The sequence below is a fragment of the Bos grunniens genome, chromosome 2, assembly GCF_055505025.1.
Source record: "Bos grunniens cultivar Pamir isolate PY7600 chromosome 2, Bosgru_T2T1.0, whole genome shotgun sequence".
NCBI lineage: Eukaryota > Metazoa > Chordata > Mammalia > Artiodactyla > Bovidae > Bos > Bos grunniens.
The window spans coordinates 51,396,609-51,464,886 of NC_141166.1; the positions used below are offsets into that span (position 1 = coordinate 51,396,609).

Below are 68,278 nucleotides of genomic sequence, written 5' to 3' on the forward strand. Positions count from 1 at the left end.
TATTCCTATTTGGAACCAGTCAGTTGTTCTATGTCCAGTAGTTACTGTTGCTTGCTGACCTGTTTACAGGTTTCTCAAGAGACAGGTCACGTGGTCTGGTATTTCTATAAAAACATGAAAATGAATTATGTTTTCCTCCCACACCCCAGTATGTTGCCTTGTACACCACTTAGAATGTCCATAACCCCTTTTTGGAGAAACTTAGTTTAGAATATATTTTGTAAGTTTTTGAAGTTGTCTTTGATAGGTTTTAATTTATGTTATCCTGAAAGCAAAAAAATTAGGTTTCTAGATCAGAAACTAACTATCATTTAAAGCAGTAACCACTGCGGTTCCCCCTGTCCCGTTCTTCCTCCTTGAGAGTAATGTGAGAAGAGCCAGGTGTATGTTCACCCTGAATGTTCAGATGGGGTTTACAGGAGAGGAACCCTGAAGTTATAAATCTGGAAGTTTATATAAACTACGTGCTGCACTCTTCCCCTCCTGAGAGAGGAAGTAAAGCCTTTGTTTGCAAATATTGTACAGTCTTTTACAATATAAGCCAATGGTTCCAGGTTTCAAATCCCTATAAAATATAAGCTTGTGTGACTCTACTAAACAGGAGATAAGGGGAAGAAGAGCATTGGAGAGTTAAATGTTTCTGGGAAAAGGAGACATCATTATAGCATGTCAATTTCCTTTGCTCAGGAAACCAAACCACACAGAAACATGGAAATATACATGAGGCATTGTTTCCCTGATAGACTTCTTGGAGTACAGAAATGAATAATGCCTTACTCTATGCTGACATTACTGTTAGAAACATTTTAATGACCAAATGAATAGAGTCAGGCACCTTAAACGTCATGACTTAAAATCCTTCAGCTGTGATCTGTTGGGTAGGGTAGGCAAGAATGAAACTGGTAGAACCAGCATTAGGGAGTTCTTTTCTAATATTGAAGTTTGTCAAATATGTGTGTGTAAAAAAAAAAAGATGGGATTATAATATGAAGGATAGAAGGGGAGTAGGTGAGACAAGGAGAAGGAGATTGTACATAAAGCTGCTGCAAAATTTGAAATACTAGTAATGATGATTTAAACTAGGTTGGAAGCCAGACAAGAGTGAACCAATTTAAAGGTGACCCTAAAGTGTGGACTCTAGGTTTTATCAACTAATGGGATGTGGTAGACAGTCCTCTTTCTATGTTAGATTTAACTGGGACCTTGCCTGATTCCTTGATGCGTAATATATCATGAACACAGTTAAAATGTCTTAGGTTGCTGCTAGCCAATAGCCCATCTAATTTTCATTATCCCTAAGATCCTAGTTACCTTAACTACAGGTGGAGGGAGTGGAGAATGGATTTTCTAAGTCTGCATTTTGTTCTTTCTTCATCTTATTGCAATACCTTATGTGAAAGTTACTCAGTTGTCTCCGACTCTTTGCAACTCCATGGACTATACAGTCCATGAAATTCTTCAGGCCAGAATACTAGAGTGGGTAGCCACTTACTTCTCCAGGAGATTTTCCCAACCCAGGGATCGAACCCAGGTCTCCAACTTTGCAGGCAGATTCTTTACCAGCTAAGCCACAAGGGTGATTCACCCTAGTTTTAAATTAACCTTTTTTTTCTTTACTGTTCCAGTGAGACTAAAATGCAATAAGATCTTTAGGTGCCACAATGTGACTGACAGGAATCTTCAATCAGAAATATATGCTGTAATTCAACTTTGAAGGAAAGGAAACAAAACATAGAAAACCTAAACAGTATAAGCAGTTTCTATTAATAAAAACATTCCAGACCATATTATGGGGTTTGTACAGACTGCCTTGTCATCTATAATTTCTTCTAGCAGACATTCACCTCTTGTACCAGAGTCTATGCCAGACACATTAATGTTCACTTCTCATTTCATTCTCCATAAAAACCTTTAGAGGGAAGTTTATTATCCCCACATTACAGGAAAGAGTCTCAGAGAAATTAAGCAATATTAATTCTATCAATATTCTATTTTCCTATAATAGAATTCAAACCAAACTGTCTAATAGAGTTCTTCCACAGAAAACCTTCAATGTATAATAATCAATACTGATTCTCTTCCTACTCTCTGAAAATCCTTTCTGACCATACTAGCTATTCTTTTTGCTTTGGAGAAAATGTTTCCAATGATACACCCACAGCCTTCCTTATTACTTTCTATACCTCCCTTAGAGACCTCATCTATGACTTCAATGTTATATTCTTGGTGGATGATTCATCGAGTCTGACAGTCTTTCTCCCTCAGTTCCATATCTAAGTGTCTCTGAATCAGTGGCAATATATTTAGCCTCCCTGAGACTGTATCCTCATCCATAAATAATGGCAATAATATTATCTTAAATATTACTATTAAGTGAGATAATGGACCAAATGCAGCTGACACCTTTATGTTCAAGAAATGATAGCTGCTTTCTTTCTAGTTCTCCAATCTCTAGTTTTCTCCAGATTAAGCAAATTCAGTTGCAACTCACTTGAAATTTACAATTTCTTTCCCTCCCTAATTAGCAGCTCTCTTTAGTTTCAAATTTCTATGAAATCCTCCAACTATAAAAGTTGAACCTCCGTTCATTTTGATCATGTCTCCTTTGCCTACCACCCAGATCCTCTTTTGCATACCGTGAGTCCTAAAGAGTCCAGTATTTTAGGGCCACCCTTACATTGGTTCACTCTTTCTGCCTCCCACTCTGGTTCAGTCCATCAGTAATAGTATTCCTCATTTTGCAGCAGTTTCACAAATGATCTCCCTCCCTGTCTCACCCACTTCCCATTTATCTTGCATATTCCCATTATCATTTTTAAAACAGCAATTTAGCAGTATTATTCTCTTTTTCAAAACCTTTTAATCTTCCCTCATGTTCTATGGGCTTCCCTGGTAGCTCAGCTGGTAAAGAATCCACCTGCAATGCAGGAGACCCTGGTTCAATTTTTGGGTCAGGAAGATACCCTGGAGAAGGGATAGGCTACCCACGCCAGTATTCTTGGGTTCCTTTGGTGGCTCAAATGGTAAAGAATCTGCCTGCAATGTGGGAGACCTGGATTTGATCCCTGGGTTTGGAAGATCCACAGGAGACATGGGTTCAATCCCTGGATTGAAGATCCCTTGGAGGAGGGCATGGCAACCCACTCCAGTATGGTTGCCTGGAGGCTCCTCATGGACAGAGGAGCCTGGTGGGCTGCAGTCTGTTGCGTCGCAAAGAGTCGGACACAACTGAGTGACTAAGTACAGGTTCTATAGGAAACAGTCCAAGCTCCTTGACAGTTTGATCCATTGCCAGTCTTCTTTCTTGGTATTTATCAAAGACACCCATCTCCCCACAGAGGCTGTTTCATTTAGGATTCGTTTGTGAGAAACAGAAAGCCTGAGAAATAGTTGCTTAAACAATCAAATTTTCAGGTTAGAAAGTCCAGGATAAGGCTCCGTTAAGTCATCAAGAACGAGAGTTCCCTCTATCTCATTTGTTGTCCATCCTTCATGTGTGGCTTTCATAACAAGACCATGGCTACATGGTACTTCCATTCCAGGAAGAAGGAGGGGAAAGGAGCAAAAGGAATTCTACCTTTTATTTGGAAAGATGCCCTCTTTCCTTTCCCTTTCCCACTCTCAGAGACTTCCATTTACAGTACACAGGCCAGAATAATATCACATCTGCAAGGAAGATGGCAGAGCAAGATTTTAAGCTGGGTATGTGGGCTTCCCTGGTGGCTCAGATGGCAAAGAATCTTCCTGCAATGCCAGAGACCTGGGTTCAATTCCTGAGTTGGGAAGACCACTTGGAGAAGAGAAAGGCAACCCACTCCAGTATTCTTGCATGGAGAATTCCCTGTACAGGGGAATTCCTGGCAGGCTACAGTCCATGGAGTCGCAAAGAGTTGGACACAACTGAATGACTAACACTTTCACTTTATGTGCAATCCCAAACAGTGTCTAAGAAGAACAGTGTATTTCTTGGGCTGCCATAATAGAATTCCACAGACTCCATGGCTTAAACAACAGTTCTGGAGGCTGGGAAGTCCAAGATCAGTGTGCCTGATTGGGAGTTAAGACTTCAACCTATGAAATGTGGGGAGAAGGGGAACACTATCAGCCCCTAACAAAAGGATGTAAGGAAGCAGTGAGTCAAGTCTTCCACAGAAGCAAGCCTGCATCCCCTTTGACTTGTGTTCTCCCTTTTGCTACTTCTCCGCCATTGCTCAAAAACAACTTTCTCCCGCATCTTGGCTATCAAAATTTTCTCCATAAAAATCTACCTATGGCCAGTCAGGACTGATCTTCTTATCCCTAATTCTAGCTCTTGAACTAAAACTATGAAACTGTGAAACTATGAAACTGTCATAGTTTCATACCCTATGGGAGCCATCATGTTAGGTTACATCATGTGCAGTTCTTAATAACGTTTATTTAGCATCTCCATGTTTGGGAGCCTTTATATGCATCATTTCTAAATCTCGCAACACTAAAAAGTAGGATTACTTCACAGATAAGGAAATTGAGGTGCAGAGAGATGAAATAATATTTGCTGAGGGGAATGGCAGAGTCCAATGTTGAACATAGTTAAATTTAGTTCTGAAACTCTACCACACCATGCTGTTTCTCCAAATAGTGTCTGTTCCTGTCCCTCTCCATATATCTCTTTGTAGTCCCACACTTAGCAATGCATATTTTACACAGTGGAAATCTGTTTTCAAGATTTTGAATCATCTTTAACTATCACTCTGAATTCTTTTTCAGGTAGACTACCTATGTCCTCTTGTTTGGTTTGGAGGGTTTTTATCATGTTCCTTCACCTGGATATTTCTCTGCCTTTTTTTTTTTTTTTCTTTTTAGTTTGCAGTGTTTGGGGTCTCCTTTCTGCAGGCTGGAGGGTCATAGTTCCTCTTAATTGTGGAGGCTGCTCCTGTGGGTGGGGTTGGACCAGTGGTTTGTGAAAGTTTCCTGGTTCTGGGAACTTGTCTGTGTCCTGGTGGATCGAGCTGGATCTCTTCACTCTGGAGTGCAGTGCAGTGTCCAGTAGTGAGTTTTGGGGTGTCTAGTGGTTTGGCATGACTTTGGGAAGCCTGTCTGTTAATGTTCTTGTGTTCATGTTTTGCTGGAGGATTAGCATGGGGTGACTTGCACGGAGCTCGTTGGCTCTTGGATGGAGCTTGGTCTCCCAGTAAGTATGGAGACTTTTGGGTGGGCTCTCATCTATTAATATTCCCTGGGGTCAGGAGTTCTGTGATGGTTCAAAGTTCTGGAGTTGAGCCTCCTGCCTCTGGGTTTTGGTCCCCCTTTTACAGTAGCTTCAAGACTTTTCTGTCCACACAGCACAGAAGACAAAAGCCCTAGGTTAATGGTAAAACAACTCTCTACAGCCAGGAACACCTAAAGAGATTCACAGAGTTTTACAAAGAGAAGAGAAGAGAGAGGAGGGAGGGAGAAGTGATCAGGAGGAGAAAAGGGAGAGTCAAAAGGGAAAACAGCAATCAAGCCATTTATCAAATCCTTAAGAGAAAATGGATACTAAAAATTAGACACTTAACAGTATAAAATTGATTACAAATATCAAAAAGCAAAAATTAAAAACCTAGCTTAGAGATTAGACTCTTAAAAGTACAATATAACAAAAACATCGAACACACAAAAAAAATTTTAATGGGGAATTTATTTTAAAAATTAAGTTTTCTTTTTAGAAAGGTAATCAGTTCAGTTCAGTTCAGTCGCTCAGTTGTGTCTGACTCTTTGCGACCTCATGAATCACAGCATCCCAGGCCTCCTTGTCCATCACCAACTGCCGGAGTTCACTCAAACTCATGTCCATCAAATCGGTGATGCCATCTCATCCTCTGTTGTCCCCTTCTCCTCCTGCCCCCAATCCCTCCCAGCATCAGGGTCTTTTAAAATGAGTCAACTCTTCGCATGAGGTGGCCAAAGCATTGGAGTTTCAGCTTCAACATCAGTCTCTCCAATGAACACCCAGGACTGATCTCCTTTAGGATGGACTGGTTGGATCTCCTTGCAGTCCAAGGGACTCTCAAGAGTCTTCTCCAACACCACAGTTCAAAAGCATCAATTCTTCTGCACTCAGCGTTCTTTATAGTCCAACTCTCACATCCATATATGACTACTAGAAAAACCATAGCCTTGACTAGATGGACCTTTGTTGGCAAAGTAATGTCTGCTTTTTAATATGCTATCTAGGTTGGCCATAACTTTCCTTCCAAGGAGTAAGTGTCTTTTAACTTAATGGTTGCAATCACCATGTGCAGTGATTTTTGAGCCCCCAAAATAAAGTCTGACACTGTTTCCACTGTTTCCCCATCTATTTACCATGAAGTGATGGGACCAGATGCCATGATCTTAGTTTTCTGAATGTTGAGCTTTAAGCCACGTTTTTCACTCTCGTCTTTCACTTTCATCAAGAGGCTTTTTAGTTCCTCTTCACTTTCTGCCATAAGGGTGGTGTCATCTGCATGTCTGAGGTTATTGATATTTCTCCCAGCAGTCTTGATTCCAGCTTGTGCTTCCTCCAGCCCAGCGTTTCTCATAATGTACTCTGCATATAAGTTAAATAAGCAGGGTGACAATATACAGCCTTGATGTACTCCTTTTCCTATTTCAAACCAGGCTGTTGTTCTATGCCCAGTTCTGACTGTTGCTCCCTGACCTGTATACAGGCTTCTCAAGAGGCAGGTCAGGTGGTCTGGTATTCCCATCTCTTTCAGAATTTTCCACAGTTGATTGTGATCCACACAGTCAAAGGCTTTGGCATAGCCAATAAAGCAGAAATAGATGTTTTTCTGGAACTCTCTTGCTTTTTCGATGATCCAGTGGATGTTGGCAATTTGATCTCTGGTTCCTCTGCCTTTTCTAAAACCAGCTTGAACATCTGGAAGTTCATGGTTCACGTATTGCTGAAGCCTGGCTTGGAGAATTTTGAGCATTACTTTACTAGCGTGTGAGGTGAGTGCAACTGTGTGGTAGTTTGAGCATTCTTTGGCGTTGCCTTTCTTTGGGATTGGAATGAAAACTGACCTTTTCCAGTCCTGTGGCCACTGCTGAGTTTTCCAAATGTACTGGCATATTGAGTGCAACACTTTAACAGCCTCATCTTTCAGGATTTGAAATAGCTCAACTGGAATTCCATCACCTCCACTAGCTTTGCTCGTAGTGATGCTTCCTATGGCCTACTTGACTTCACATTCCAGGATGTCTGGCTCTAGGTGAGTGATCACACCATCATGATTATCTTGGTCGTGAAGATCTTTTTTGTACAGTTCTTCTGTGTATTCTTGCCACCTCTTCTTAATATCTTCTGCTTCTGTTAGGTCCATACCATTTCTGTCCTTTATCAAGCCCATCTTTGCATGAAATGTTCCCTTGGGATCTCTAATTTTCTTGAAGAGATCTCTAGTCTTTCCCATTCTTAATAGTATGCTATAAAAAATAAAAGTTAAAGGAGTAATAAAGAACCATATTAGGACAGTATAAAGGAAAAAGGAAAAAGGATGGGGAAGAAAGGGAAAAAAAGAATAAGAATACAATATTAAATTAAAAAATAATAAGCCCTAAGATAAAGAGAGACAAAATATTCATTGACTGGAAGTTTCACTGTTTTTAGAATGTCATTTTTCTCCAAAACAATATGTATATTAAATGCAATCTCAGTAAAAATTCCAGCAGTATATTTTAATTCTACAAGCTGATTCTAAAATTATAGAAAAGCAAACAATTTCAAATAGTCACAATAATTTTGGAAAAGAGTCACAGCAACACTTGATTTCAAGATTTACTATAAAGCTACAGTAATCAAGGTGGTGTGATACTGGCAAAAGGATAGATAAGTCCATCAACAGAAGAGAACAAAAAGTTCCAAAAATAGAGCCACATGTTTATGGTCAATTGATTATTGACAGAGGTTCCAAAACATCCCAATGGAGAAGGAAAATCTCAACGTTTAGTTTTGGGATATCTGGATACTCATACTGGAAAAAAAAAACAAGCTTGGAACCCTTCCTCAGATTATATACAAAACTAACTTGAGGTGACTCATAAATCTAAATGTAAAAGCTCAACTATAAAGCTTCCAGTGGAGCTATTTCAAATCCTGAAAGATGATGCTGTGAAAGTGCTGCACTCAATATGCCAGCACATTTGGAAAACTCAGCAGTGGCCACAGGACTGGAAAAGGTCAGTTTTCATTCCAATCCCAAAGAAAGGCAATGCCAAAGAATGCTCAAACTACCACACAATTGCACTCACCTCACACGCTAGTAAAGTAATACTCAAAATTCTCCAAGCAATAAGTGAACTGTGTACTTCCAGATGTTCAAGCTGGTTTTAGAAAAGGCAGAGGAACCAGAGATCAAATTGTCAACATCCACTGGATCATCGAAAAAGCAAGAGAGTTCCAGAAAAACATCTATTTCTGCTTTATTGACTATGCCAAAGCCTTTGACTGTGTGGATCACAATAAACTGTGGAAAATTCTGAAAGAGATGGGAATACCAGACCACTTGATTTGCCTCTTGAGAAACCTGTATACAGGTCAGGGAGCAACAGTCAGAACTGGGCATAGAACAACAGACTGGTTCGAAATAGGAAAAGGAGTACGTCAAGGCTGTATATTGTCACCCTGCTTATTTAACTTATATGCAGAGTACATTATGAGAAACGCTGGGCTGGAGGAAGCACAAGCTGGAATCAAGACTGCTGAGAGAAATATCAATAACCTCAGACATGCAGATGACACCACCCTTATGGCAGAAAGTGAAGAGGAACTAAAAAGCCTCTTGATGAAAGATGAGAGTGAAGAACGTGGCTTAAAGCTCAACATTCAGAAAACTAAGATCATGGCATCTGGTCCCATCACTTCATGGCAAATAGATGGGGAAACAGTGGAAACAGTGTCAAACTTTATTTTGGGGGCTCCAAAATCACTGCAGATGATGATTGAAGCCATGAAATTAAAAGATGCTTACTCCTTGGAGGGAAAGTTATGACCAACCTAGATAGCATATTAAAAAGCAGAGACATTAGTTTGCCAACAAAGGTCCGTCTAGTCAAAGCTGTGGTTTTTCCAGTAGTCATGTATGGATGTGAGAGTTGGACTATAAAGAAAGCTGGGCCCAGAAGAATTGATGCTTTTGAACTGTGGTGTTGGAGAAGACTCTTGAGAGTCCCTTGGACTGCAAGGAGATCCAACCAGTCCATCCTAAAGGAGATCAGTCCTGGGTGTTCATTGGAGAGACTGATGTTGAAGCTGAAACTCCAATACTTGGGCCACCTGACATGGAGAACTAACTCATTTTAAAATACCCTGATGCTGGGAAAGATTGAGGGCAGGAGGAGAAGGAGACAACAGAGGATTAGATGGTTGTATGGCATCATTGACACAATAGACATGGGTGTGGGTGGACTCCGGGAGTTGGTGTTAGATAGGGAGGCCTGGCGTGCTGCGGTTCATTGGGTCGCAAATAGTCAGACATGACTGAGTGACTGAACTGAGCTGAACTGATAAAGCTTCTAGAAGAAAATACAGGAGAAAGCTTTGAGATATGATGATAGGCAAAGATGCATAGTTAAGACAAAGAAAGCAACGGCAATTTAAAGTTGTTGTTATAGTTCATCATTATTAAAAAGACTTCTGCTCATCAAGTCATCACTATGAAAATATGCAGGTAAACCACTGATAGAGAAACATATTTCTGATAAAAGATTTGATTTCAAGATATATAAAATACTTACACAACTCATAAAACCTCAATACAAATAACCCAATTTTTAGAAGTGGACGTTTTAAAGACAAAAGTCAGGAGCTAGTATTTTTAGCAGAAACCTAAAACATACTCACTGCCACTTGGAAGCACATTACTGTTGGAGAATTAAGATGAGATCATCTCTACTACTGAGATTTCTTGGAAACTTCCCCAGGGCTAGGCTACAGAATGTATTCTTGAAGAGTAAAGGTTATGTTATTTATTTTATTTTGTTTAAAATAATTGTATAATACTTTATGCACCTAAAGAACTAAAGAGCTCCCAGAATACTAAGAACTAACAGTCAATCTGTTGGGGGAGAGTTGTAGGGAGAGGAGTTGTTGGTTTTTTAAAAATAAAAACTCACTCTATTTCAGAACTGACACTTGATGAATAGCACTAAGAAAGGGAATCATTTGCCCATTATGCGCAAAAATATTCAAAGAAATGCCCATCTGAATTATCTACAAATTTTCCCCTTAACTGAAACTACTCCCTTTATCATACAAAAGATGTTCCTGGAAATTTAGTAGTATTTTAAGAATGGTGTTTTTTTCCATGTGTTTAAATAATTTTATCAATGGGTTAAAATATGAGGTCCATTACAAATTATATGACTCAGGGGTGAGGTCTTATTTAATAGTCTAAGGTGGAAACTTTCCTCATCCCTTTTGTATAAAAAGACATTTTATATTATAGTTTCACTAATGTAGAACCTCCGGTTCATAATAGACATTTGAACTCAGATCAAATCCATGTTATATTGTGAATTGGATAACAGTAGAAGCTTCACTTTTTTCAAAAGAGAATGAAGAATTTATATCCAGTTTCTAGGGCTTTCCATGGTGCAGTGTATTCAGTAGAGGCTAAAGCAGCTGTGAGTTATGGACCTTTCTCCTTTGTGAGTGGCGCGACATCCTGACACGCTCTTTACTAGTTTCCTATGGCTACTGTAACAAATTGACAAAAGGTGGGTGGTTTAAAACAACAGAAAGTTATCCTCTGACAGTTCTGGAGGCCAGAATCAGTATCACTAAGCCAAAATCAAGGTGTGGTCAGGACCACTTTCCCTCTGAAGACTCTAGGGAAGAATCTGCTTGTGACCTCAGCCCCAGAACGACTTAAATGGAAATGTATGTGTGGTCACAAAAGTGCCACACTCCAATTTCCACTGGTTTGTGTGCAATAACTAGACTGAATGTTTATTTACACTTTACTAGTCCTCTGACTAGTGCAACAACTGGATCAAATGTTAATTTACACTTTACTAGTCCCCTGAATAGTCAAGTCAAATAAAAAAAATATTTTTGGCCTACCTACAGTTATATCTCCCCTCCTTATTAAAATATGGCATCATGTAAATCTTTAGATGAACATAACAAGATAGACATGTAACAAGGCTCAAATTTCAAAAGAAAATTATAAGAATCTAAACTCAAGTATTACCTAAACAATGATTAATTCTATAAGCATTTGTGATATGCTGGCCTAGTCTATGCCAGGCATTAATGTAAGCTCTGAAGAATCAGTGATAAAAAAGACATGATGCTGACTTTAAGGAGCTCACCTTGGAACAATGAGACATGTGGAAGCAAATATCATTATCCAAATTCAAGGTAAAAGCTGTTGAAGTAATGAAGTTGTTCATTTTTCTCAGGAGACTTGATATTTGAAGTGAGCCTTGAAGGACAGGGAGGAGTTCTGAGAACACACAAGAGTTAGAGAAGGCATTGCAGGCAGAAGCAACAGTGTGTTCAAAGGCACGGAGGTGTATGTGTGGGTGTTGTTCATTAGAGAGGTCAGATGGCTGGGTTGGTAGGACAGGGTCATTTTGAGGGTCTTTACATCAGGGTTGAAAGCTTAGACTTTATCTTACGGGCATCCCAAAGCCACTAGAGCTGGATGTGATGCTACTAAGCTTTTTCTGGGCCATGTGACCTTGTTTTTGTGTTGTGTCTCCTTCGGGGTCAGTTGCAAAGCCAAGCTTGTTACCAGCTACCTCAGGCTCTCTGCTGAAAAAGCAGACTGACTTCTGGAAAGCTTTTCGTAAAGTCATAAGAGAACATTTAACTTTTATATTTTAGGAAAAATCCTTCACTCACTTGTTATGGCTTTGGAGGTACCAATGTGGCCTGAGGTGGCAGGGGTATAGAGACCTGCTTCTCCAACCCAGCTGAAAGAGTTTGATGTATATCCCAGTCACCTTGTGAATCTAGATGTCCATTTTATTGCTCCATTTCTCTGAGCTGGTTTCAGATCATGCATGATTGTCATAATTTTTACCTTTTGTTGCCTCTACTTCATCTTAGTTGCTGGGGAGATAGCTTGATCAATGGCAGCATCAAAAGATATGTGCTGGCTGTCCATCTTTGTCCAGTCTGTGGCATTTGGCATTTGTTTCAGGAAGGCTGGTGGCAGGGAGGAAGACCGACTGGGGAGGGACCCTGGGGGGAAGGGATTGCTGCTGAAGCCCCAGCAGGTGATAACACAGATCTGAGTAAAGCAGAGGCCATGAGACCAAGCTGGGCTTGAAAGCAAATGATCTCAGGGAAGGATGGCCACCTCACTTGGCCTTGGCTTCTAGAATTGGCACACACCCTGGCCCTAAACAGCTGTAACCTGCTTTTGGAGGAAGATCTCTTTTTCTCTTCAAAATACTCCTTTCACATTTTTCAAACAAAACAGAGTATAACAAAGAATAAAAGAGATTTTTCCATAGTGAATGGCTGGAGAATCTGAGAATCAACTCTGTACACTCAGAGATGCTTACACTGTACTGATACTGCCAAAAAGAAAAAAAAGCAATCAGCCATATTGTGGAGGTGTTCAAGAATGTCACAAGTTTTATAAAACCAACTTTTCTGAGTCTAAGCCTCTTTCTAACTGAAATTGGGGAGTAGACATAAAATTTCAGTGGTTTCTGGACCTTCCCTCCCTTCCCCAGGGTCTCACAGGATCTGGAAACTTTATGTAGCCCCAGGATATGAGGGATGAGCCTCTCCCATCCATTGACGTCATGGTGGGTTCTCTTTTCTTCTGTTCTGTGCTTGACAAGAGGCTTATGCCTCTTCTCCGCTCTTCTCTTGAGTCTATTTTCAAACTGAAATCTGCTCACTACCACAAAAAGCATTTACAATTGCTATGAGCAGAAAGCTGCCTGGTGTACTCTTTTAGTCATGTAAGCAAGCTTTCAATTACCTCTGAAGTTCTCATCATCACTGAGGAAGCAGTCTATAAACAATCATTTTTCCTTTCCCTTACTCAGACCAGGGGGTAAGAAAAGATATAATGCTTGTCCCGTTCATTATACAGCTGAATAACTATACTATCTCTGTTTTTTTTTTTTTTCCCCTAATAAAGACAGGAAGGGTTTGAATAGGTGATATAGAATAGCAATCCAATAGTTTTAAAATTTCTCCATTTCTCCCACAATGTCCTCTTTATTCCTCTCCTCATTTTTGTTGTTGTTGTTCAGTCTCTAAATTGTGTCTGACTCTTTGCGACCCCATGGACTGCAGCACGCCAGGCTTCCCTGTCCATCACCAACTCCCAGAGTTTGCTCAAACTCCTGTCCATTGAGTCAGTGATGCCATCCAACCATCTGGTCCTCTGTCGCCCCCTTCTCCTTCTGCCTTCAGTCTTTCCCAGCATCAGGGTCTTTTCCAGTGAGTCAACTCTTCGTATCAGGTGGCCAAAGTATTGAACCTTCAACTTCAGCATCAGTCTTTCCAATGAATATTCAGGGTTGATTCCCTTTAGGATTAACTGGTTTGATCTCCTTGCTGTCCAAAGGACTCTCAAGACTTCATTTTACCATTATGTTTGAATTTCTAATCTAATTAAGTTTGTGATTCAGTCAACATATATTTATTAGATTTCTTTTATGCAGTAGCCCTATGCTGAGTACTCTATTTTCCTCCTAATTTCTGGTTGAGAAATGCCAGCAAAGACCTTCATTTAGATGGATGTAGGTGTGGAAGGCTGAATATCCCAACCGCTACTTTTACAAATGCTCTATTTAATGAAGAGGCCAAATGGGGCAATTTAGATGAGAAATTAATGGTTTGAGAACCTGAACTATCTTGGGTTTTTTCTCTTCTCTCTCTTTTGATTGAATTTTTCAACTGAATAATTGAAAAATATCTATGTACTGCTGTGTTGATGCACTGAAAAAAAATCATCAGCTTTATCAATAATACCTTCTTCTTTTCAAGGCAGAGATTTGAAATCAAGAAAATATATATTTTTTTAAATACATAGTTTCTTTTAACAATCAGGAAAACTCCAGTCTTAGTGAACAAGATGATAATATTTATATGTTATTTTTAGTCCACTGCTCTTTTGAGAAACTATATTTCTTAAATGCAGAGCTCTTAAAAGGGAGAACAAATGAGCTGTGTTTTGATATAAATGGAACTAAAATTAGAAATTATTCAGAGATAAATGTATTTGCAAATCTACACTAATTTATTCAGTCTTTTCCATTTAAAAAGTTCATTGTCTATGGATTGGGCTCAGTGCTGGTACTGGGAGAAAGTAAGGGTGAGCACTGTTTAAGGAGTTTGCAGTATTAATAATCTCGTTAATATTCCAATTTTATTAGGCGCTTTACCTTTAAAGTCCTAGAGTTTAAGGAGAGTTAGTGTAATAAAATCCCAGGGTGTTCATTTACTCACTTGACCACTGACATTTAAACAGACTAAAGTCTTACAATAAGGTCAATGATAATAATACCTTCTCTTGATTCTATTTCCTCTTGTAGCTACTGCCTCTCTCTTTCCACTCTTTCTTCCCTTCTGTCCCCTCACCCCGACCCCCACTGCCACAGCACATACGGGTAAACTTCTCAAGACTTTGATATATTAATTTTATCTTTCCTTTCATCTCCATCCATCACTCACTTTTTTTTTTTGAACGCACCATGCAAGATGTAGGATCTTAATTCCCTGAACAGGGATCGAACCTGTGGCCCCTACAGAGGAAGCTCAGAGTCTTAACCAATGGACTGCCAGGGAAGTCCCTCCATCCACTTGCTTCTAATCTAACTTTCATCTCCATCTACCTAAACATATCTAATGCTCCATGTTCAGTCCTCATTTTACTCCATTTGTCCCTTCTTGTAACATGTTCTTCTCTTGCTCCCATCCTCTTCTGAGGCCCTTTCCCCAGTCTCCAGGGCCTCGTTTGTATGTGTGTTTATGCTTAGTCACTCAGCCGTGTCCAACTCTTTGCAACCCACCAGACTCCTTGGTATAGATTCCAATATAAGGCTGGTTCATGTTAAAATTTCTCAAAGCTGAAGTTGTAGGTCACCTTTTCTTCTCATTTATAATCTTCACTGAGGTAATCTCATCCTTTATATACCAACAACTCTCATATTTGCATCTCCTTCCTAGATCTCTCCTCTGAACTTCAGACTTGTGTATCCAACTGTATACGCTCCATCCCCTCTTGGATATTTCTGAGGCTCTTTAAACTCAACATGTCCCACCTGGAACTTATGATCCTCGTCTCTTTTTTCTGGTATTTGAAATGTCAGCCAATGGCATTGTGGTTCTCTCAGCTGCATTATCCTGAAACCTAGGGATTGGTCTCGAAACTCTCTTCCCCTTAGCTCTGCCTTCCATAGTATCCAGTACATTACCAGTACCTTCTAATCATCTGTCAGATCCACCATTATTCTGCATCTGTGCTACCACCCTAATCCAAGTTTACATCTTCTCCTGCCTGGCTTACTGGTCTGTCTCTTTTCTAGCTCAATCTGTCCTCCACACTGCAACCAGAATAGCCTCTTTAAGTTGCAAGTCTGATCAAGTCACTTGGATACTTAAAACTTTTCTGTCACTTAGCACTGCTTGCAGCAGAAAGATTATAATCTGACCACTTCTACAGGCCCATCTTGCATCAGCTCCCCACATTGCTCCCTCTACTCCTCAGATATTAACTTCATTTCAGTTGCTTTAATGCCATGTTTCTTCTGGTTACAAGGGCTAGCAGAGTTGCTCACCTTCTGAACAACTCTTCTCTCTCTGTTCTCCCTAGGTTGCCTATGTAACTCCCACTCATCTACCAGATATAAGGTCAGTTCTTCACAGAAACCTTACCTGATCTCGCATACTGCATCAAATCCACCAGTTCTACACTCATAGCACCATAATCTCAGTAGAAGTTGTCATCCTTGATATTTATACATTTTGTTGTATAAAGTTTTGATTAATGTCTGTCTTGCCCACTAATCTGTTAATTCACTGAGGGAAAGTGCCTTTATTGAATTAACAGATTAAATAAATAGATTTATAATTCTTATCATTTTATCCTCAAAAACCCTGTGCAGTCCCTGGCACATAGTATGCATTCAATATAAATTTGTTGAATAATTGAACAAAGGCATGAATAAATGAAGGTCATAATGACCCTCCTAAGGTCAAGATGGCAAGACTAAGATTGTAGCCAGGTACTCTAAATTCCAGTACAGTTACTGTGAAAGTGAAAGTTTAGTTGCTCAGTCATGTCTGACTCTTTGCAACCCTATGGTGGGCAACCCTTAGCCCTCCAGGCTCCTCTGTCCATGGAATTCTTCAGGCAAGAATACTGGCGTGGGTTGCCATTCCCTTCTCCAGGGGATACAGATTACTAACCTTCTCAATAAAGAACTTGTCCTGGATTGTTCTTCAATCCAGGCAACTTCAATTCGTCAAGTCCGATTACTCAACCCTACCATTTTCTGCAGATGCCATTTATTTAGCAAGAGGATGCTGTAGATAAGGTAATATTTTTTTTTCTCCACAAAATGTACGCTATCTTTTTGTTCTATTTTGAAGGGGTATTATGATAACCCATGCTACTATTTAAAACTTGTAAAGTTTCTTGAGATTCCCAGAAGAAATACAAGTTATGGGTTACAAAGAGCAATTTTATCTCTTGCAATAGAATTTTCTGTTTAATTTGAAAGGCTAATAACTTCAAAAGAGCATTCTCTTAGGTGGGACAGTCATCATCATATTCCCAGCTGCTGTGTATATACCTTCTCTTAGAAGTGAAAAAGGAGAAAGTCATTTTGCTGTGTGGAAGTGCTTTGTGTATTTTATAACATCCAAATAAAATGTTCAGTGGTTGGAGGAGATTCTACTGTATTTAGGACAAATAGATTCTCTGTTAGCCCCGAAGAAGCCTGAAGATGTGATTTTCAAGGGTCTTTGTGCTGTGGAAGAAAATGGAATCATTATTTTTGAACTCTCCCTGCTCACGTCAGTGACTCCCACCTGCAACTGATCTGCTGGTTATAAGTAGCCATGAATCGCCTTGCAGATTGCAGGCAGTGTAGCCAACCAGGGCCAGGCAAAACCAAACTCCTGGTAAGTTTTATTAGCTCTTTCTGTTGAGTTTCGTTTCCATTTTACACCTTGGGGTGGGAGACAATCTCTACTAACACTGGTGTGGTGTGTCTGTCTCAGATCTGTGTGGAAGGTGTACATTTTTTTTTTCTTCTCTTCAAGACTGCTGTCTTACCACTTAAAGTAAATTAAGATTGGTTGTTGTTTGGTTTGGGTTCTGTTGTTGTTATTATTAAGAATTACACTTTCTTTGGGACAAGTGCTTTTTTTTTTTTCAGTTGAAAAGGCATACTCACTTTCTAGGTTGTATTAATAATTGCTTTGTTTGTCACTGTATAACATTTTCATTCTCATAGACTCCTTTAAGCTAATCAGCTGGTTCTGGGGGGACCTCATTAGCAAATGAATGTGGAAAAAAAGAAGACTGCAAAATTCAGGTGAATCAATATACTACTACTTCTTCCTTGTTTCCCTTTAAAAATGTTTCTTCTTTCTCTTTTCTACTTCTGCCCTCCCTTCTCCTCCCTTCTCTTTTTCTTTTCTTCAGTCACTCCCTCTCCGGTCATCGACATTTCCTTGATCCTTCCTTTCACTCAGCTTCCTTCCACCATGCCCAAAGCATTCCTGCTGCTGGCTGGTGCCCTGGTGCTACCTGGGCTTGTGCAAGGAGTCATGCTGAGAAATGAAGAAAAATGGAAGCCCCTCAACATTCCTAGAAACCGAGATCTGGTAAGAACAGCCACTGGGACATTCTGGGCTGTGGGGTGAAATCAGCACCTCCCTGGAGTTATGCACACCGCACTCTGCTAAACAGTGGAGACGAGGCTGCCAAAGGTTGAGAAGATTCCCCAGCAGGACTAGAGGTGAATTTTGCTAGCCTAGTAGCCAGTGCTCTATTATAGTTTCTCTAGCCAATTTACATTTGTTTCTGTATGGAGAAACAAATTTATATTTAGAAATGATTTTATAGACACATGGCACATTACATTTGTAAATGATCTTATATACATATTGACTTTATAGCCTTGATTTCTAATAAGTATACAAAATTAAGAGTGTAACAGGGAATTGCATTTTGTACAGCTTAGGTTGAACTGATAACAAAACAGATTGTCATATAACCAATACTTGCAAAGCCCAGTTGCAAAATCTGAAAGTTTCCCTGTATTCTTGTCAATTTGCTAGGTGTTATTTTCAGCATAAAGTTATCTAGGAAATAGAATTCAAAATATCAGTTAAAATTCTCATTAAAAAAATATGCCAAATATAGCAAACATGCTGAGTTTATGATTTCAAAATACTATTTTCTAAAGAAAATTATGTAAAATATAACAATATAGTATCAAAATAATCGAATAGCACTTTGCATAGCTTCTGTGTATTTGCAGAACACACAGCTGAAAACCCCACATTCAGAACAACTGGCTCTGTTTCACCATCAGTCAGAGAGGAGGCATCTGAGCTCTGAGAACTGTGGGGTTCAGGGGGAAAAATGAAGGAAAAAATACTCACCTTTGAGTGCTTGGGGTATTTAAGTTATAAATAACATTGAACATTTCTTTCTCTCTTCAGTTTTTTAGAACTCTTCAGGCATATTTTAAACGAAGAGGTCTTGACCTTGGGAGGTTTTCAGATACTTTCTCCATGAATGAGAATCCCAGGCCTCTCTCTTTCCAGTCAGAACTTATTGCTTCTGCATTTGCAGATTATGAACAACAGAAAAACTCCCTCTCCAATTACGTCAAAGGCTGACTGTTTCCTCTGAGTGCAGGTAAAATTTATCCCTTTATCCCTAGATCTCTCTAAACATATAACTGAGTCATAAAGAGGTTTGAAAATATTTATTTGAATAAATGATTTTATTTCCTTACATAAATAAGTGCTCAGTTCTGATCATACTTGTCACTGTTAATACTCAGATTCGGTTCATATATTTTACAGTCTGGTTTTAAAAAGAAATGACAGTAATTTTCAAAGGATAGCTTTCTGGGAGAAGAGATATATTAAAATGGTAGAATTATCACTGAATAGAATTATGAAATACAATGAAAAACCACCTATTCTTATATCTTTTTTCAGACTAGGTCATATAGCTAAATTATGTGGAAAATCATATGTAAAGAAATATATTGAATTGTCCAGTTGGATTAAATGGAAATTAAAAAGTTAAAAGAATAGTTTCTTTGGGGAGAAATTATTAGGCATATATTTGAGCTTGAACTTCCTCACCTAGTTGGGAGAAAAAGGTAGAATATTAGTAAAGATGGCACTTTATCATAGGAAAAAATTTAGAAATTTATGTCTAAGATTTAATTTTTATTCATATTGTTTTAGCATCCCTATCAAATAAATACCTACCATTTAAAAAGTAACAGTATGGTGCAAAGAAAATACATTGTGATTCTAGTCTATTAACTTTTTATTTTGCTGAATAGTAAAGGGAACCGAATTGTAATTAAAATCTACTCCCATTCTTTCATGGGCATATGGATGGAATTATGAGGAAGCAAACCATTGTTGCACTTCATTATGATTGTGAAAGGATTTTGATGATTAGCTACTTTAAATGTAATGATTTTAGAAAAATAATGCTTGTTATTCTAACAAGAGGATGCAATTTACTGTGTGGCATATGCACTTGAAAACTGTCCTTCAATGAGAAAATAAGATAGAAGAAAAACAAGTATATTAATGAAGGCTTCCCTTGACTACTTTTCACACTAAGCCCCAAGAGTAACATACACTAAAAAGAGAATAATTATTAATACCAAGTATCTATTTCAGTATGGGACAGTATTGCATACAAACTATTTTTTAAGCCTTACTTTATTCATCTATAAATTGCATATATGGATCTCTAACTCAAAGAAAGTTTTAGAGAAAACATCAAGTACATATTCTCATGTAAGCACAAAATGAGATAATGTTTAAGGGCAGGGGAAAAAAAGAGCACTGTTAGTGGTACTGTAATATAATAAGAATTATTCAACTTTGTGAAAGAAGCAAAATTACAAGCTTTCCGGTCTTAACAACTCTGATTAAGAAATGAAGATAAAAAGAGTTTTCACTGAAATATGTTGATATTTGGGTCTTTGGGTTAATTGTATAATCTTCATTTCTATTTCATTATAATGTTTTCTTTTTCTTTCAGAAGTCTGGTGGTTTTAAAACTACAGATGAAGCTTCTCACTAGAAAAATTCAGTCTTGATCATGGCTAAGTTTTTGTGTGTGTTTCCCTCTCCACTTTTATCAGTCTGTTATGATTTTATTCTGTATTTCCAGATTTACATGTAAATAGTTTGAGCTTTGGGACATATGTGACTTATGTGCATGGTTTTTTCCCCACTCAATAATCATAGATATCAATATAGCACTGCATATATTTGCAAGGGTTACAAAAACACCATAAAGTCAAAGGAAATTCCTTTCAGCTGTGTTCTATGTTTCTTTTTTATCATCAGTGTTTTTATTTGAAAGGGACATTGATCATTTTTACTTTAGTTAATTATCTGTAACAGGAATTTGGGTTTAAAATGTATCTTTTTCCTACAAAGAATATACATTTCTATTAAAAGACCCCACAGTCTTAGTTTCATGTCAAGAGAGAGTAAGTAATGAATATCCACAATTAAGTTGAAATGGAAGACAAAGAAACATGGGATTTTAGGAGTTGCTCAGGCCTCTGGGAGATGTTCTCTGCCATGATGTTCAGAGGTGGCTATATTGTGCTATAGCAGATATCCTGGTTTAGTCTCTTAAGTCGTGTCTGACTTGCAACCCCATGGACTGTAGCCTGCCAGGCTTCTTTGTCCATGCGATTCTCCAAGCAAGAGTACTGGAGTCGGTTGCCATTTCCTTCTCCAGGGGATCTTCCCAACCCAGGGATCAAACCCAGATCTCCTAAATTGCAGGTAGATTCTTTACCAACTGAGCTACAAGGGAAACCCCACAGCAGATATCTTAGGAACCTACAACCATAGGAAGAGAGGGTAGATACAGGCAGATTTCCCTTCTTTCATAACCAGTGCTCTTCCTCCACCAGCCCTCCCCAACTCAGGCTGAATTGGTCTGATTCTCATATTCTTATTTGTAACAGCTACTTTTCTTTATGAAGGGCTGTATCATTTTCTCTGATTTCTGCAAAAACAAAAACCAAAACCATACATCGTGCCAGAAGCAAACATTGTAATCCTAATGACACTAGTCTGTACATTCCAAAGTAGTTTTATGTGGCTTTTTTGGTGGATGATTGAATATGAATAATAAAATATGCAAGAACAGGTTATATATCTGGTTCAGTATGTTCTATGTAAGTAGTCATATACGTGTCTGTTCTCCCTGGAGAGTTGTGAGATATTTGTGAGCCAAGATCATATCTAAGCCTTTTTTTTATTTCTCCAGCACCTACTACAATGCCTTGCATGTAGCAAGCACTCAAAAAATACTTGTTGAATTCAACTAAATGTGTGATATTTTGCTATTAGTCACACAGTAATGGAAGCTGCTTCTAGTTAATGCCAAGATTTTTTGTTTAACCATTTAAAGGATGTAAATAATTATTGATATTATTCCTCATAAAAATAGAGCCTATTCAGATAAATGATAGAGTGGTGGGGATCCTTCACCACTGTCTAGTTCCACTCAAATACCAAAGGGACTGGCTTTCCCTTTTCCTTTCACCACTCCTGCTCTGGTTGTCAAGACCTCCAAAAAAGGAATGCTTTATCAGTTTCAAGGTCTTTGAAAAGGAAGAGCATCCACAGGGGACTTTCAGCTGTGAGCTTGCAAAGTCTCAGAGAAGCAGCATGCATCCTTCTGCTGAAAAATTCCCCACAACTGGCAGGTAGCTGTCGATGGGAGGCCTACACTCCACTAGACCAGAGTTTCTCAACAGTGATGGGATTGTCATTTGGGGAAGGACAAGTCTTCATGGTGACCATTTAGCACACCTGGTCCCCAGACAATATATAGTGGCATACTAGTGATTCCCCTCCCCCATTATTTTGACAACAAAAACCTCCCTAGTTGTGTTTCTAGAAGGTCACTGGGGAAGTGATTTTGTTCACTGATTTTGTCATCAGCAGAAGACTAGTGTTTCCTGCAATGAAAATACTAAGTGTTCTGCAGGTGATCTAGGCTCCCAAGGGGTCTGTAGTCCTTCTTTCTTAGGTCCTTGACAGCCTCTCAACACTGACTCTGCTCCTTTTTGATGAGCATCCCATTCCCTGTCCCCAGGACATGGCCTGTTGGCCCCTGTCCCAGGTCTAGTGTGGTCAAGAACTATTAAGGGTGCAAGATTTTGTCCAATTTGCAAGCTACACAGTAGCTGCTACAATTTCACAAATCTTGGTGGACCCTGAGATCCCTGGATCTGAGGCAACAGATTTTGTTATTCATGGCTCAGGAGGCAGCTTGAGTTTTACATTCGCATTGGTTCCCCTTGTCCCTAAAGTATCATGGAGGCCATGGCGGGGTGGGTCCAGGTGTTTAGTGGGCATGAGTTGATTTGTGCCACAGCCAAGGAACCCCAAACTTAGGAAATCCTCACTCTTATAAGGGGGCTACATGCCCAAACATGCCCAACCTTTGTCCCAGAGGGAAACATCTTTATTATACTGGTCAGGAAACAAATCTGTCCTCTGCCCCAGAGGGAGACAGTATTTCTGTCTTTCAAGGCTATTTGTTCTCCAGACATCCTTGAAAAGATAGCCCAGAGTGAAAGCAGGGACAAGCTTTTGCAGAAGAGACAACCGTGGAAAAACTGCCTCCCTAAAAGCGTTATACCCCATCCTGACTCCTCTACTTGAGAAAGGGGAGTCGCGACCTCCCTGTGTACTCTTCATGCTCTGGTCATGGTATAAATCCAGTGTTATCCTTTCCTCAGATATTTCATTTTGATTCTCAGAAATGAGTCAGAAAGTCTGAAAAGTTTCTTCTTGCTATTTTCATTACTGCTGTAACAATTCCACTTCATCTCAAGGTAAAGTGGATGCCTCTGACTCACCAGTGGACACATTACTTACAAGGAAGTAGAGAAAGGAAAAGCAGAAAGATTACAATTTCAAGACATGTTGCTATAATACATTCTAACCTATAAAATAAGGGTCATCAAGGTGTTCCATAGCAGAAAAACTGTCACCCCCTTGCTCCCTGTCCAGTTCTCCACAACGTGAATCTATATCTTCACAATTGTTACTCCCATATTCCAGGCATCCAATAACAAAATAAAATTCCATGGACAGAGGAGCCTGGCAGGCTACAATCCATGGGGTCACAAAGTGCTAGACACAACTGAGTGACTGAGCACACAGGCCATCTGGGTCTCGGGAGAACATTCTCGTTACCAGATGACCAGTTCTTCTCCCGTTGATTTCCTTCTTTTCCCTAGGAGACTTAGGACTAGAGACTCTTGACTTCCTCTCAAGTGCAGTTTCCTGGATGCCTGGAGAAACTCAGGGGGGAATTTACCTGTTAGGAATTTCTGTGAGTTACCTTGCTAGCTTCCCATATTTTATACCCAGATAGGGCCCTGGGGATCCTTTATCATGAGAAAGGAATGACTTCTAGCTGTGAGATATTTTTCTCTCATCTGGGAGTTCCCCTCTTGCTGGTCCTGGTCCTCATTCTGCCATCAAACTGTGGCTTTTCTGCATCTGGATTGTCATAAAGAGGCACTAGTGGCCAAGTCAGGTGTTAGGCTCCCTGTAACTTGTCCCTACCCTCAGCTTCATATTGACTGCATTCCATACTTCTACTCCCTTGCCCATTCCAAAGGCACTTTCAGTTCCATCCAATTGAGTTCATCAATGTGATTTAAGCACAGATTACTAGCCTAGAGAGGAAAGTTCATTAAGATGTATCAGGTAGTGCTGTTCTCAAGATGTTGACAGCAAGTGTCTCTAGAATAGGACACTAGAGAAAGTTATAATTCAGTGTAAAATATAAAGCATAGGAGTGTGTAGGTTGACGTAGAGTTCCACTGAGGAGAGGCAGTTGTTTCGTCCCTAAGTCGTGTCCGACTCTTTGTGACCCCATGGATTGCAGTGCACCAGGATCCTCTGTCCATGGGATTTCCCAGCCAATAATACTGGAGTGGGCTGGCATTTCCTTCTCCAGCAGATCTTCCCGACCCAGGGCTTAAATTGGCAGGCATATTCTTTACGCTGAGCCACCAGGGAAGCCTCAGGGAGAGACAGTGTATTAATTCCAAGTATGGGATTTGGAGTCAGATAGACCAGGCTTCAAATCCTGGCTCTGCTACTAATTAAAAGACGCTTGCTTCTTGGTAGAAAAGCTATGACAAATCTAGACAGGGTATTAAAAAGCAAAGACATCACTTTGCTGACAAAGGTCCATATAGTCAAAGCTATGGTTTTTCCAGTAGTCATGTATGGATGTGAGAGTTGGACTAAAAAGAAAGCTGAGCACTGAAGAATTGATGCTTTTGAACTGTGGTGTTTGAGAAGACAATGAGAATCTCTTGAACTGCGAGGAGATCAAACCAGTGAATCATAAAAGGAAATCAGTCCTGAGTATTCATTGGAAGGACTGATGCTGAAGCTGATACTTTGACCACCTGATGCGAAGAACCGACTCATTAAAAAAGACCCTGATGCTGGGAAAGATTGAGGGGAGGAGGGAAAGGGGGCGACAGAGGATGAGATGGCTGGATGGTATCAGCGACTCTATGGACATGAGTTTGAGCAAACTCAGGAGATAGTGAAGGACAGGGAACTCTGGCGTGCTGCAGTCCATGGGGTCACAAAGAGTTGGACACGAATGAACCACTGAACAACCAAAGATCAAATTAAAAAACAAATATTTTTGAGGGAAATATTGTAGACGAAGGAACATTTTCTTCAAGCACATTCCCCAACTCCCTAACAAGCTTAAAGCAGAGGCTTGAGCCCAGTTGCAAGCTTCGAGTCCTGGAAGCTGGGAGGGTCCAGATCAGGTCCCGCCTACTCCCGCGCTCATACCCACGCCTCCCGGAAGAAGCCTGGATTAGAGGCTCCTGCGGAACCTGAGCGCGGCGGCTTCGGCGCAGGCCGAGCCAGTTTCCCAGAAGGACTTTGGGTCCTTGCTTTTAGCGGCTCGGCGCAGGGTTAGCGTCTGGGAGCCTCTGCTCTTCCGTTTCTCTGTCGTTCCTGAAACTGCGTAGCAGAACCCCGCAAGCATGTCGGGGTTCAGCCCGGAGCTCATCGACTATCTGGAAGGGAAGATTTCCTTTGAGGAGTTCGAAAGGAGAAGAGAGGAGAGAAAAACCCGCGAGAAGAAAGTGAGGAGATGATAGGCCTGGATGCTCTCACTGTCTTGTCGCCTTAATACACTTAAGAGATGTGAAGGACCCGACTAAATTCACCCTTATGGGGCGGGCCGCGTACCTCTAGCAGTTTCTCCCCCCCTCCTTTTTTTTTTAACCGAAACTCCGGTTCTCACATTACCCCTGTGCTAAGCTTCTCTTTAAAACATTTCACTCACCAGAAAGCTTTTGTCTCGGTGGGAACCACTTCTTTCTCTTTTTACTGTTGTCAAATAGTACTTTTTTTTTTTTTTTTTTTTTTTTGCTTGAGAGTAGCTTAACGCTGGTAGATTAAATGGGGTGGAGATGGAGGTGGGGTGTGGGCAGTAGAGTTCAAAACAGTAGAGTCAGTTTGTATCTGGTTCAAGTCCTAGCTTTGCCGCTGTTATTTTTGTGACTTTGAATGCGCAACTCACCTCTCTTCTTGAGGCCTCAGTGTCCATTTCCCGACGGAGTGGTTTCAGCTCCCATTTTTGAGGAGTCTCCCAATGGTGTGATGTAACCCTCCACAGGATTATCATTTTTTTTTTTTTTTGTCTGATAACAAAAACTTCTCTGGTAAATGAGGAAATACATGACTTTTTCATGTCTCTTCACTTGATGTTGGAGGGAAAATAAAAGTAATTGCACCTTTTGAGGTTAGCTGTTGGATTCTTTCCTAAATCGTGCAACCAATAGTGCCCCATCTCTTTTCATTTAAAAAGCAAGGCTGAAAAAAGAAAGACTGCAATGTGTAGATTAATGAAATTATCAAGGTTTTTAAAATTATTTTTTACAAATGACTGATTCAGACTGAAGAATGAGACCCAAGTACAATGAGATGCTTTGACAATATTCAAATTTAGATTTCACATACTATGTATGTGTTCAGAGCTCAAGCTTTATAGAAATAGAAAATGAGGCAGATGTTCTCTTCTCAGCTGGAAAGAGCTAAACGTGCATTTGATTTTGGAGTCATTAATTAATTTTCAATCCCAGAGTCTTCAGGAAAAAGGAAAGTCATCAGTTGAAGAAAATCCAAATGACTCTGAAGTCCCATCATCATCAGGAATAAACTCTACCAAATCTCAGGGCAAAGATGCCAATGAAGGTATGTTAAGATCACTGCCTGCATTAAATGTTAAGGGTATCTAATAATTTAGTGAAAGTGTTATTATTTTTTTTTTTAATTGCTGTGGTATTCTGTTGTTGATACCTGGCTTTTTAGGAACATAGTACTTGGTATATAATAGGTGCTCAATATGTATTTGTTGAATTGTTGATTATGGTGCTGGTTAGTGGGCTATGTTTGTGAAGAAGGGTTTCAAATCTGCATCAGTGTTGGAGAGCCTTTTGGGGTCACGGTTTTTTAAATTGACCCTCTCATGTGGTTGCTAATTATTCTAGGCTATACTCCCCCAAATTGTAATGAATTATAATTCTATACACAGGGCTTCCAAATCGCTTCTTTAATTATGAGAGGTAAGATAGAAATGTCAGAGTGGAAGCCAGTTGGCTGTCCACATGGGACCTTACACACAGCATAGATATCTTGGTGTGTTACCTCATTCCAGGATTCAGTCCTCAGCTCCGCATGACCAGATACTAAATTTGGTTACTGGACCCAGACCAATTAAAATTATGAGAGCCTAAGTGATGAATTAGTAAGCAAATTACTAATTTCTGGTGATTGATCAGAATACTAATGATAGTTTGTGGTATCCAGTCATTCATATCAAGTAATCTGGGATGTGGAACTATCAATTAGAATTTAACTTTGGGCATAGGGTCTAATTGAGAACTAAATTAAACTTTCTTGCCTTACTGGGTAGAAATGGAGGCTGTGCAGGAGACCTAGGTTCTATCCCTGGGTCGGGAAGATCCCCTGGAGAAGGGAATGGCTACCCACTCCTGTATTCTTGCCTGGAGAATTCCATGGACAGAGGAGCCTGGCGGGCCGTAGTCCATGGAGTCACAAAGAGTTGGACACGACTGAGCAACTATCATTTTCACGTATAAGGTCTAATTGAGACCTAAGCTAAACTTTCTGGCCCTAGGGGGTAGAAATGGAGGCTGATTGTTTTTCTTCCAAACGAGTAAGACTTTACACAGAGAAAACACTAGTCGGGTAAACAGAAAATGAACAAGTTTTGTCTGTCTCCTTGGACCAAGTAGGGAAGAAAGGGCAAAGAGGAGAGAAAATTAGGATTATAGATTCTTTGCTAGGCAAGTGGAGTGAAAAAGCAGGCTGAAGGTGTTCTAAAATCTGTGAGTCCTTCCTTATCTGCTCAGAGTAAGAGCTGCTGTTCCATCATAACGTTGTCTTTGAGGTGCAGCTGTTAGTAGCAGGCACCATGGGGTGCTTGCCAGTTTTCCGCCAGTGAAAGTGAGAGTCAGTCGCTAAGACATGTCCGACTCTTTGTGACCCCAGGGACTGTAGCCCACCAGGCTCTTCTGTCCATGGGATTCTCCAGGCCAAAATACTAAAAGGTGGCCGGAAAAGGTGGTTACTTGAATCACTGCTTTCTGCTTACCATGAGTAGTCAGGCATACTAGACTCAGCTCAAATAATACAGTCACTTTAAGATATTAAGCTCCCAGTTTCCTAGGAACGTATTTCGTATACTGACCTTGTGTTCAGGAACCTTGCTAAATTCATAAATTCTGACAGGTTTTGTGCATAGATTCTTTTGGATATTCTATGTATCATCATGTAATCTGTGAATGACAATTTTATTTCTCTGTTAATCTTTATGCCTTTATTTTTCTTCCCTTATTACGTTGACTCCAGTAAAATCTTGAAAGGAATGGTGATAGTAGGCATACTTGTCTTATTGCCAGTGTCTTTGGATAATTAGCCATTAACTGTGTTTGTGGTGCCGAGGTCCAGCCCCGGCTGATCCAGGGTATTCGAAGGAGAGATGGCCTAGGCGACTATTCAAATGTTAATTAGAGATATAAAGAGTAATAGAATGAGGATAGCTCAGTAGGAAAATTCAATGGAGAAAAGAGGCTGAGTAGCTTGGTTTACGCGGAAAATCAATATAACCCGTGACACCAGGTTAGCTCTGACCACGGAGGCCGCAGGCACCCTCTCGAATAGCGGAAAGTGCCCCACCTTAGACACCTTCTCGAGTGGGTCTTAGAAGCCCAGGCAAATAAATGGTCGCAGAGGATATCCACGCTCCAGATGGAGACTTCAGCCAGAATGTGAAAAGAATGACATGGGGAGACCAAGCGTTGGTGAGCAAGGCCCGTAGCTTTATTTTCAACAGGGGCTTTTATACCCTAAGTTACACATAGAGGATAATAGGGGATGCAAAGTCAGCAGTTTTTGATCCTTATCAAAAACCAGGGTTTCTTTCCTGCAAATTTATCGTATACAAATGGTTTAGGTGATTTACATCATCTTCTGGCCAGAAGGCCTATTAACATTTTATGGCTCCCGACAAAGACTTATCAACCGTAAGACTTATTTTCTCTAAGAGTAGTTATTTTAAGGTTTGGCGCCATCTTCCGAAGATAAAATTGCATTCCTATAGGGCGGATGTGTAATGGGTTTACAACAAAGGAAAGCATTTATTACCTTAAGGGTCTAAAATTACTAACACCAAGGCCACTACTTATTTTTTCTATATACCAACTATATTAATTAATACACATTTAAGGGTACAATTCAGGGGATGTGAAAACCTGGCAGCAAGCATTGGCTCATCAATGAAATCTTTTACTGGTTTTATTCTGACCGTTTCTAACTCTCTGAGAGACTCTAAGCTATTTGAATATCTTAAGCTTCCTGTGCCTCTCGAGGCTGGGAGACTGTAAACAATCGTATGCATAGCTGTAGGAGTCCGGGTAAACTTGTCAGGCGAGTTAGAGAGCCATCTGAGGGGTTTGGATTTAAACACTCCTAATTGCCCAGGAACTTTATTAATTGGAGCTGTAAGTTAACTCTTTGTCAGAGAGAGCGAGATGGTGGTAGGGGACAGCCCCCAGTAAAGTCAGAGGTGAGAGCACAAAGCAATAAAGTAGGCAGACTCTGGTTTTTTGGGGGTAGATGCTCGAGAATATCCGGGGGGACTCCCGAGGCTCGATCCCGCCTTTGCGTATGCCAAGCCTCCTTCCTCATGACCTTTGTCACGAGTGGAATGTCTCTCGCCGGCTCCCGTCATGTGGAACCTTTTTTGTAGGTATTTTTTTTATCAAGTTAAAGGTATTCTCTTACATTTCTGTTGACTAAAAATTTTTATTAGGAATAGGTGTCGGATTTTATCAAATGCTTCTCTGGGGGAGTTCGCTGGCAGTTAAGTGGTTAGAATTCAGTGCTTTCACTGCCAAGGCCTGAGTTTCATCCCTGGTTGGGGAACTAAGATCCTGCAAGCCATGCAGTATGGCCAAAAAAGCTTCTCTGTATCAAGATGATTGTATGACTTTTCACTTTTTTTGTGTTACTGTAATAAATTTTATTGATTTGTTTTACAACTTTATTTTGGGTGTTTAGAATTCTTGAAGATGATCATTATGATGTCATAGTAATTATTACTATAATATTTGTTCCTCAAAACATGTGGGTTTTTTTTTCATTCTCCCTTAAATATACTGACTATCTTATTTGTCTAGCATCTTTGGGATTTGAGGTTATTTTACATAAGTGAATAAGCTTTAGGATTTTTTAATAAATATATTTATGTACATTTATTTTAACTGTTTTGTTGTAGCTTTTCTAAAATATGCCACATCTCTGCTTTAACAACAAATTGGCTTCTAAACTTTTCTTTATTCAAGATAATCATTATAAACTTAGAGAAATCATTTTACTGTAGTGATCTCCTCAGATACAGAGGAAATATGTTATTTTGTTCCTGAAATAAAAATGCTGTTTTAATAATAATAGTGTTTATTAAGCTCTTACTGTATGCTGGGCATTTTTCTCAGTATATATATTTGAAGACTCCGAGTAACCCTGTAAGGCAGACGTTCAGATCAGATCAGATCAGATCAGTCACTCAGTCGTGTCCGACTCTTTGCGACCCCATGAATCGCCGCACGCCAGGCCTCCCTGTCCATCACCAACTCCTGGAGTTCACTCAGACTCACGTCCATCGAGTCAGTGATGCCATCCAGCCATTGACCCCTTTTACAAATGAGCAAACTCAGGTACAGAGAGCTTCGGTAATTTGCCCAAGGTAAAACAGCTGGCAATAGATAGTGGTAAAGTTTGAAACCAGACAGCTTGACTCTAGAGGCCTCACCTTAAACCCCTGTGCTATATGCCCTGGTTATGTACCACCAGACTTGTTCTTAGGTCTTAGGTTAGTTAGTTCGTAGGTTTGTGTCCTGAAATTCCTTAATTTTTTTTTCCCTCTCTGCTTTTAACTATTATTCTGTGTGTTTCTGATTTCCCACTTAATTTTACCTGTATGTCTGGATAAGGCCTAAAGGATGAGTCAGCAGTTTCTACAGAGTAAAATACATGGCCTTGTGACAGCTTTCTTTGGATTGTTTTTGGGAATGTCCATTTGTCTTTTACTTTCAAGTTTGGTAATGCTGGGGTAGAAATTTATATTCCAGAAAATACCGTTTGTTTTTTTTCAAGTGCTGAGTATGCTAAAGCTTTTGTTTCCTACCTCAATGTCTTTTTCTTTAGGTGAAACATCAGATGGAGTCAGTAAGTCAGTTCACAAGGTCTTTGCTTCCATGCTTGGAGAGAATGAAGATGAGGAGGAGGAAGAGGAAGAAGAGGAGGAAGAGGAGGAGGAAGAAACTCCTGAGCAACCCACTGCTGGCGATGTGTTTGTATTGGAGATGGTTCTCAATCGTGAAACCAAGAAAATGATGAAAGTAAAGTGTTTCTTGTTTTGGTATTTATAAACAGAATGTAAAAATGTGACACAGAAATGGAAAAAAAAAGTCTTTATACATTTATACTGAAAGAATTCAACTGTAAGAAAGGAAATACTGTGAGATTGCTGTTACTAATTTCTTATGTTTCATTTTTAGAGATTTTTAAATGTTAAACCTTAATTATTACAAATGTCAAATTTTACTATAATTTTGCTGTTAAAAGGTTTATATTGTATCTTGATTTTTCTTTAACCAAATTTATTCTGAGTAGATAAATTTGAAAGGAGAATCTTCAGTAGATTGCATCATAAATCTCCTGGCATATAAATCCATTTTGCAACATCCAGTTCTACATTTGGTCTAATTAGTAATTTAGTAATGCCTGACCAGTTTGATTTTTGCTTTGTTTAAATACTTTATTGTACTTTGGACTTGCTACTGTAGGAAAGTTTTGTTGGGTTGGGTTTGTTTTCTGTTTGAGTCTAAATGTCATTTTTGTTTTGTAGGAGAAAAGACCTCGGAGTAAACTTCCCAGAGCTCTGAGAGGTCTCATGGGTGAAGCCAACATTCGCTTTGCTCGAGGAGAACGTGAAGAGGCAATATTGATGTGCATGGAAATCATAAGACAAGGTTTTAATGTGGGGATTATTGACAATAGCATGTTAATAGTCTGACTTTTAAAACAAAGGGAGGAGTACTTCACTCTGCTATTTGGAAAATATATTCAGGAGCTTGGAGGTGATTGTAATAACAGTGATATAACTACCCATTAAATAGGAATCATTGCCAAGAAAATGATAATCACGGAGTATGATTCAATGAAATATCATTAATATATATTGAACTCTTAACAGGCTTTTAAAAAAATTTGTTTTTTAGCATTTCATTTTAGGAGTTTTATATGTTTATAATATTTTTTTTTTAAATATGGCAAACACATTACTTTAAAGCCACTTTTGAGGAGTATTCTTTTTCTACCATTTTCCAAATCAGACACTGTTAGATTATTTTAATCTACTTTTTGATAAAAGACAATATATACTTATCATCTTTTCATTAAACTGCAAAGCTCAGGCATATTGAAAGATATCTTTAGAAGTCACTTTTTGACTAATCACTTGCATTTATTATTTTGTTTTCCTGGTGTGTTGCCAAGTGATGCCCTGCATAGTGGCTTGAGCAGTCTATTACAGTGAACTTTCAATTTATCTTTTACATATTTTGGCATTTCCTTTCATTTAGTCTAGGGTCCTTTTCAGTATTATCTGTTCCTTTATTAGTTTATAATTGTTTATTTTGACAGTTACCTTTGATTTTAATCCCTCATGTTCTTAGAACCTTAATTCATAAACATTATTTCAGAAATGTGGATTAACTTTTCACTTTGATGATCTGGGTTTTGGTGCTAGTTAGATATCTTCTCTCCATTAATCCCATACTCCTCAGTGTGGAAGCTGGATCATGATGATTTAACCCCACTGATGTGGCTGATGCTCACTGGGATGAACTTGCTGAATTAATGAGCCATGTTTAGCCTTATCAAAGGGGACTTTTCATGAGGGGGACGTGGTAGAGAGTAGGGTTTTTCATGAAATTACACTTTGCTTAGAGAAAAGAATAGTTTTTAAATCCTAAAGAGTATATGAAAATACACTAAAGCAAATATACTGTTTGTATAATTCTGTTCAAATTATTTTAAAAAGCATAAATATTAAAGGAACCATAGTTTGAAACATGAAATTAATATTAGCATAAGTGTCTTCCCTCAGCCAATGAAATTTGTTTTTTTGTTCTATGCATTATAGCTCCTTTAGCTTATGAGCCATTTTCCACTCTTGCTATGATATATGAGGACCAAGGTGACATGGAGAAATCATTGCAGTTTGAATTGATCGCTGCACATTTAAATCCCAGTGACACTGAAGAATGGGTTAGATTGGCAGAAATGTCCCTGGAACAAGACAATATTAAGCAGGCTATTTTTTGCTACACAAAAGGTAATAAAAATGTTTTTCTTGCTTTGTTTGATAAAATGTTATATAATAGATTTTATGATCAGTGTACTTACTATTCTGGGGTGCTGTTCATTGAAATACATTTATTCCTTGTATTCTGTTATACCAGAGGTAAGTATTTGGGCTCCCTATATTTTCACATTTATCAGCAAATTTGTTTATATTTTGAGCTAATACAGTAAAACCGTTGTTTGAAGACAAGACCTTCATTTTCCCACCAAGATCAGTGTTGGTTCCAAGCTGTTTCTTGAGAGTTAATATTAGACTTCAGTGACCAAATGGAGGTTAATAGGGAGATTTTAGGCTTCTATTTGGTCAAACCTAGTCTAGCATTCCTGTGAAGGTAGATTTAGTCTGGAATAAACCAGTTGGTTCCATTGGCAAATTAGCTTAGAGTGTTTTAATAGATTTTCTGAAAAGATGGGTCACACCCTACCATGAGCCCCCTTTTATAGTAAATCTGTAATTTATATTCCTTATTTTCTTTTTAGCACTTAAATATGAACCTACTAATGTCCGTTACCTTTGGGAGCGATCAAGCCTTTATGAACAGATGGGAGATCACAAAATGGCAATGGATGGTTATAGGCGTATTTTAAACCTTTTGTCTCCATCTGATGGAGAACGATTTATGCAGTTGACTAGAGATATGGCAAAGTAAGTTTCAAGTTGAAATATACATAAATGTTCTTATTAATCATCTTGTTTTTGAAATCAAAAGATATATTTGAAATGAATATACTTTTTATTGAGGTTCAGGAAAGTGTTTTGCTTCCTGTATTTTAATATTGTGCTTAAATACAGAGGTTTTTTTCCCCCCAGTACTTTATTTCCAAGTCAATTGTGTGATTGTTTAGAAAAAATTGTATTATATGTTTGATTATCTTTCATGTGCCCAGAAATTTAAAAATGGAACATGTTCTGAAGGATGACTAGATTCCCAGGTTTTTATAAATTATGTACGTATACAGTAATACTAAGTTATTGCAAATGTGCTAGTGAAATATTTATGCTCTGAGATCTATGGTCATTTTATCTTGAGCCTGTACTAGAATGACTTTTTAAGATGAAAACTTTTCTTTAGGTTGGCACATGCTACCAACATTAGTCATTAGAGTTTAGTAGCATGGGCAGCTGGTGGGGCAGGCATATTTGGATTAATCAGAGTTGGAGTTTTATCAGATGACCTTGATAAAGGGAGAGAAGTGCAGGAGAATTGGGATGCACAAGGGAGTAATTGTAATATTGGATGACAGAGAAGGAGAAAAGTGAGGACCGGAATGGTGCACCCACAGTAACAAGTGGCAGGATCAATGTTTTATAGATCCCATTGAGGTAGAAAAGTTATTGGCATTGAGTTACAAAGGGAGTGAGCTAGAATGATACGAGGTAGCTTTGGGAGAGTGAGATGCTTGATGTTATGACACGGTTATACTGACAGTACACATTTTTCTCTGGATCATCTCTGATTATGATTTTAAAGAAGAGTTTTCTCCTCCCAAATTTTAAGAAAATGAGATTCATAGTTAATAGAGGGCCTGTGTAGGAAAATGAGTTTTATGATCTGAATTAATAAGCACTGATCGATTTTTGCCATTAATATTTTAGGAGTTACTATGAAGCCAATGATGTTACTTCAGCTATTAACATAATTGAAGAAGCTCTCTCAAAACACCAGGGCCTAGTCTCCATGGAAGATGTTAACATTGCAGCTGAACTGTACATTTCTAATAAACAATATGACAGAGCTTTGGAGGTAGGAACATTTATGTGTTTCTCTGTTAGGTTTTGAACATGCACTTTTTTTTTGTTTTAGAAATTCTTACAAATTGACAATTCCTCATTTAAGTTATATTATTTATTTTAAACTATACATTTAAAGTTTGTATGGACACACTTAAGTTCTGTAATAATCCTGTATGAAATATAAAATGTAGTTACCATATGATAAAAGCTGTTGCTGTTATCAGAGATGCTAGGTATGCCTGTACTTCAGCATAGGAAGACTCAGCAGCAGACTAATGGTTAGGATTCAGTTCTTAATCTTTTGGGAAAATTAGATTGGTTTGCTATAGAGAAATTATGTATTTTTAGTGAAGCATTAGTTAATATGATATAAAAATGTTAATGTATCACATTGGCTTCTTAAAGAGACATACTATTGCTTTTTATAGTTCATTATATCTTTTAAGGATTATTTGAAATAACTATACAAATCTTTGCATTGTGAAAAAGTTTTTCATATATACCTATGTATTATTTCCTCCTCCGCCCCCCCGCCCCCCCCAATACTTTTAGGTAATTACAGATTTTTCTGGAATTGTGCTGGAAAAAAGAACTACAGAAGAAGGCACTTCGGAAGAGAATAAAGGTTGTAGTTTCCTCTGCATAGGAGAAAGTGCATAATCCTTTTGTTCATAACGTGGTATTTTGAAATTAGTAGTGTTTTCATAGCAAGTTTTCCCAAGAAGCGTTTTTTCCTAACAGAGATTCCATATCTTTTTCTTGTGAGTATTCACTCACAGGTAATTTTTTTTTTAACTTGATTTTAGTCCTTTTTTCCCCCCCTCAGTACATCTGTTTGAACTTGGCATTTGTCATTGACACAGGGCCTTGATAGTGTTACATGAAAAAAGAATGAATTATGGAGCAGCTTATCAGAAACCTTTCAAACTAAAGCAATTTACTTTTTAAAAAGGGCTTAAAATGCTCTTTACTAATTTATTTCAAACTTATTACAGATTGAAAAAATTCTGTTTCAAACTTAAGCATTCACTTAAAATTCTGCTTTAAACGTAAGCACAGTATTAGATCATCCCTTTCTCAGTCTCTTTGTAGTGAAGACTAAAAAGAGGCTCTTGGATTCAAGAAGAAAAAGATGTTTCGATGTTTGGCAAAACTATTACAATGTTGTAAAGTTTAAAAATAAAATTTTAAAAAATAAATAAAAATAAAGTGAAAAAAAAAAGAAAGTTCGTATATCCTTATTTGTCACTTTTGTTGTCTAGTTTTTTGTGGTTTTGATAGAAGGTGTGGGAGTTTATGTAGATTTTTGGCAAGTGGATAAAGTATTAGAAAAATAGGAAGGATAATTGCTAATCAAAAGACAGACCGAAGGAAATTTTAAGAGCCTAGAACCAGAGTTTGCCAAACTTAGAACTGGCTGTAGAATCATTTGCTTTGAGTAAAGTAAATGAGGTCTTACATAGAAGGTACAGTTTGCTTCATTTGCTCCACTTTCCAAGATTATTAGGAACTTTTTGTTTGTTTAATGCACAGGCGGTGACAACGTTATCTGTGCTATACCTGATGGTGTGCCAATAGACATCACAGTGAAGCTGATGGTCTGCCTTGTACATCTCAACATTCTTGAACCACTTAATGTAAGTAGCATTAAGACTTGCACTTGAGATACTTTAGATCAAATCTATAATGTTTTTCTTTAGATACAGGAAATTATAAGTTGACCCTAGATTTCACATTTTTTAATAACCAGAAGTCACAGTAAGCATCATATTATTTTTGTGTGAATGTCTTTTAAAAGCTAAGTGTTTGGAACTGGGCTTATAATGATTTGTTTTTCTTGAGAATAATCCAGAGATCAGAATGTGAGATTGGGCCTTTTAGACAGTTGGCAGTTTCTGACAGTTGTTCTCTTTTGCTGACTTCAGACTATTTTATTAAATAAAAAAATACTCGATATCTACTTTAGGATAAAGTGTTGAATAAAATACTCAAATCCCTGTTCTCATGGATCTTTTGATTTAATGGGATTAGATAATAAATACATAAAACATAGTATGCTAGTTGGTGATAAGTGCTCTGGAGAAAAATCAGAGAAGAATAGGAAATATTGGGGGTGGGAGGAGTTGCACTTTTATTAAATTGGTGAAGAAAAGCCTCCCCTGAAAGTAACATTTGAGTAATGACATGAAGGAAGTGAAAAAGTAGGCCAAGCAGGTAACAGAGGGAATGGCTTTCTGGGGAAACAGCAAACACAGAGGCCCTGCGACACGGGCTTGCTTGACTTGCTTGAGGGAGAGCACAGCAGATCAGTGTTGTCTTAGCTCCTGCAATGCCTGCCTTATAATACATCTTCAGAAGTAATGTGTTGAGTGAGTGAATGATGGCAGTATGAATTCTTTATAATAGAGACACAGGAATGATTTAAGAGATCATGTAAAGCTGTTTTTATTAAGCCTTGCTCCTTTTAGATTCACCTCAGATAACTGGTGTATATGTTGAAAAGAGAAATACAAGTAGACGTGTTTATTTGTAATGAATGCTTGACTTCAGACTGTTACTTTGGGGTCTAGCCTCTGTTGACAACACTAGTGGAACAGAACCCTGAAGACATGGGAGACCTCTATCTTGATGTTGCTGAAGCTTTCTTGGATGTTGGTGAATACAATTCTGCACTTCCCCTCCTTAGTGCACTGGTCTGCTCTGAAAGGTACAACCTCGCAGTGGTTTGGCTTCGGCATGCAGGTAATTCTTTTTTGTAGGAAGGGAAAGTTTTAATCACATAAGCAGGCAAGAACTTTCCCAAGATGGTGATAGTTATTATAAAATGTCAATGTCTTAGTGAAAATACTTCTGGTTTCAGGGCAGTTTTTTGAAAGTCAGTATTTTAAATTGTCTTGATTCACCACTAACTGATTTTCCCTCACAAATGCACTGGGGAATGATTCACTTAATGTTACCTGAGTGAAATAAAAGGACTAACATGTCCCTATTAAAACATACTGTAAATACCTATCTTTTACCTGTTTTAACCTTAGGCTCTGGTTTTTAGTAATAGATTTTCAGACTTAGAGTGTAATCTAATTTTTGAAGAGCTTTTAAGGATTTATATTTAATGTTATTTTGAGGGAAAAGTTAATATATTTTCAGTGTTTTTTGAGCAAATCCAATGAAGATTGGATTTTATCTGTCAATTTATTTCACTGCATCTAAATCCAGAGTAATCTGAAATAAATTGTTTATAGAGTGGGAAAAACAGCTTGAGAAAAACTACTAAATCTCTTACAGGAATGTATGAAAAACAAAAATATTCTAATAGGATTTCCTATTGAATCAACATAAGAGATGCCTTAAAATTTGAATAGTCTCTGTTACAAATATTGTATAATGACCAGTTTTAATATTTAAAATATTTTGAAGTACTATATAGTAGCAGAAAGTTCTATATAAATAGAGGAACATTGATTGATATCTTGAGATGTATCACAGATCAGTATCAGTTCAGTTGCTCAGTAATGTCTGACTCTTTGCGACCCCATGGACTGTAGCATGCCAGGCCTCCCAGTCCATGACCAGCCCCCAGGGTTTACTCAAACTCATGTCCATTGAGTCAATGATGCCATCCTAACCATCTCATCCTCCGTTGTCCCCTTCTCCCCCTGCCTTCAATGTTTCTCGGCATCAGGGTCTTTTCAAATGAGTGAGTTCTTCACATCAGGTGGCCAAAGTATTGGAGTTTCAGCTTGAACATCAGTCCTTCCAATGAATATTCAGGACAAATTTCTTTTAGGATGGACTGGTTGTATCTCCTTGCAGTCCAAGGGACTCTCAAGAGTCTTCTCAAACACCATATTGCAAAAGCATCAACTCTTTGGCGCTCAGCTTTCTTTATAGTCCAACTCTCACATCCATATGTGACTACTGGAAAAACCAAAGCCTTGACTACATGGATCTTTGTTGGCAAAGTAATGTCTCTGGTTTATAATATGCTGTCTAAGGTTGGTCATAACTTTTCTTCCAAGAAGTTCAATTCAGTTGCTCAGTTGTGTCTGACTCTTTGCGAACCCATGAACTGCAGCACGCCAGGCCTCCTTGTCCATCACCAGTTCCCAGAGTTTACCCACACCCATCCATTGAGTCGCTGACGCCATCCAACCATCTCATCCTCTGTCATCCCCTTCTCCTCCTGTCCTCAATCTTTCCCAGCATCATGGTCTTTTCAAATGAGTCAGCTCTTCACATCAGGTGGCTGAAGTATTGGAGTTTCAGCTTCAACATCAGTCCTTCCAATGAACAGCCAGAACTCATCTCCTTTAGGATGGACTGGTAGTATCTCCTTGCAGTCCAAGGGACTCTCAAGAGTCTTCTCAAACACCATATTGCAAAAGCATCAACTCTTTGGCGCTCAGCTTTCTTTATAGTCCAACTCTCACATCCATACATGACTACTGGGAAAACCGTAAGCCTTGACTAGACAGACCTTCGTTGGCAAAGTAATGTTTCTGCTTTTTAATATGCTGTCTAGGTTGGTCATAACGTTCCTTCCAAGGAGTAAGCGTCTTTTAATTTCATGGCTGCAATCACCATCTGCAGTGATTTTGGAGCCAAAAAAAAAAAAAAGTCAGCCGCAGTTTCCACTGTTTCCCCATCTATTTGCCATGAAGTGATGGGACTGGATACCATGATCTTCGTTTTCTGAATGTTGAGCTTTAAGCCAGCTTTTTCACTCTCCTCTTTCACTTTCATCAAGAGGCTCTTTAGTTCTTCTTCATTTTCTGCCATAAGGGTGGTGTCATCTGCATATCTGAGGTTATTGATATTTCTCCTGGCAATCTTGATTCCAGCTTGTGCTTCTTCCAGTCCAGAGTTTCTCATGACGTACTCTGCATAGAAGTTAAATAAGCAGCCTTATTGTACAATATACAGCCTTGATGTATTCCTTTTCCTATTTGGAACCAGTCTGTTATTCTATGTCCAGTTCTAACTGTCACTTCCTGAGCTGCATACAGGTTTCTCAAGAGGCAGGTCATGTGGTCTGGTATTCCCAATCTCTTGAAAAATTCTCCACAGTTTGTTGTGGTCCACACAGTCAAAGGCTTCGGCATAGTCAGTGAAGCAGAAATAGATGTTTTTCTGGAACTCTTGCTTTTTCGATGATCCAGCAGATGTTGGCAGTTTGATCTCTGGTTCCTCTGTCTTTTCTAAAATCAGCTTGAACATCTGGAAGTTCACAGTTCACATACTGTTGAAGCCTGGCTTGGAGAGTCTTGAGCATTTCTTTACTAGCATGTGAGATGAGTGCAATTGTGTGGTAGTTTGAGCATTCTTTGGCATTGTGTTTCTTTGGGATTGGAATGAAAGCTGCCCTTTTCCAGTCCTGTGGCCACTGCTGAGTTTCCAAATTTGCTGGCATATTGAGTAACACTTTCACAGCAGCATCTTTTAGGATTTGAAATAGCTCAACTGGAATTCCATTGCCTCCACTAGTTTTGTTCGTAGTGATGCTTAAGGCCCACTTGACCTCACATTCCAGGATGTCTGGCTGTAGGTGAGTGATCACACCATCGTGATTATCTTGGTTGTGAAGATCTTTTTTGTATAGTTCTTCTGTGTATTCTTGCCACCTCTTCTTAATATCTTTTGCTTCTGTTGGTTCCATGCCATTACTGTCCTTTTTTGAGCCCATCTTTGCATGGAATGTTCCCTTAGTATCTCTTAATTTTCTTGAAGAGATCTCTAGTCTTTCCCATTCTGTTGTTTCCCTCCATTTCTTTGCACTGATCACCGAGGAAGGCTTTCTTATCTCTCCTTGCTATTCGTTGGAACTCTGTATTCAAATGGGTATATCTTTCCTTTCCTCCTTTGCTTTTTGCTTCTCTTCTTTTCACAGCCTTTGTAAGGCCTCCTCAGACAGCCATTTTGCTTTTTTGTATTTCTTTTCCATGGGGATGGTCTTGATCCCTGTCTCCTGTACAGTGTCTCAAACCCCTGTCCATAGTTCTTCAGGCACTCTGTCTATCAGATCTAGTCCCTTAAATCTATTTCTCACTTCCACTGTATAATCATAAAGGATTTGATTTAGGTCATACCTGAATGGTCTAGTCATTTTCCCTACTCTCTTCAATTTAAAAAATTGAATTAAGACTTTGGCAATAAGGAGTTCATGATCTGAGCCACAGTCAGCTCCCGGTCTTGTTTTTGCTGTCTGTATAGAGCTTTTCCATCTTTCGCTGCAAAGAATATAATCAGTCTGATTTCAATGTTAACCATCTGGTGATGTCCATGTGTAGAGTCTTCTCTTGTGTTTTTGGAAGAGGGTGTTTTTTATGACCAGTGCATTCTCTTGGCAAAACTCTATTAGCCTTTGCCCTGCTTCATCCTGTACTCCAAGGCCAAATTTGCCTGTTATTCCAGGTGTTTCTTGACTTCCTACTTTTGCATTCCAGTCCCCTATAATGAAAAGGATATCTTTTTGGGGTGTTAGTTCTAGAAGGTCTTGTAGGTCTTCATAGAACCTTTCAACTTCAGCTTCTTCAGCATTACTGGTTGGGGCGTAGACTTGGATTATCGTGATATTGAATGGTTTGCCTTGGAAACGAACAGAGATCATTCTGTCGTTTTTGAGATTGCATCCAAGTACTGCATTTCAGACTCTTTTGTTGACTGTGTTGGCTACTCCATTTCTTCTAAGAGATTCTTGCCCACAGTAATAGATACACTGGTCATCTGAGTTAAATTCACCCATTCCAATCCAGTTTAGTTCGCTGATTCCTAAAATGTCAACGTTCACTCTTGGCATCTCCTGTTTGACCACTTCCAATTTGCCTTGATTCATGGACCTAACATTCCAGGTTCCTGTGCAATATTGCTCTTTACAGCATCAGACCTTGCTTCTGTCACCAGTTACATCCACAACTGAGTGTTGTTTTTGCTTTGGCTCTGTCTCTTCATTCATTCTAGAGTTATTTCTCTACTGATCTCCAGTAGCATATTGGCCATCTATCGACCTGGGGAGTTCATCTTTCAGTGTCCTATCTTTTTGCCTTTTCATACTGTTCATGGGGTTCTCAAGGCTAGAATACTGAAGTGGTTTGCCATTCCCTTCTCCAGTGGACCATATCACAGATATGAAATAGCAGACTTAATGGTTAAGATAACACTTTATTTGGATGACTGAAAAGGAATACAGATGTAAAAGTTTACATACATAAGTTTACATAAAAAGTTACATTATTTGTGGGTTTTTAATTTTAAAAGACATAAACAGGGAATTAAAATTTTTTTGCCTTCTGTATGGTTGTGGTTTTGAAACTGCTCTTGTTACGAGCAGTAGATGTTTTTAAATCCTCTTTAATTATAATCATGATACTGATAAATGCTTTTTCTGTGTTGAACATATGAGGCTTTAGATGAGTGGAAGGTAAAACCTCAGTATTGTCTGAAAATCATAAGGAAATTTGGAACTGTAGAGAAGAAACATCATTAGAGGAATTTAATGCTTGTAGCATAATAATGAAGTATCTTTTAAAGTGATAAGTGAAAAATTATGAGAAATTCCATCATGGTGATTCACCCATATTTAGTAGTCTTCCTTCGTTACCAAAGTTTAACCTGAAGATAGTGGTGAGGAGCTATTTGAGAAATTTGAGATTTGAGAAAACAGTAGGACGCAAATACTATCTTAGGCGACCAGTGCAGTGAGAAGGAAAGAGGTGAAAGGGCCTGTGTTTGTAAGTGCTGTGGCTGGCTGTGTGGGAAGAAGAAATGCTTACTGGGGATTGATCATCAAATTGTAGGACTTAATGATTGATTGGCATAAAGTATGAGGAATAGAGCCGAGTAACTTCACCTCTAAGGACTTATTCTGAGGAAGTAATTGAATGAGGTGAGGAGAGGTATTTTATATTGGAGATCACAAAACTCAGGAGCCTGACAAGTAACAGAAGTGAGTGAAGTAGGTAAGTGAGAGGCCCAGGGCAGGCTGGGAACTGAAGAGCCCTGTCTAAAGGGTGCCGCTGCTTCTTGGCATGGCTGATGCAGCATGTGGGAATGAAGGGACTCAACTGTTGCCAAACCCAGATTTTCTAAAAGAATGCAGTAACTTGGATTTCTTAAAAAAATCCTAACTTTTAAAGATGTAGACAGTTTACTGTTTTTAACAGTACTGTGGCCCAACAAAGCGTATCTGTGGGTTAAATTGGTTTACCAGTTTGTGAACTCTGACTTATATATATGAAGATGTTTACTGTAGGGTTATTTATTAGAGTGAAAATTGAGGAATAACCTAAATGTCAAGCAGTATGGTTAAGTATAAACTGTGGAAAATTCTGAAAGAGATGGGAATACCAGACCACCTGACCGGCCTCCTGAGAAACCTATATGCAGGTCAGGAAGCAACAGTTAGAACTGGCCATGGAACAACAGACTGGTTCCAAATAGGAAAAAGAGTACGTCAAGGCTGTATATTGTCACCTTGCTTATTTAACTTATATGCAGAGCACATCATGAGAAACGCTGGGCTGGAAGAAGCACAAGCTGGAATCAAGATTGCCGGGAGAAATATTAATAACCTCAGATATGCAGATGACACCACCCTTATGGCAGAAAGTGAAGAGGAACTAAAAAGCCTCTTGATGAAAGTGAAAGAGGAGAGTGAAAAAGCTGGCTTAAAGCTCAACATTCAGAAAACGAAGATCATGGCATCCGGTCCCATCACTTCATGGGAAATACAGGGGGAAACAGTGTCAGACTTTATTTTTTTGGACTTCAAAATCACTGCAGATGGTGATTGCAGCCATGAAATTAAAAGATACTTACTCCTTGGAAGGAAAGTTACGACCAACCTAGATAGCATATTGAAAAGCAGAGACATTACTTTGCCAACAAAGGTCCGTCTAGTCAAGGCTATGGTTTTTCCAGTGGTCATGTATGGATGTGAGAGTTGACCTGTGAGGAAAGCTGAGTGCCAAAGAGTTGATGCTTTTGAAATATGGTGTTGGAGAAGACTCTTGAGAGTCCCTTGGACTGCAAGGAGATCCAACCAGTCCATTCTAAAGGAGATCAGCCCTGGGTGTTCTTTGGAAGGAGTGATGCTAAAGCTGAAACTCCAGCAAAGAGTTGGCTCATTGGAAAAGACTCTGATGCTGGGAGGGATTGGGGGCAGGAGGAAAAGGGGACGACAGAGGATGAGATGGCTGGATGGCATCACTGACTCGATGGATGTGAGTTTGAGTGAACCCCGGGAGTTGGTGATGGACAGGGAGGCCTGGTGTGCTGCAATTCATGGGTTTGCAAAGAGTCAGACACGACTGAGGGACTGAACTGAACTGATGGTTAAGTAAATAATAAATTTAATTGAATATTTTAACCAGTCAGAATGCCACTGAAGGCATGGGGAAATGTTGAAAGCCTAATATAAGTAAATAAAGCAGAACACCAAATTGTATATTTATATACTGATCACATACTTATAGCATAGAGATTGGAAGGGATAGTTGTTTTAAAATACAGAAATATGCATTAATCTCTTTCTTGTTATAATTTTTATATTGGTGTAACATTTCTTTTAAAATGGAGAAATAATTTTGGCCCTCTTACAAATCTAAATTATTTTAACATTGTTTTAGAATGCTTAAAGGCCTTAGGCTACATGGAGCGTGCTGCCGAAAGCTATAGCAAAGTGGTTGATCTGGCCCCTCTTCATTTGGATGCAAGAATTTCGCTTTCCACCCTTCAGCAGCAGCTGGGTCGTCCCGAGAAAGCTCTGGAAGCCCTGGAACCAATGTATGATCCAGATACATTAGCACAAGATGCCAACGCAGCGCAGCAGGTAGGCCATGCAATGTGGAAGTTTTTCTTGGTGGGCTATATTTTAGAATTTTCTTACATTTTAGAGACTTGAAGGATGTTTCTCCAGCTTATATCCAAGTTTAATTTTAGTGTATTATATTCAGTGTTTTTGAAAAATGATTTTGAATCTTAAGTTACAGTAACTTAACATTGTAATTATTAATGTAATTTATAGTTTTTAAAATGTTGGGTTTTAATTATTGTGGGAGATCACAAAGCAGATGTTCTTAAGGTTTAGTTTCTAAGACATAGCTTTTCTATGCAAGCAAAACAACTTGAAACAAAGGAATCTTGTCACTATCCTATGCTTATTTCCTTAGGAACTAAAGTTACTGCTTCAACGTTCTACTCTATTATTTTCACAAGGCAAAATGTATGGTTATGTGGATACCTTGCTTACCATGTTGGCCATGCTTTTAAAGGTAGGTGGTAATCTGTCTTTATATTAGCCTTGTTGACTTTTTAAATGTTTAGAATTTGGTTTAAACATAGGTCATAACTATTTTGTAACTCCCTTTTAAACTTTTTAAAGTTAAAAGTCAGATAAAAGGCAGACAACCTAGAGATTAATGGTATGTAATTGAAATTCTACATGAAAGTATAAACGACTACAGACTGTAAAATAAAATCTTTGCTAGTACATATTTCGAAAAGTGAGAACCATCGTAGTGTCCGTTATTGGCCCTGTGGACACTACTGTGTGCCCATATTGTTTACTTTGCAAAGATGTTTTCTGGGTATGACATCCTTTCTGAGTCTGGCTTCTTACAGGGAGATAGTTAACTGTCTGTGTGTGTGTGTGAGATAAACATAATGTGAATGGCTTTCTTTTTCCTTACTAAGGTGGGTAGTGTGACTTGGACTCCTTTATTAAGGAAAAAATAAGTCTATTCATTCTCTTTTAGGTGTTCATATACACGATAATTGGTGTTTTATTCCCCTTACTAAAGAAGCTTTCAGACACATCTGTGATACTTGTTTCCCATAGATTTTCTTTAAAAAATTATGGACTAAAAATGCGTCCCTGGTGGCTCAGCAGTAGATAACCCACCTGCAATGCAGGAACCACAGGAGACATGGGTTCAATCCCTGGATTGAAGATCCCTTGGAAGAGGGCATGGCAACCCACTCCAGTATTCTTGCCTGGAGAATCCCTATGGACAGAGGAGCCTGGCGGGCCACAGTCCATTGGGTCACAAAGAGTTGGACACAACTGAAGCAACTTAGCATACACGCACATGACTGAAAATTTCAATTATCTTTAATTCAGGTAGCAATGAATAGAGCCCAAGTCTGTTTGATATCCAGTTCCAAATCTGGAGAGAGGCATCTCTACCTTATTAAAGTGTCAAGAGACAAAATATCAGACAACAATGACCAAGAGTCAGCAAATTGTGACGCAAAAGGTAATTACTTTCATTTGCTTTATTGTGTAAAACTTGGCTGAGTTGGAAAAAAAAAACTCATGAAGTAGCATGTGACAGTAATCTTATTGAAAATTATATTTTCTAGTCTAGATCCCTTAGGAAAAATAAACTCATTTGGTGTTTTCAAAAAAGAAAGAAAGGTTGTATATAAATACTTCAGTGTAAGAAAATTAAAAAGCAGGTGTCTACTTAGATCCTTCTGTGAAAAAACTAAAACAATCTTTTGTGATAATTAGCTGATAATACAGATTGCTTTATTTGTCTGGTTACTTCGACTGCATATGTTAAGCTCTTCTTTGATAAATGAATTTGTCTCTGTTAAATTCGTTTCTGACAAATGTAGCAACAGTCATAGAAATTCTGCAAATAAGTTGCTTTGGCCCGATCTCAACTATGCGACTTTAAAACCATCTATTTTTAACTGGAAAAGGATCAAGGATGTTGGGTGACATTATTACTCAAGAGAACTTTGGAAAAGACCTAGGCTATAAGTCTAGCAGAAAGTTATTTCATTGTTAATCATGTCCACAGATATTAATTAAACCGTTGTTACCAATATGGCAGAGTGCAACGGACAAAGTTTTACAATCCAGATGAGCTGAATCTCTGTTAAGCACAGTAAGGACATAAGCAAGATGTTGTTGGGGAAGAGAGTCAGAGGATAGGAATGTGGGCTCAGATGCTCGTAATCTAGCCTTAGAGCCCTGCTGTCTCTTGAGTTCATTGATTCTGGGCTTAACCCAGTGTCTGCCCACATCATTTTGGACTATGTTTCCTCAAGTTATATTTTTCTCTGTCTGATCCTGCCTGTTTCCTCTTCCACTGTTTCCTCATTTCAGGGTCATTATTGGTTTTTCTTAAGCTCATAAGGTCTTTGTTTTGTTATTAATAGTTTCATCATGATGAGGATCACATTATACCAGTGCATCATGGTAGGATTATCTCGGGCACTTGATGTTACATGTATCTTTGTACTGGGGCTTCCAAGGTGGATCAGTGGTAAAGAACCTGCCTGCCAGTGCAGGAGATGCAGGAGATGTGAGTTCAATCCCTGGGTCAGGAAGATCCCCTGGAGAAAGAAATGGCAACCCATTCCAGTATTCTTGTCTGGAAAATTTCATGAACAGAGGAGCCTGGTGGGCTACAGTCCATGGGGTTTGCAAAAGAATCAGACATGATTGAGCACACATATACATCTTTGTACTAATTTTTCACTCAATATTTTCTCATGTTCTGGTCTCTTTGTAGCTGTTAAGGAATGTGTCATATTCCATTGGATAGTGGGTTTATAATTTGTTTAATCATTCCCTTTTTTAAAGTTATTATATGGTTTCTTTTGATAATTTTCTTTTCTAAGTAATACCATTGTTGTTTAGTCACTCAGTCGTGTCTGACTCTGTGACCCCATGGACTGCAGCACGTCAGGCCTCTCTGTCATTCACTGTCTCATGGAGTTTCCTCAAACTCTTGTCCATTGAGTCAATGATGCCATCCAACTAAGTAATACCATAGTGATCATCTTTGTGCCTATAGATTTATCCGTATTTCTGAGTAGTTGTTTAGGATAGATTCTCAGAGAAATATTGAATTGAAGGTGGTAAAAAAAATTTTATGGCTTTTGGTATTTCTCATAGGCTGTAAAAGGAAGGCTTTTTATAGACAAATAAGGGAGAGAAGATTAAGTATGAATTTGAAATCCTTTGTTGAGTAAACATTTGAATGCCTTGTATGTGCACATTCCCATATCTGACCTCAGTCATGGAAAGCACCCTTGCTCTGCCCTGAAGGTGCATATATCCAAGCTAGCACTGAAAAACACAAATGATGTAGCTGGACTTTACCGAGGATGAATCAGAAGTGAGGATTACCTGGGACTGCAGATTGTTTGTTAGGTAGAACAGAGGGAGTCAGGTTGAGGGAGTGAAAAGAAGCCCCTCCTTCTCGTCATTGTCAGAAGATGGTGGCAAGAATTCAGTCCTCTAGGGCCTTGGTTATTCAACTTAATTTCACTTTGGACTAGATCATGTTAATTTTCTTTGTGATACTGCTACTTCTGTAAATATAGTATCCTAACTGATCTTCATTGGTCTCATTTTAGCAATATTTGCTGTACTCACGAGTGTCTTGACAAAAGATGACTGGTGGAACCTCCTTTTGAAGGCCATATACTCCTTATGTGATCTATCCCGGTTCCAGGAGGCTGAGTTACTTGTTGATTCTTCATTGGAATACTGCTCATTTTATGAAGACAAGCCAAAACGCAAAGAGTTAGAATACTTTGGTCTGTCTGCTGCAATTCTGGACAAAAATTTCAGAAAGGCATACAACTATATCAGGTGATTTTCCAATAACTTATTTTAATTAGATTCTTTGATGGAGCATGTATATTTACTTTGACTTAATTTTACATGCTCAAGATTTAGTAAGCTGTGTAACTCTTGCTTACAGATTAATTCGGTTCATTGGTGGTTCTTGGAAGCAGTATAAGAGAGCATACACTCCCATAAGAGATTTACTTAAACCTTTGTGCCTCAGTCTCCCCATTTTTTATGGTAAAACAGGCATCATAATATTACCACCTCATAGGTTATTGTGAGAGTTAAGTCAGTATGCATTATTATTCAGTGTTCATTGTACTGCATCTGTGAATGGGTTGGGAGAGGAGATAAAACTTAAACCTCTTGATTCTGTCTTTTTGGTTTAAACGTTTGTTGAAAAGCAGAAATAAGATGGAGAAACACTACATACCCCTTATTGAGGGTGGTGAATTTCAGTGTTGATAGGACAGCACTGAAGGGTTTCTTTCTTTTTTTTTATTTTTTTATTTTTTTTATTGATAAATAAAACATTTTATTAATAACTATGAAATTTAGTACCATTACTTTGTTACATAGATATGTTATTACTCTTATTTTTTTTTCTTTTAATTTTATTTTATTTTTAAACTTTATATAATTGTATTAGTTTTGCCAAATATCAAAATGAATCCGCCACAGGTATACATGTGTTCCACAGATATACATGAAGGGTTTCAATCTTAAAAATCAAGAAGTTTTTTTCCTGTACACTACTTTTTACTCTCATTCTCTTTTTGCAATTTTAGAATAATGGTAATGGAAAATGTCAATAAACCCCAGCTCTGGAACATTTTCAATCAAGTTACCATGCATTCCCAAGAAGTAAGACATCATCGCTTTTGTCTCCGTTTAATGCTGAAAAACCCAGATAATCATGCCCTCTGTGTCTTAAATGGACACAATGCATTCGTGTCTGGTAGTTTTAAGCATGCACTTGGTGAGTGTCCTGGCACATGACTTTGTCTCCCTCTCTCTGCTTTGGTTTCTGTATCTCTGAAATGGAGATAACCTTGTAGATTATTGTAGAAATTAAATGAGTTAATATAAAGTACTTAAAATAATGTCTAGTACATATAGTAAGTGGTTTTAAGTATTCACAGTAATTATAATAAATATTTCTTTTTCTTGTGATGCTTTGGTTTCAAAAGGCTAAAGTAAGTCTTTAAAGTAGGTCTTTGAAGTACGACTTTAAAGCGTGACTTAGGCTTGTTTGTTAAAATATCATGTAAGAAACGAGTTGCCAGTCCAGGTTCGATGCACGATACTGGATGCTTGGGGCTAGTGCACTGGGACGACCCAGAGGGATGGTATGGGGAGGGAGGAGGGACGAGGGTTCAGGATGGGGAGCACATGTATACCTGTGGCGGATTCATTTTGATATTTGGCAAAACTAATACAATTATGTAAAGTTTAAAAATAAAATAAAATTTAAAAAAATAAATAAAATAGATAACTAACAAGGACTACTGTATAATACAGGAAACTCTGCTCAATATTCTGTAATAACCTAAATGGGAAAAGAATTTGAAAAAGAAGAGATATATGTGTATGTATACCTGAATCACTTTGCTGTATACCTGAAACTTTGTATACTAATACAAAGAATTTGAAAAAGAAGAGATATATGTGTATGTATACCTGAATCACTTTGCTGTATACCTGAAACTTTGTATACTAATACAAAGAATTTGAAAAAGAAGAGATATATGTGTATGTATACCTGAATCACTTTGCTGTATACCTGTAACTTTGTATACTAATACAGCTTTGTAAATCAACTGTACTCCATTATAAAATAAAAATGAAAAAACTCAAAAAAAAAAATAATTTTCATTAGTTATAGATGCTTTGCTAAATGATTTTAATTTGCTATAGTATAAAAAAGGACTTAAGATTCTTCGATAGTTTATTCCTTTAGGAGATGTCTTTTTTTTTTCTTGCCTTGATTTATTTTTTTACGTATACATATATCTGTTCTTTTTCAAATTCTTTTCCCATTTAGGTTATTATAGAATATTGAGTAGAGTTCCCTGTCCTATAGAGAGAGTAGGTCCCTGTTGGTTATCTGTTTCAAGTGCAGTAGTGTGTATGTCAATCCCAAACTCACGATTTATCCCCACCACCACCACCTTTCTGCCTTGGTAACCATGTTTGCTTTTATTTATTTATTTTTATTTAATTTATTTTATTTTATTTTTTAACTTTACAATATTGTATTGGTTTTGCCATATATCAACATGAATCCACACAGGTATACACATGTTCCCCATCCTGAACCCTCCTCTCTCGTCCCTCCCCATACCCTCCCTCTGGGTCGTCCCAGTGCACCAGCCCCAAGCATCCAGTACCGTGCATCAAACCTGGACTGGCGACTCATTTCATATATGATATTATACATGTTTCAGTGCCACAAATCATTCCACCCTCTCATATTTGCTTTTAGAGTCTGTGAATCTGTTTCTGTTTTGTAAGTACATTCATTTGTATCCCTTTTTGAGATTCTGAATATAAGTGATATCATATGGTATTTGTCTTTGACTTACTTAGCTTAGTTTGATAACCTCTAGGTCCACCCATGTTGCGGCAAATGGCATTATTTCATTCTTTTTAATGGCGAGTAATATTCCATTGTATGTATGTACCAGATCTTTTTATCCATTCATCTGTCAGTGGACATTTAGATTGCTACCATGTCTTGGCTATGTGAGTGTGTATGTACCTTTTCAAACTGTGTTTTTCTCTGGATATGTGCCCAGGAGTGGGATTGCTGGATCACATGGTAGTTCTATTTTTAGTTTTTTAAGGAACCTCCATACTGTTCTCCATAGTGGCTGAACAAATTTAATTCCTACCAACAATGAAGGGGAGTTGCCTTTTCTCCACAGCATCTTCAGCATTTATTGTTTGTAGACTTTTTGATCATGGCCATTCTGACTAGTGTGAGACGAGTCTTTATAATTCTTATTAATAATTAAACAGAGGGAAAATTCATTAACCATTTATAGGAAATTTCTGTAATAAGGAACCAGGAGCAAGCAAGTAGAAAAATACTTAACCAAAAGTTTAAACTTAAAATGAGGCATGTATCTCCTGCTGCTGGCAATAAAATCTATTGCCAGATTCACTTCTGTGTATACTGTGATTTTGGCTGTTTAATACTTTAATGTTTCTTGTGTGTGGTTGCTGTTTTTATAGTTGTTCAGCCAGTAATCTTGAACATCAGATGTTGAAGCTTTTCTTCACTGTGTATACTTTTTCGGAATTATTAGTTTACTATTAAGAAAACTATATGTAAGAGAGATTAAAATAGAAAGTCCAAATGGCAGTCTACCATTTGTGCTGCTAAGGAGACTTTACAGTGCTGTTTCTTCTGGAATAGAAGTTTTCTTATCTATATGATAAATTATAGATCATTCCTTTACAAGAAAAATTTGCTAAAATTCCTCTCTCATACAGTTAGACTTTTGACATGAGATAATTTTTTATATAGACTATATGGAATTCATAAAACCCTGAATTTTTATCTTGTTATTAGATACAATTTAGCTCTTCTCAGGAAAAACAGTTGCTATGTTTGAGGCAATAATACCCATAAACTTAAAAAACACAACTATTTTTCTCACCTCCATGATCTATCACATTAGCATCTATAAGACAGGTCTCAGTTAATTTTATGAAAGAATTCACCAATAGACACATTCCCTCATTAGTTTTTTAAAAGATTTGAGATCATAAAATAGATATATGATCACAGTTATTCAATTGTTTATTTTTGAAGTACTACTCTACTTGGAAATGTCAAACTATACCTTTAAAAAAGTTACTTTTGTACTCAGTTTTAATCATCATGGTCAAAATACGTTGATGGGTAAATCCTTCTCTTTTTGTTATATGTTATATATTTTAAAATTCGTATTAATATGCATCTGGTTGATATTTTGGAATATAACCTTTGTATCTGTTAAAGTGATAGTAATGTTTGTTTACCTTAAACTATATTTGAGTAAGTGTTGAAGAAATAAGGAATGGTGTTTTTGTCCTGTCATCTAACATCACTGCTCATTTTTCAGGACAGTATGTGCAGGCCTTTCGCACTCATCCCCAGGAACCTCTCTATAACCTCTGTATAGGCCTGACCTTTATTCACATGGCATCCCAGAAGTATGTATTAAAGAGACATGCTCTTATTGTGCAGGTAATTCATTTGGATTCCTCACTACTTGATTTTATGTTCTTTAAAAATGAATATACTTAATGCTTTTATTTCCCTGCTTCAAAAGTAGTATCTGCTTAGTGCACCTGTTAGGAGTATCCATTCCTGTGTTCAGCACTCATGGATCAACATACAGGAGTACTCCTGGCCAAGACTTACACAGCCATGTGGAAGGGATGCACAGCCAGATCAGAAGAGAAGGGTCAGGCAGAATCTTAGGGAATCCTGTGCAGGCTTTCTTGTATTCTGGAGCCTCAGAGGCTTCCAAGCTTACAGGTCCTAAAGAGTTTTTAAGTTAGTTTTTAAAAATAATACAGACATACAATAATGTATGGATACGTGCTTGTGTGACTGTTTCCTTACGTCATCACCACGAATTGCTCTTTTAAAGTCGTAGTTCATAAAGCCATTTGCATCACCTTTTTGTTTTCTTGTTACCTCCTTAACATAGCGTGTCTCCTCTAGTGAGAATACAAACTCCAAGATCCTCTAGTGAAAATACAAACTCCAAGAGGTCAGAGGTCTGGTCTGTCTCATTCACCCCTGTATCCTCAGAACTTCTGCTTTTGTTTCAGTTTTCATGTGTGATAATGTATATACCTGTTTTTTAAGTAATTAGGGAAGGAAAGTAAATGTTCTTTCTTAGATATTTGTCTTTGAATTTCTCATTTTTAAACACATAGATTTGATTCTTCTGAGATTAATAGCTTGTCTGCTGTTACTAAACAGAGAGCCATGTTTTTCAGTAGAAGTCATATTCATGTACTCAAATGGATTCATTTATCATGCAGAAAATATGGCTTGTTTATTGAGCATACTTTTTATTCCTAGAATGCATTAATTCTAACAAATTCCTTAATTTTTATTATTTATTAACTTATGAAGAAAAATTTGTGACCATTTATTACATACCAGATCACCCAGGAAATCATTGCATTTTATTTTTTATACATACAAATCTGTTGATTTAATGCTCAGGTAATATATTTGCTTAATTGCTTATATCAGTTACTTGCATCTTGCAGTTTGTAGCTTTCTGTGCATGGTAGAAGTTGAAGTTGCATTGAAGAGGAAAGTGAATACAGGAAGATGTGAAGAAGCAAGTTGCTTTTTTGGATGCTGTGACACACAGAGAGCCTGCTTCATTATAGCTATGCTCTGAAATAATCAGTTTCTCCATAAAGCTATTGAGTCAGAAGCTTTCAGAGGGGAAAAGAGAAAATCAAGTTTTTTAACATTAAAAAGTTATTAAGGCTCTGAGAGGTATATAAAAGGTACCATTTAACCAGAAAGGTCAGATATACTCAAGTGAGTTTGTTCCTGAGGATGCAACTTTCTAAATTATCATCATAAGAGCTTGGAGTTTATATTGTGGTCAAGCTTTTAGACATGTATCTCAAACCTAAAATTTTACTAGCCTCTAATGCCACAAAAACCAACTTGAAACCATAAAAATATATATTCTCTGTTTTACATTATGGGTCTTTGCTAGCTAGTTGTTACATTTGGCTTTGTTTTCTGTGAATTTTTTGTCTTTAGTTAAAAAAAAATATCTCCTTTACACCTTTGGAAGAAATCTGAACTATATTATGATATGACACTGTACCACAGACATATATTCTTTTAGGGTGAGACTGTCTTTAAAAAAAAAATTGGGGGGACTTCTTGGTGGTCCATTGGTTAAGACTCCACACTTCTAATGTAGCAGATGCGGGTTCAATCCCTGATTGGGGAACTAAGATCCCACATGCTGCACAGCGTAGCCAAAAATAGAAAATTGTATTCCTGCCCCTGCACTTGCTTGTCAAATGACTGAACTATTGAATTATTATTATTATCTTTTCTCTTTGGTAGGGCTTTTCCTTTCTTAATCGATACCTCAGTTTACGTGGGCCTTGCCAGGAGACATTCTACAACTTGGGCCGTGCCCTTCACCAACTGGGGCTGCAACATCTTGCAATCCACTATTATCAGAAGGCCCTGGAGCTCCCTCCGCTTGTGGTAGAGGTACTGTATGATTTACTTTGAAAAACTGAGGAGACACTTCATCTATCGATAAGTTGCAGTTAGCTCAGTATTGTGGTGAAATTAATCATAGCTTATATATTAAAATGTATTCTCCCCTTACTGAATGCACTTATTTAATTATGTTCAGCAACAAGTAATTGTTTGACATCCTCACCTACTGACCTAATCAGCAACCATGTGGACACATATGACTTGTGGTTATGACCCTTTCGGTTATCCTAAGATAGCCCCAGTGGTTTACAGGTTGAGCTGGTACACAGGAACCCTGAGTATTGAGTTCTGTAGCCATTATTCATTTTCAAGTTCAAAAATGTAGCTAACATACTTCTTTCTAGAGATTAAAGATCAGTATAAACATAGTTTTGTTTAAGTTAATGTAATATAGGGTGAAGTGTTGCCAATACTATGATAATCTGTGTTTAAAGCCTAATTTCTGAAGGAAAGTATGTTATCATTACTCAGTTTTAAAAATTGCACTCATAATCCCTCATTCCCTCACAACTCTTTTCTGTTACCCTTGTACAGCTTTAGTCGTTAGGCAAATGAGTACCTGCTCTTATAGTTCTGCTGATGAAATACATATACTTTTGTGTTCTTAACTTCATAAATAATTTATGTATTGCTCCTTAAGCTTTATAGGGCAACATTTTTCATTGATGCAGATGTTCTTAGTTGACTCCAAAATTTTGTGGGAGAAGAATAGGAATATAGACGTAATCTACTCCATTGAGGTAATTGGTTGGGTTATTTAAGTAGGAAAAAAAAGTAATAACACCCATAGGGTAGTCATTATAATCAATTTGGTGTATGCCCTTCTAGACCTATGTTTTATATGCCTTTCTGTTATATAGTACAGATATTTTTTTTCTCATCTGGTCATTTGTGTTATGATTTTTTTTCTACATGCAGAAGTTTTACATTTTTTATGAAGTCATATCAGTCTTTCTAGTTCCTACTTTTGGTATTTATTATACTTAAAAGGGCTTTTCCTACCAAGGTTATATTATTATTCAACTGTATTTTTTCTTCTATGGTTTCATTTTTTTTTTACTCTTAAATCCTAATTCATCTGGTGTTTATTCTGCTATGTCTTGTGAATGAAACTTTTTTTCTTTAACTTATTGGTTAGACATTTAAAAATATTTGATGAAACAGTTACTATAACAATTAACTGAAGTCAGCATTACCTGATAAAAATGTATATTCAAGATATATGCTTAGTTTTATAAATTTTTTCAGTAATATGAATTTTAATAGTTTTTTGAACACTTACAAAAGCTGTTTATTTGCCATAAAATTGTCCTGGCTGTCAGTTTGAAATATACTCATTTTTGTATTTTCCCCCCTAGGGTATAGAAATTGACCAGATAGACTTACGAAGAGATATTGCCTACAACTTGTCTCTCATATATCAGAACAGCGGGAATACTGGAATGGCTCAGAAACTTTTATTTACTTACTGTTCTATATAAAGCCCCTCAGCTGGGGAAGGAGCTTGGGCAGCTGCTGTGCATGGACCAATATTTTCTGTCTCAGGGCTTATTATTAACCCCAAGATGGACATAAATTCATGATTATCTGTGTTTCATTTTTAATATGTGATAATTATCTTTTGATAGATTGGCAAAATTATCACTCCTACAAGAATTTTATATTGTTCTGTCATTTTCCTGTACCAGTTTTTTGTAAGTTGTCCCCCAAACTGAAGTGGACATTAGTAGCCATTGAACCAGCATTGAGTTGAGTACACTACTTTTTTTCCACACCATTTATTCATTTGTGTATGTAATACCACATATTAAACACCTGCTGTATACCAGGCACTGTAATAGTTGTGTTTGGAATACAGTAGTAAGAGAGATGTTACCTCTCAATACAGTTCTTTGAATACAGACCTTGAGCATATGTTTATTTGAAAGAAATATTTGCTACATATGTATTTCTACATACATCATTGTTGTCAGTCATCCATTTTCTTAGTGCCCTGTTGTTATCACCGTAGTCTTTGAGATATACAGAAAAGGAGGTTGCTTAGTAAAAGAAAGACAAATTGGGACTCTGATGTCAGCACAATTATGTAATTCACTTTGCTCCTTGGAAAATTGTTTTAAATGGTTATGTGGTGTGAAGACAAGTAATTGAGCTAATCTTTTATTTTTCACCTGCATGTATCTTAGCTATAAAGGCAGGCCTGGGAGGCTGGGCTTAATTCATAGCAACCTATTGTGATGCAAATTTTTTTAAAAAAAGCATTTTCAGTGTTTGGCTTTCTGGCCAAAAGAAAAAAAGAGAACTAGATTCAGTAACATGATCTGGTTTCCATTTTAAGATCACTAGGAATGTAGGAAGACTAGGGAATTTTATGTATGAAATAAAGTATTGCTGATGAAAAGACCCTGATGCTGGGAAAGAGTCAGGGCAGGAGGAGAAGGGGACGACAGAGGACAAGATGGTTGGATGACATCACTGACTCAATGGACATGGGTTTGGGTGGACTCTGGGAGTTGGTGATGGACAGGGAGGCCTGGCGTGCTGCAGTTCATGGGGTCGCAAAGAGTTGGACACGACTGAGCGACTGAACTGAACTGATGAAGTAGAAGCAGATTAAAAACCTTTTACTTATCTCAAATATTGTATATTATTGGGTCTAAGATAATAGTATTTGTTAGACATACTTTTGGTTTAATAATAGCTTTTTAGAGTTTCTTTTTAGGAGGAAACAAATGCTGTAGTAAATGTCCATGTGGATTTTAAGTCCCAGTCCACTTGTATGTGGAAAACAAGTATGAGACTTAGGATGAAAGAAGTACAGGGGACTTTAAGAATTCTTACCACTATTTACACTGTATATATAATTTTGTAGTTGAGAAGCAGAATTTGTATGTAATAAGTAAATGTATGGTACTCTGTGTGTGTGTATGTGTATATATAGAATTTAAATAAACTTTATTTTTGTAATTAAAGTTGTTTCATATGTTTATATATATTTGTTGTATTTCATGCCATTTGCGGGTAATGATAAAGCTGACTGTGATAGACTGCTTAGATAGATTAATGACTTGGAATCCTTGTGGAGTTGAGTACTCTGCATTCAGAGTTTCTCTCTTGAATTAAACTCACTGTGCTGTAACTCCAGGATCTGCTAAATAGCCTTGGAAGACACAGTAGATCTCTCTAGTAGTTATATAAGGGGGAAAAAAGCTGATAATTGCAAAAGTTTGTTTATCATTTAAGACTGTAACTACCATTTGCTGAGTGTTTTCACTATGCTACTGTGTTTTAAGTATGGTGCAGGATATTTTAGAGACCTTAACTCTGATTCTCTCAGAGAATCACCTGTAAGGTAGTTGTTATTGTTGTAGTTACTATCATCCCTGGCATGCTGTGGTTCATGGGGTTGCAAAGAGTCGGACACAACTGAGCGACTGAACTGAACTGATTATCATCCCCGTTTTATTTAAAGAGATTAAATAGCATGCTGAAGATCACTAGCAAGCTACTCCTTGCTCAGAGATGTTCCTTTTCCTGCAGTTCAGAGTAACAACTTAAAAAGTGAACATGTTTACTTTAGAAAGAAAAAGGAGATGGGCAGTTATTTTTTCTATCCTTCAGGCCTTCTATTTTTTTTTTAATTAAAAAAGGTTTTTGTTTTCTTTTTTTAATATTAATTTATTTATAATGTTGTGTTTGTTTCAGGTGTATAGAAAAGTGATTCAGTTATACACATATTCATTCTTCTTCAGATTCTTTTCCCAATAGGTTATTATAGAATATTGAGTAGAGTTTCCTGTATCATACAGTAGGTCCTTGTTGACTGTCTTACATATTGTTCAGTTGCCAAGTCTTGTCCAACTCTTTGTAACCCCATGATTGCAGCATGTCAGGCTGCACTGCTCCTCACTGTCTCCCAAAGTTTGCCCAAGTTTGTGTCCATTGAGTTTGTGATTCTATCCAGCCTCTCATCCTCTGCTGCCCTTTCTACTCCTTTTGCCTTCAGTCTTTCCCAGCATCAAGGTCTTTTCCAGTGAGTCGGCTTTTTGCATCAGGTGGCCAGAGTATTGGAGCTTCACCTTGGGCATTAGTCCTTCCAGTGAGTATTCAGGGTTGATTTCCTTTAGGATTGACTGGTTTGATCTCCTTGCTGTCCAAGGGACTCTCAAGAGTCTTCTCCAGCACCATAATTCAAAGCATCAACTCTTTGGCACTCAGCCTTCTTTATGGTTCAGCTCTCAAATCCATACATGACTACTGGAACAACCATAGCTTTGACTAGATGGACCTCTGTTGGAAAAGTAATGTCTCTGGTTTATAATATGCTGGCTAGGTTGGTCATAGCTTTCCTTCCAAAAAAGGAAGTGTCTTCTAATTTCATGACTGCAGTCACCATCCACAATGATTTTGGAGCCCAAGAAGAGAAAATCTGTCACTGCTTCCACTTTTTCCCCTTCTAATTGCCATAAAATGATGGGACCAGATGCTGTGGTATTAGTGTTTTTAATATTGAGTTTCAAGCCAGCTTTTTCACTCTCCCCTTTCACCCTCATCACAAAGCTCTTTAATTCCTCTTCAGTTTCTGCCATTAGAGTGTAACCATCTGCATATCTGAGGTTGTTGATATTTCTCCTGGCAATCTTGATTCCAGCTTGTAATTCATCCAACTTGGCATTTCGCATGATGTACTCTGCATATAAATTAAATCAACAGGGTGACAGTATATAGCCTTATACTCCTTTCCCAGTTGTGAACCAGTCAGTTGTTCCATGTCTGGTACTGTTGTTTCTTGACCCACATACAGGTTTCTCAGGAGATGGGTAAGATGGTCTGGTATTCCCATCTCTTTAAGAATTTTCCAGTTTGTTGTGATCCACACAGTCAAAGGCTTTTACATAGTCAGTGAAGCAGAGTAGATGTTTTTCTGGAATTCCCTTGCTTTCTCTATGATTCAGACAGTTTTGGCAATTTGATCTCTGGTTCCTCTGCCTTTTCTAAACCCAGCTTGTACATCTGGAAGTTCTCAATTCAAGTATTGCTGAAGCCTAGCTTGAAGGATTTTGAGCATAACCTTTCTAGCATGGGAATTGAGCGCAATTGTCCGGTAGTTTGAACATCCTTTGGCATTGCCCCTCTTTGGGATTGGAATGAAAACTGACCTTTTCCAGTCCTGTGGCCACTGCTGAGTTTTCCAAAGTTGCTGGCATATTGAGTGCAGCACTTTCACAGCATCATCTTTTAGGATTTGAAATCGCTCAATTGGAATTCCACTAGCTTTGTTCGTAGTGATGCTTCCTAAGGCCCACTTGACTTCACACTCCAGGATATCTAGCTCTAGGTGGGTGATCACAACATTGTGGTTATCTGGGTCATTAAGATCTTTTTTGTATTGTTTTGTGTATTCTTGCCACCTCTTAAAACTCTGCTTCTGTTAGGGCCATACTGTTTCTGTCCTTTATTGTGCCCATCTTTGCTTGAAATGTTCCCTTGGTAGCTCTGATTTTCTTGAAGAGATCTGTAGTCTTTCCCATTCTGTTGTTTTCCTCTGTTGCTTTTATTGATCACTTACGAAGGCTTTCTTATCTCCTTACTATTCTTTGGAATGCTGCATTCAGGTGGATATATTTTTCCTTTTCTCCTTTGCCTTTTGTTTCTCTTAGCTATTTGTAAGATCTCCTCAGACAACCATTTTGCTTTTTTGCATTTTTTTTTCTTGGGGATAGTTTTGATTACCGTCTCCTGTACAATGTTGTTAAGCTCTGTCCTTAATTCTTCAGACGTAAGAATTAGCAGGTGAGGTGGGGCTAAAAATTGGTGAAGCAGTTGTAAATCTGTTAAGCTGCTAGATTTTCCTAGTTGCCATGTTCACCTAGAGTAGGTTCCCACTTCACCCATGCCCTGCAGAACACCAGTGGTTAATTTTCTGGAGCTGCTGAATAAGGATCATGGGATTCGGGAAAACTGGGCATAGCCAAAGGCAGAGTGTTACACTGAAAGCAGGGGATTAAATGAAAATCTACACACCTAACAGTGATCTCAGCATCCTCCTATTAAACTCCCAGAAAACTGGCAACAAAGTTAACATCCTTCAAGCAGGGGATTAGAGAAAATTCTCTCAAAAATCCTAGAAAAAAGACCTTTATATTCTCTCAGCTGCGGCCTCCACCAGTGCACACATACCTCCCACTTTAACTAAGCCCCAGTCAGCTCCAGGATACCTTGCTATTCATCTGAACAGGCAGCTAATGATCATTAGACATTTGAGGAAAGCCTCTGAAAAGAGAGGCATTCATATAAACAAATGGGTAGGGGACTGGAACTCAGGGAATAGAACCAGTGCAGGAAGTAGAGAAATACAGAAAATGTAATTAATATTCTCAGATGAAAGAATATTATATATATGAAAGTGCTGCACTCAATATGTCAGCAAATTTGGAAAACTCAGCAGTGGCCACAGGACTGGAAAAGGTCAGTTTTCATTCCAATCCCAAGAAAGGCAATGCCAAGTACCAGACAATTGCACTCATCTCACACGCTAGTAAAGTAATGCTCAAAATTCTCCAAGCCAGGCTTCAACAATATGTGAACCGTGAGCTTCCTGATGTTCAAGCTGGTTTTAGAAAAGGCAGAGGAACCAGAGATCCAATTGCCAACATCCGCTGGATCATCGATAAAGAGAATACCAGAAAAACATCTATTTCTGCTTTATTGACTATGCCAAAGCCTTTGACTGTGTGGATCACAATAAACTGTGGAAAATTCTGAAAGAGATGGGAATACCAGACCACCTGACCTGCCTCTTGAGAAACCTATATGCAGGTCAGGAAGCAACAGTTAGAACTGGACATGGAACAACAGATTGGTTCCAAATAGGAAAAGGAGTACGTCAAGGCTGTATATTGTCACCCTGCTTATTTAACTTATATGCAGAGTACCTCATGAGAAATGCTGGGCTGGAAGAAGTACGAGCCGGAATCAAGATTGCCAGGAGAAATATCAGTAACCTCAGATATGCAGATGACACCACCCTTATGGCAGAAAGTGGACAGGACCTAAAAAGCCTCTTGATGAAAGTGAAAGAGGAGAGTGAAAAAGTTGGCTTAAAGCTCAACATTCAGAAAACAAAGATCATGGCATCTGGTCCCATCACTTCATGGCAAATAGATGGGGAAACAGTGGAAACAGTGTCAGACTTTATTTTTGGGGGCTTGAAAATCACTGCAGATGGTGACTGCAGCCATGAAATTAAAAGACTCTTACTCCTTGGAAGGAAAGTTATGACCAACCTAGATAGCATATTGAAAAGCAGAGACATTACTTTGCCAACAAAGGTCCGTCTAGTCAAGGCTATGGTTTTTCCAGTGGTCATGTATGGATGTGAGAGTTGGACTGTGAAGAAAGCTGAGTGCCGAAGAATTGATGCTTTTAAACTGTGGTGTTGGAGAAGACTCTTGAGAGTCCCTTGGACTGCAAGGAGATCCAACCAGTCCATTCTAAAGGAGATCAGTCCTGGGTGTTCTTTGGAAGGACTGATGCTAAAGCTGAAACTCCAGTACTTTGGCCATCTCATGCGAAGAGTTGACTCACTGGAAAAGACTCTGATGCTGGGAGGGATTGGGGGCAGGAGGAGAAGGGGACAGCAGAGGATGAGATGGCTGGATGGCATCACCGACTCGATGAGCGTGAGTCTGAGTGAACTCTGGGAGTTGGTAATGGACAGGGAGGCCTGGCGTGCTGCGATTCATGGAGTTGGACACGACCTAGCAACTGACTTGAACTGAACAGAAGAGAAAAGTGCTGTAAAAAGCAATATTCAAAAAATAAAATATCAAATTAAAAACGTAACTTCCAGAATTAGTGCCATGAAAGGGTTGGGGAAAAATAGAATTTTAAAAAGGTAAAAGCGAAAATTGAAGAGAGAATTTCAGATGAGAAAATTAAAAGCTATAGAACAGTCTAAATGACAAGTTCTTTGTGGCAATTACCAGATCTTACAAATTCATTTATATTTTAAAGTGTGTGATTGCTTGATTTATAATAATTTCAGTAGGAGGAACAGTGATTTTTTTATATGCAGTAGATGGCAGTACATTCTATAAATTGGGAATTGTATTTCATCATTTCATTGTCTTAATACAATTATGCCAGCTTTTGACATTTTTCCTCCAAAATAAGCTTAACTATTTTTATTAGAGGAGAAAAAATTTCAATATCCCTCTCCACATTTGGGCTTATATCATATCCCAAAAGCTTTGTCCCTTTGCACTGCTCTCTGTTAGCATGGAGAGGACAGCTGGAGCCCTGTGTTTCTTGCTGCCCTGAGCAAAAGAATGTCTAGGAATTATCAAAGGTACACACATCATACAAGATAGATTTTTTTCTAATTTTTGGACTCAAGCAAACTAGGATCAGAGTGAGAATTAGCAGCACCACTTGGCATTTTAGTAAAGACACGCAAATGTGTTTCTATTTAGAAAATGGCCTTCAAGCAAGCGAAGAAAGAGAAAGCTGATTAAAGATACCTCCACTCATGGGCCCACAGCTTTGCCGAGTCAGTCCTGGAATAGCCAGTTGTAAGGATGTGAGTTGTTGCCTCTTTCTAGAGCTATGTAGTGGTGTAGATTAATTTCAGTTTCTAGTTTTAGAGAAGTATGAATGCAGCCAAACAAGTGTCTCTTATTTAGGCCCACCTGGCAGCCCACTCCAGTATTCTTGCCTGGAGAATCCAAGGGATGGAGGAGGAGCCTGGTGGGCTGCCGTCTATGGGGTTGCATGGAGTCGGACACGACTGAAGCGACTTGGCAGCAGCAACAGCATATCTATAGGCAGTTGAAAGAGGTATTTTTCTAACAAATGCTTTGCATAATTAGTTCTGCCTTGTTCGGACAGAGATGCTTTGATAAGTTTGTGTGTAGTGAGGCGCCTCTTCCCCCATTTCAGCTGTTCCTCTTTAGGGATTAAAGGAGGAGGAAATGTGATTCTGACCACTAGAGGGAGCACGGTATTCACAGACCTTCGCAAAATCTCACGAACTCTCTGGGCCAGAGCCTGGTGAATTAGCTGGGCAGACTTTGGGTAGGCCAGAGAATCCAGAGCCGCTGTGTGCCCTACAGACAGTGCCATTTATAGTGTGCTGTGAGGCAGAAAAGGTGTGGAACACTGCTTTCGTGTCATTCTCAAGGCGCAGATTAAAACCAGCTTTGGGTGAATGAAGAATGGTTCACACTGACTTTTAATTGCCAGATTATCAAAATGTAAAAATATCATGATAATTTCAGTAGTGTTAAATGACAGGACACAACAAACTGTAGAAAATTTTTAAAGAGATGGGAATACCAGACCACCTGACCTGCCTCCTGAGAAATCTGTATGCAGGTCAAGAAGCAACTGGACATGAAACAACAGACTGGTTCCAAATTGGGAAAGGAGTACGTCAAGGCTGTATATTGTCACCCTGCTTATTTAACTTATATGCAGAGTACATCATGCAAAATGCCAGGTTGTATAAAGCACAAGCTGGAATCAAGATTGCTGGGAGAAATATCAATAACCTCAGGTATGCAGATGACACCACCCTTTTGGCAGAAAGCCAAGAGGAACTAAAGAGCCTCTTGATGAAAGTGAAAGAGGAGAGTAAAAAGTTGGCTTAAAACTCAACATTCAGAAAACGAAGATCATGGCATCCAGGCCCATGACTTCATGGCAAATAGATGGGGAAACAAGGAAACAGTGACAGACTTGATTTTCTTGGGTTCCAAAATAACTGCAGATGGTGACTGCAGCCATGAAATTAAAGATGCTTGCTCCTTGGAAGAAAAGCTATGACCAAGCTAGACAGCATATTAAAAAGCAGAGACATTACTTAGCCAACAAAGGTCTGTCTAGTCAAAGCTATGGTTTTTCCAGTAGTCATATATGGATGTGAGAGTTGGACTATAAAGAAAGCTGAGTGCTGAAGAATTTATTCTTTTGAGCTGTGGTGTTGGAGAAGACTCTTGAGAGTCCCTTGGACTGCAAGAAGATCCAACCAATTCATCCTAAAGGAAATCAGTCCAGAATATTCATTGGAAGGATTGATGCTGAAGCTGAAGCTCCAATACTTTGGCCATCTGATGCAAAGAACTGACTCATTGGAAAAGACCCTGATGCTGGAAGACAGGAGGAGAAGGGACGACAGAGGATGAGATGGTTGGATGGCGTCACCAACTTGATGGACATGACTTTGAGTAAGTTCCGGGAGTTGGTGATTGATAAGGAAGCCTGGCATGCTGCAGTCCATGGGGTTACAAAGAGTCAGACACAACTGAGTGACTGAACTGAACTGAACTCAACTCAACTGAATTCTAACCAGTGTAAGGTGATATCTCATTGTAGTTTTGGTTTGTATTTCTCTAATAATTAGTGATGTTGAGCACTTTTTCATGTCCTTTATGGCCATCTGTATGTCTTATATTTTGTTCCATTGAACTCTTTGTCTATTTCTGAGCCTATACCAAATTATTTTAATGTTTATAACTTTACAACACTTTTTTTCCTTTTTAAAAATGGCTATTTATTGGAAGTATATTTAGGGAAAAGGGCTCAGATCATCAGTGTAGGGACCAGTGAATTCTTTCAAAGTGAATACAGCCATGAAATCACCACCCAAATCAAGAAACAGAACATGACCAGCTCCCCTGTGGGTCACCCATACTTATTGCTGGTCAGAATGTCTGTGTGGTTTGAACTGTCAGTTTGATTAAGCTGGAGCTACATTTTCCAGAATCTCTTTCTCTGAGTGGTTCCATGTTAGAGGTGGCCCGGGGAGTTTGCATGAGATTTGGAAGGTAAAAGCAAAGCAGCAGTCATTGCTCTGATGATCACTGGTTAGATATGGTGGCAAACACAGAGGTGGGTTCCATTTTATCTGTGCTCTTTTCTGCTCTGCATCCAGCTCCTCTTTCTAACTGCCAGCTCTGTTGTCCAAAAGTAGAGCAAACCTCCAGCACATGCCACAGCTTTCAGCAGATTTCACCAGCTTACCTCCTGTGTTTTCACCCTGGCAGCTGAAAAAGCACGACTTTTGAGGTTTTCATTTTATAAATCTTTAAATGTGGGGGAAAGTTGTGTTCAATTAGAGACTGTGGTAAATGGAATTTAAAAATCTAAAATAAAAAAATTTTTTAAATTTAAAAACCACTTCAGGGCTTCAGCAAGGCTGGGGATTGACTGCTCTGATTCTCCAGCTCCTTCTGGACTGTCACTTTCCTCCATTGTCCTGCACTGTATGAGGTCTTCTTCCTTATTTAACACAACTCAGTGACTCTAACTGTCTTAATTAAACCTATAAAGAAGGACATTTTTGTAGGTTTCTTTTATATCCTACTAATTTATTAATTCTTTCACTGTTTGAGTTAGCATTATCATTTATCCCCTGGAGTTTTCCAGGTGTGCTGTCATATCATCTGCAAGAAGAGATAACTTTACTTTTTCTTTATCCATTCTTACAGCTGTGATTTTTCTAATTCCACTGTTTAATACTTCTGTTATAACAGTGTTGAGTAGTAATGGAGATGATGCACCTCCGTGCCTTGGCTCCTGGAATAAGATTATGTGTGTATATAATTTATGTGTGCAGCTGACTGTTCCTCCAACTCTTATCCCACTGCATTAGAAAATCCATGTGTTTGATGTGTGGCAGAAACCAACAAATATTGTAAAGCAACTATCCTTCAATTAAAAATAATTTAAAAAATAAATACAAAAAAGAAAATCTATGTTCTGATATCTCTGCCTCAAAAACAAAGGACTTAATAGATGACCCACTCCAGGGCAGGAAGGTAAAACCCTTTGGATAGAATCAGGACTCAAATCCTAGATTTTTAAATTCCATTTACCACAGTCTCTAATTGAACACAACTTTCCCCCACATTTAAAGATTTATAAAATGAAAATACAGGTGCTCTGATGAAAAAAAATTGCATATATATGGACTTGTACAGTACAAACTTATGTTGTTCAAGGATCAACATATATATAATTTTATATTATACATTTTATAATATATATATATATTGTATGAATACATATTATATATTTTATTTGTAGATAAGTAAAATGAAATCTATATTTCTATATATATTTGTTCTTGTTAAAAACTCTCAATTCCTATTTTCTTGAGTATTTTTATCTTCAGTGGATGTTGATTTTTATCATAGGCTTCTTCAGCATCTATGGAAATCTTTATGACTTTTTCCATAGATTTTTTAGTATTTTTTCCCCTTAGATTTTTTAATGTTATATGATATAAACAGACATCCTAATGTTGAACATTACTTGCATTCCTGGAATACATCCCACTTGATGGTGGTGGTGGTGATTGTTCTGCCACTCAGTCATGTCCCACTCTCTGCGGACTCCATGCCAGGCTTCCCTGTCCTTCACCAACTCCCAGAGCTTGCTCAAACTCATGTCCACTGGGTCAGTGATGCCATCCAACCATCTCATCCTCTGTCGTCCCCTTCTCCTTCCGCCTTCAGTCTTTCCCAGCATTAGGGTTGGAGTCTGTTTGCTGATATTTTAGTGTTTTGCCTGACTATTCATGAGTAATATTGTCCTGTAGGGTTTTTTTGGGGGTACCATCTTTATCGGGTTGTGATATCAGTGTTATACTTTCCTTAAAAAAGAAAGTATTAAGAAGTTTCTCTTTCTTTTAATGCCCTGGAGTAATGATGAAGCATTTGGGTACCAGTCTTTGAAGGTTTGGTAGAATTCTGTGTTCATGTTAGACAGTATATTAATAGCTTTCTCTATGTCTTCTGTAGAAATTAGTCTGTTAAAGCTTTCTGTAACTAGGTGGATCAATTTTGGTCATCTATATTTCCTTGGGAAATTACCCCTTTTATCTAAGTTTTCACATTTGCAGAAATATGTGCAAAGAAGTCTCTTATGACTTTTAAAATTTCTTCTGTTTCAGTGGTTATTTCCGCCTAGTCATTTTTTGCCATTTATGCCTCCTCCCTTTTTAATGATCAAATTAACTAGTGATTTGTCTATTTTGTTATTTTTTCTTAATTTATTTTAATTAAAGACTGATTACAATATTGTGTTGGTTTATGCCATACATCAACATGGATCAGCCATAGGTATGCATATGTCGCCTCACTCCCACCCCTCACCCCATCCCACCCCTGTAGGTTGTCACAGAGCCCCGATTTGAGGTCCTTAAGTAAGTAAGTGAAGTCTCTCAGTCGTGTCCGACTCTTTGCGACCCCATGGACAGTAGCCTGCACCAGGCTCCTCCATCCATGGGATTTTCTAGGCAAGAGTACTGGAGTGGGTTGCCATTTCCTTCTCCAGGCAATCTTCCCAACCCAGGGATCGAACCCAGTTCTCCCACATTGTAGACAGACGCTTTACTGTCTGAGCCACCAGGGAAGTCCTTGAGTCATAGCAAATTCC

At 38.3% G+C, this 68,278-nt stretch overlaps 2 protein-coding genes across 6 annotated transcripts; both read left to right on the forward strand.

Annotated features, from left to right (window-relative positions):
• Positions 1-16,963: 16,963 nt before the first annotated feature.
• C2H2orf66 (chromosome 2 C2orf66 homolog) lies at positions 16,964-20,518 on the forward strand. 4 transcript variants are annotated; one of them, XM_086366717.1, is made up of 5 exons: positions 16,964-17,110; positions 17,446-17,526; positions 17,687-17,818; positions 18,662-18,860; positions 20,241-20,518. In XM_086366717.1, the coding sequence occupies exons 3-4, from the start codon at positions 17,699-17,701 to the stop codon at positions 18,839-18,841; spliced, it is 300 nt and encodes a 99-aa protein (XP_086222843.1). In that variant the 5' UTR covers positions 16,964-17,110; positions 17,446-17,526; positions 17,687-17,698; the 3' UTR covers positions 18,842-18,860; positions 20,241-20,518. The 4 variants fall into 4 exon arrangements, with proteins under 4 accessions (XP_086222843.1, XP_086222853.1, XP_086222847.1 ...); XM_086366721.1 differs by lacking the exon at positions 16,964-17,110 and adding an exon at positions 17,199-17,222; XM_086366727.1 differs by lacking the exon at positions 17,446-17,526 and having other exon boundaries at positions 16,987-17,110; positions 17,637-17,818.
• A 4,209-nt stretch (positions 20,519-24,727) lies between these two features.
• Positions 24,728-57,810, forward strand: GTF3C3 (general transcription factor IIIC subunit 3). Of its 2 annotated transcripts, none has more exons than XM_086348020.1 (18): positions 24,728-25,368; positions 26,371-26,482; positions 31,019-31,212; positions 31,722-31,845; positions 33,021-33,212; positions 33,722-33,887; positions 34,839-34,986; positions 35,529-35,601; positions 36,510-36,613; positions 37,547-37,718; positions 44,600-44,802; positions 45,143-45,244; positions 46,093-46,228; positions 48,348-48,585; positions 49,353-49,543; positions 52,677-52,801; positions 54,674-54,826; positions 56,197-57,810. In XM_086348020.1, exons 1-18 carry the CDS (start codon positions 25,267-25,269, stop codon positions 56,317-56,319), a joined length of 2,658 nt encoding a protein of 885 aa, XP_086204146.1. In that variant the 5' UTR covers positions 24,728-25,266; the 3' UTR covers positions 56,320-57,810. The 2 variants fall into 2 exon arrangements, with proteins under 2 accessions (XP_086204146.1, XP_086204153.1); XM_086348027.1 differs by having other exon boundaries at positions 25,167-25,368; positions 31,722-31,953.
• Positions 57,811-68,278: the final 10,468 nt, after the last annotated feature.

Coding starts and splice junctions, on each gene's coding strand:
- GTF3C3 (XM_086348020.1), top strand. CDS start 25,267: ATGTCGGGGTTCAGCCCGGAGCTCATCGACTATCTGGAAGGGAAGATT. Junction 44,803..45,142: donor ATGCCAACGCAGCGCAGCAG/GTAGGCCATGCA, acceptor TTATTTCCTTAG/GAACTAAAGTTACTGCTTCA. Junction 45,245..46,092: donor TGTTGGCCATGCTTTTAAAG/GTAGGTGGTAAT, acceptor TCTTTAATTCAG/GTAGCAATGAATAGAGCCCA.
- C2H2orf66 (XM_086366713.1), top strand. CDS start 17,570: ATGTTTCTTCTTTCTCTTTTCTACTTCTGCCCTCCCTTCTCCTCCCTT. Junction 17,819..18,661: donor TTCCTAGAAACCGAGATCTG/GTAAGAACAGCC, acceptor TTCTCTCTTCAG/TTTTTTAGAACTCTTCAGGC.